The 72,089-nt window shown below is 40.8% G+C and overlaps 1 protein-coding gene and 1 pseudogene across 1 annotated transcript; one reads left to right on the top strand and one right to left on the bottom strand.

Moving 5' to 3' along the window:
- Positions 1–20,476: 20,476 nt before the first annotated feature.
- LOC110288808 (uncharacterized) lies at positions 20,477–42,165 on the bottom strand. Its single transcript, XM_085831015.1, has 5 exons — positions 41,766–42,165; positions 31,115–31,659; positions 25,759–25,885; positions 25,513–25,573; positions 20,477–24,180 (listed from the first exon to the last, which is right to left on the bottom strand). The coding sequence occupies exons 2-5, from the start codon at positions 31,202–31,204 to the stop codon at positions 22,626–22,628; spliced, it is 1,833 nt and encodes a 610-aa protein (XP_085687141.1). The 5' UTR covers positions 31,205–31,659; positions 41,766–42,165; the 3' UTR covers positions 20,477–22,625.
- LOC147000926 (prothymosin alpha pseudogene) lies at positions 27,649–28,095 on the top strand (annotated as a pseudogene).
- Positions 42,166–72,089: the final 29,924 nt, after the last annotated feature.

Below are 72,089 nucleotides of genomic sequence, written 5' to 3'. Positions count from 1 at the left end.
ATGATGAGGAAAGACACTTCATATTTATCAAAGAGAAAATCCACCAAGAGAAAGACTCAGTTCTAAACATCTATGCCCCAAATACAAGGGCACCCACATTCAGATAAGAAACTAAAGCTCAAAAGACACATTGAATCCCACACAATAATAGTGTGAGTCTTCAACACTCCACTCTCACCAAGTCGTTGAAACAGAAACTAAACAGAAACACACTAAAAGCAATAGAGGTTATGAACCCAATGGATTAACAGATATTTATAGAACATTTCACCTAAAACAAAAGAGTACACCTTCTTCTCAGTGCCTCAAGGTACCTCCTCCACAATCGACCATATTATTCAACACAAAGCAGGTCTCAACAGATACAAGAAGACTGGAATAATCTCATGCATCCTATCAGATCACCAAGGCATGAGACTGCTGAATCTGGGTTCACTCAGAGAAGATGCACCAAACCCTCAAGAGACTGAGGCCCCAGGTGTTTAGAGCTTTGGTGGGGGGTGGGAGGGTATCCTAGGGGAGACAAGGGGATAGGAAGGAGGTATAGGATGTAGAACACTCTGAGGGTGGACCAGAAGGGGAATAAAATCTGGAGTGTAAAAAAGAAAAGAAAAAAATATAAAAAGAGAGAAAAATAAAAAAATTTGTGAAAATAGTGTGTCTCTAGCTTTAGTTAAAGCTAAAAGAGGAGCCAACCTAGAGAGACTTTCCATTATTCTCCATGTGTTGTTATCCTTAACTCTTCTTTAGGTTCTCACCCCAGGTTATAATGTGAACAATTTAACAATGGACTGAACACCACTGGGGATCTGGCCAGCCTCTTAGGCAGATGGGAGATTAACATAGCAGGATATTCCAGACTCATTTCTTAAGTACACCAATTCCCTGAAGCATCAGGTCATTCTGCACTGGCAGAGTCCTAAGTGGAAAGTCTCAGACGAGGCCAAAGATAGGAAAAGTAGGAGGTAGAAAGCACAAAAGCTGGGGTAGGGGAGCAAGTTGCTAAGGCTTCTGCTAAGGAAGCTCCTTAAGAATGGCAGCCTATGTACTACCTACAGGGAAATGGAAAGATATGGGAGACTTCCATGCAATCAGCAGAAACTAGCATACAATGGGACAAAGGAAGAATCCAATCAAACACTGCTGCTCAAGGACAACACAAGTAATCTCATCAGTATCACTGTGCATGCCTACGGTGGTTTATGATTGACATCATCAGCGCTATGTGGTAGGAACTATTAGATTCTCAGGATAAGAAACCACCCCTCTCCACAGGCTTTGGCCCCAGACCATTACCAGCTCCTCCAAGAATATGCCTGGTTTTAGAGAAGGAGCTCTTTTTCTGTTTCTTTGTCAATACCTCATGGCCTTAGGCAAAGATCCCAAGGCCTAGGCCCCAGGCTGTTACAGGCCCAACCAAGAATGTTGCTGAGTTTGAGAAGAAGCTATGTCATTCTCCATCTATGAAGGCCTCAGGGATAGCCTTGCTTGATTAGGACAGTCCTCACCACAACAGTGTTTTTCCTTTCCAAATGGTGTTGACAGATGTCTTGACCATGTGGCAGAACTATGCTTTATCAAGAAGAAAAATGGTCCTTTATGGCACACCAGGCTTTAGTGTTGGTTGTGAGCCTGCAATACCTCATTGAGCAGCTTGTTAAAGGGCTGGTCTGTGACCTGGGAAAGGGCCTATTTGTTAATCAGGATTGTCTCCTTTGTTATGACCTGGGGCGATATTTCCCCACAATTCTGAGGAACAAACATATGTATCCCAGCATCCTAGTCTCTCAGATACCTGGTTACCATACTACTTCTCTGTGGGTGTTTAGGAGGCAGTCCCTCCCTCAACTAAATGTGACTTCCCATTTTCTTATTATTGGAAAGTCTTTTCAATCAGCGATTCTACTCTATGCTTCTTATCACAGCATAAATTTGGAGTTCATGAGATGGGGTTTACAACTGCCACAAAATTAACTCCAAATGTATCTTAAATGGCGGCCAGGACAAAATGTTTAGAAGATACCAGAGAATCTCGGACTCTCCGAATTTGGCATCTTGCTAAGTATGTTTCTACATGGTAAGCCCTTGCTCCAAATGCTTTGTGCAGATGAAGCTCCCATAATGAAGTTGTTAAGATGCCACCACTGAGTACATCTAGTGCCTAAGACCTCATGGAATCGCACAGCTGGCTGTTAGTTTCCACCTAACCCAGGGGAAGCCCACTATCAGGATTCCTGCTTCTCACCCCACTGCTCCTTCAGGTTAGTGGCAGTGGTCACATGCTCACCATGATGAGACTTAGTAGCTAGCCTGCACTCTGCAAAAACACACAGCAGCAGAGGTCAAAGCACATCACAGCAACCATAGAAGCCTGCTCTGCAATGCTACTGAACCTGCAACAGGGAACAAAGCACCTGGTAGAGGCCTCCTCTTTGTCTGATTGGATGGTTTTCCAGGAGGCCCTGATTGGCCAGTGAAAGCAGCACTGGCCTTAGGGATAGACTGCTGAAAAGCTTGCCTCTTAGAGCTTCCTACCCCAGGAAATCAGTCCAGGACTTGACACTTTTCAGATTTGCCAAATCTTTGTTTCAGTATTGCATGTGCCTGTCCTCCAATAGCCGAGCTTTCTGTTACCAGCACTGAGCACTCCATTTCATAATCCTCCCCCCCTCCTCTTCATCCTGCTTGTCCTCCTCTACTTCCTAATCCTCCTCTTCCCCTCTTGCTCCTGTTCCTCCTCCTCCTCTATCTCCTCCTCTTCATCCTACTGTTCTTCCTCCTTTTCCTCTTCTTCTGAATGTTCCCCCACCCTTCCTCTTCCTCCTTTTCTTCTTCTCCCTGCCCTCCTATGCCTCTCCTCCTCCTCCTAGAATCGAGATGGGTAGCTTGCACAGTTCATTATTCATCTTGGTGCAGAGTGAACCTTATGAACCACATGCAGAATGGTTCCATGCATATTATCAATTACTGCGTCATTTTAAGAAATAAAATGTGATATTTGTTTCTGTGATTTTGCACTGATCTCAGGAATACCTCAGCTAATACTCACCTACTACACATTGAAAGGGCCAAAAAAAATCACTGAAGACCCCAGATCAGATAATATGCAAAAAGAAAAAGCACTTATTCTGGAGAAACAACCAGCGTTCTTTGAAATGGCGACCCCAGACAAAGGTATGAGGACCTCCTTATAGGAAACAGGTGGAACCCTCTAGAAGGATAGGATAGTCTAAAATTTCATTGGTAGGGCTAGGGGGCCACAGGTTGTCAGTGATCTGCTTTCCTATGCCATGAACTTTTCACCATATGATGAAACAGGGCTGCCCAGCCCAGATAGTTCCCTATTTCTGTGGTTATCCCCAGTCTGGTCTCTGGAAGGGGGTTCTACAATCTCATTCTGGATTTTATGGTCTGTTCCTAAACCTGGTGTCTTATGACTTTCTTTTGGGATTTACAGTTTATTCCTGAAGCTGGCACCTTTTTGAAATAAGGACTGGTCCTCAAATGGCAATAAAAGGGCTCCTTAGATGGAGAAAAATAGGGTTTACCTTGCCCTTTCAATATGATTCTCCAGACAACCCTGGGAGAAAAGCAGGAAATGAGGAAATGGATTCCAATCATTGTGGAGCAGTACTGTTAGCCAGCACATCTTCCTGAGTGAAAAGGTGAAAAAAACATCTTTATTATTAAAGGATTTCCACTTGAACAGAACTGATAGTATGGATCTCTCTATGTATGTAGAAAGTGGTATATAAGAACGGCTTGCAGAATGTAGTCCAACTAGGAAACTAATAACTGCGTACCAATGGAAAGTTGAAGGATACAGTAGTGCCTGTATGTCTCAACTGGCCTTCCTCATATACCATAATTCCAAAGATGGATCCTCTAATGCTAGAAAAATCAAATGATCTCTCTTGCCAGATTATGGCAAGCAGAAAAAAAGAAGGAGCAAGCATCTTCAATATCCTTTATAAATGTAGGATGCCACCAGAAGCTGTGGCCTAGATTAAAGACGTTTTTGTCAATTCAAAAGATCCAGAATAAAGAAGGGTTCTTCCATGTTAAATGTTACAAATAATAAAAAACACTTTCACAATGTCCACCTGTTTCAGTTTTAGGTAACTCAACTTGTTTTAATACAGTAACTTGAACTACTTGAAGTAGTGTCAATTGCAGTTGACTGTAAGTTCAGTTCTTTATCCAGATTCATGACTGCCTTTTCTGCAGCCAGAGTAATGGCCAGTCAAGGTGATTATCGACCAGGTCAAATTGATTACCTCACTTCTCATTGCTAATGTCAAGTACTGCCAAACCAGGAAAACTTTCCCCTTCAAAGCTTAGGCTAGAAGAGATGCAGCACTGTCTTCCCATCATGTGGTCTTAGGGACAGGACCAGATGTTCAAAGCAGTTATCAATTACATAGCATGAGCCGCCTGGGCATCAAGAGACCTGGTCCTAAACTGTCCTTGTAAAATATGAAAATAAATTCTTATACCTGGGAAACACCACAGAATTTCAAATAGTAAGAGATCAGAGCAGTGCTGAATTCACAGAAATTGCATTGAAAGGGGAACCAATAATTGATTTTTTTCAAACTTAAATATTACTAAAAAACTGCATAGCCATACTGACATTCAAAACTAGCCGCCCATACCCTCCTATCAGGAATAGCATTAATGAACACTATTGAACTGGCCTCTATGTGGACTCGTAGCTGCTGACACCTGTAACTTGACACACGCAACTACACCCACTGGCCTGGGTTTCAGTTCCTGAGCTGACGTAATGATGTCAGGGAAGGTTGCACATGTATCTATAGAACAGTACCCTACGTGCAAATTGAATACTCATTGGCTTAACTGACATTCACAAATCAAACACCCATCAATATAGGCTGTCTTCATCACAGAACGTGATTAATACATGATCCACAATTAAAAATCACCTCCCTGCCATAATCAGGTCTTGTTCATAATGGCGACTCCAGCAGCTGATTGCCTACACTGTGTCTCCAGTAGGGATCGCAATAAACTCCCTTCTCTTCTGGTGTGAATGCAGAAGCCATGCCCGTCATGCAAATCCTGTTCCTCTTACTGTAATAAAAAAGGTGATTACATACATGACTCAGCAAGTAATTTAAAAACACAGTGGTGGTAGAGATTTAGACTTAAGTATTTAGTTGGTTTAGTCAATAGGAGAACAATGTCACTGTCCTGGGAAAAAACAGAGCGGAATGAATGCTACCTGACTCAACATAGGAAAGCTTATCTCAGAATCATTATTTAAAGCCTGGATGTACAGCTGGTGTGGAATTAACATCTTTCCCAGGGAGAGATCACTTATTCAGCTCGGGCTGATGCCCAAAGAAGACCCAGCCTAGGAAACAGTATGAATTCCACATATGGTGTCATCAATAAGTCCTTTTAGGTTCAGCCCCCAGGTTATACTTTGAACAATTTAATGGGGGACAGGACCTTGCAAGTTTAGCCACTGAGGCTGATGGAGATTTACAGAGCAAAACTATCTTCTAGTCAATAATGTAAGATCTAGAAAAGAGTTTTAAAAGATAGATCCATGCCACAACTCTGCCATACATAAAGGACAGAGAACACAAATACAGAAAATATCAAGGAAACATCACCTAATAGCACTGTGATTACAGTTTTAACATGAACATGTCTGCTGATCTTTTCTAACCTCAGAATAAGTCTGTTTGAAGGTTCTGCCCCACCCACCCACCCATCCAACCACCCATCCAACCACCTATCCAATCACCCATCCATCCATCCATTCATTCATTCAAGGCAACTTTTTAAACTGTTTAACTTGGGGCTGGAGAGATGGCTCAGCACATCTGGCCACTGGTTCTCACCCAGTCAAGGAAAGTGCCCACTTCCCCAGCTTCAATTGTTCATGCCCTTGCTCTTTCAGGTTAGGGGCAGCTGTCACAGAATAGAGCTGAACCTCCAGTATGGTAGAAGGTACTGAGAAGAACCCTCCTATTCTCCTGATTGGCCTGCCTGGATGCCCTGATTGGCCAGTGATTCTTGAGTGACATAAGCATGCTCCTTAGGGTTAGAGTGTGCTGAAGGCACACAGTATACACCTTCAATGCTCAGGATTCTAATTCAGGAACTTTGAAAGTAGTGTAGTCACAGCCCAGAAAGGACAGGACAAAAAGAAGTAGATAACTTTGCTGCTTTCACAGTATGTAATATTAAGAATGAACAGTGAGAGCCGGGCGTGGTGGCGCACGCCTTTAATCCCAGCACTCGGGAGGCAGAGGCAGGCGGATTTCTGAGTTCGAGGCCAGCCTGGTCTACAAAGTGAGTTCCAGGACAGCCAGGGCTACACAGAGAAACCCTGTCTCGAAAAACCAAAAAAAAAAAAAAAAAAAAAAAAAAAAAAGAATGAACAGTGAGGGATGGCAAGATGGCTTAGCAGGTAAGAGCACGGACTGTTCTTCAGAAGGTCCTGAGTTCAAATCCCAGCAACCACATGGTGGTTCACAACCACCAGTAATGAGATCTGATGCCCTCTTCTGGTGTGTCTGAATTCAGCTACAGTGTACTTATGTATAATAATAAATAAATCTTAAAAAAAAAAAAGAATGAACAGTGAGGCAATCAATTTTAGACCATTGACAAGAGTCTAACTGGCCCAGTTTTTGGGTCCACACACCAGGCAATCAAGAATCTGAATAAAAATTTGAACTTACTATGAAACCAAGATACTACATGAGTCCTACCAAATACATTGTATTACCAAATCTAGGTACTATAATGTGGCCCATCCACTCAGAGGAGGGGGGGGGACTGGAGGAAGAATTATGGGGAGGGGGTGACTGGGAGGAAGGCAGTGAGCATGCCGTAATTTGAATAAAGAGAAATCGATTTATTAAAAAGCAGGGGAGTGCTTTTATAGTCAAGCTCAAGGCCTAGGTACATAGCATGTGCTTACAAAAGTGGAATCTTTTTCAGTTAGTAACTTACTTCACTATCACAGTTAACAGAACACACCAGGAACACTGGAATCCATTTCTGATGTGGAAACCACAAAACTACAAATAAAGAACAAGTCACAAAAACAAACAAGCAAACAAACAAAAAAAGAAGGTGACTTTTAACATGGAATCTAATTTTAACCTTAATATTAATTTGTAAAAGAAAGAAAAACTGGAGTCTGCAAGCCTATCACAAATACAATTTTGATTATTTCCTGTGTTTGAGACAGGGTCTGATACAGACACCCAGCTGACTTTGACTCACTCAGCACACTACAATATATCATACATATTAAAAGTATAATAGAAAGTAGGATGTATGGGCCTTTGAGGAAATATTCCTAGCATCAGAATCTTGTATAGAAGAGAGAGCTGAGAAGTCATTTGGCGTTGGTCTGGTTACTGGTAAAGGAGAGTGATCTTGAAAAAGTGCAGGCCATTCCCTGGCAGAGATAATGACATAAGAAGATAAAGTTAAACCAAGTGGTGGCGCACACCTTTAATCCCAGCACTTGGGAGGAAGAGGCAGGCGGGTTTCTGAGTTTGAGGCCAGCCTGGTCTACAAAGTGAGTTCCAGGATAGCCAGGGCTATACAGAGAAACCCTGTCTCAAAAAAAAAAAAAAAAAAAAAAAAAAAAAAAAAAAAAAAACCCAAAAAGATAAAAAATAAAAAACCCCAAAAAAAAGAAGATACAGTTTGATCTCACCCCTATGTGCAATGTTAGCTGCCGAAAGATGCAACCTAACACACAGCTTCTCAACACACTGAGCTGAAGTAACTGTGCAAGTGGATTGGACATATCTGCAAAGGAGTCCCCTCTAGTTGGAAATTCAATATACATTGGATCAAACTAACCTCTCAAAGTGTATGAATTTGTATATGAATTTATGAGAGTTTATCCATATTTGTTTGTGTAAAAGTCTTTCCTTCTGTGAGGGTGGCTCTCTTCTCCTGGTTTAAGAGAAGTTTATTGCTCCAAACTTCCCCCAAGCTTAGCAAGCAAGAGGCATCTGGACAAGAGGGAAAGGCTCTAGCAATGACTCCTTTACTTAATCACCCACTCCCTTTCCTTAGAGAACTTTAATAAGAAACTGTTTAGAAGAACTTGGAAATAAAGATTAAAGACATGTTTACAAGTGTCCCACTTTTCTTCCTGTGACTTCAACTAACAGCTGGAAGTTAGAGCAGCCCAGTTTCTGTGGATATAGAACAAAAGCTACTCACTTAATCCCCTGTCTTTTTAATAGGAGGCTCTAAATACCAGAGATTGCAGTGTCCAGCCTTGCCTCAGAGGAACTCGGGCAGGTCAGCTTCGGCTGTAAAGCGACTGAGACTTAAGATAGGCAAACGTCTTAATACTAAACAGCAACCCTAAACATCCCTGAAAACCAAGTCTTGTCACCTCAGACACTCTTTCCCCCTCCGCTGCCTGAAGAGGAACCAAGAACAGCCAGGGCTGGTCCCCTGTATCCCATCACCCCGACTCCAGCTGCTTAACTCCCTGCTCCTTCCGGTTAAGGGCAGTGGTCACACACTCACCATGTCGCCACGTTGTAGATTGCTGGCAATTCCCTAAGGTCTCTGTCAGCAGACATCAAAACACATCAGACCAATCTTTCAGCCTGCTCCCAACGGAGAGGAATGCAGAGCAGGGGAACAAGGCACACGCCTCTACTTCTATTGGCGGGCCTATCCGGAGGCCCTTATTGGTTCGGGAGTCTTGATTGACATGAACACCTCCCTTAGGGTTAGAGTGCACTGAAGGCACACAGCATAGGGCTTCCCAGATCTGGTTTCTTATCCAGGAGCTGACCCTTTTCAGATCTGCAAGACTTTCTTTCACTCCTGTCCTCCAATAGTCTATCTTTCTGTCATCCAGAACTCAGCAGGAATTTCTTCTTCCTGCTCCTCCAAGGCCGCCGCCGGTTCTCCTCCTCCTCACTCCGTCCCATCCTCCACCAAGGACTCAAGAGCCACACCTTGCAGAGTACTTTATTCAACTTGACAAAGAGTAAACTATAGGTTCCAAGGATATTTACAATTAAAGAGAGATTTTAGGACACAAAATGTGATGTTTGCTTCTCTCATTTTACACTGACATCAGGAAAACCGCAGCTAATAAGCAATTGCTACACATATGAGACTCCAGACAACCCTGGGAGAAAATCAGGGGATGGATGCCAATCACTATTGAGCACTATTGTTAGCCAGCACGTCTTCCTATGTGGGAAGGTGAAAAAACATGTCTGTATTAGTAAAGGTTTTCCAGATGAACAGAACTCAGAGCATGGATCTCTATAAGTATGCAGAAAGTGGAGAGATAAGAATGGCTCACAGAATGTGGCCCCACTAGTAAATCAATGACTGTAACAACGGAGATTTGAAGAAAACAGTAGTGCCTGTATGTCTCAGGTGGTATTCAGCATGTAACAGAATTCCACAGATGAAGCCATTGCATACACTAGCACACCATTGCATACACTAGCAAGATTTTGCTGAAAGGACCCAGATAGAGCTGTCTTTTGTGAGACTATGCCGGGGCCTAGCAAACACAGAAGTGGATGCTCACAGTCAGCTATTGGATGGATCACAGGGCTCCCAATGGAGAAGCTAGAGAAAGTACCCAAGGAGTTAAAGGGATATGCAACCCTATAGGGGGAACAACATAATGAACTAACCAGTACCCCAGAGCTCTTGTCTCTAGCTGCATATGTATCGAAAGATGGCCTAGTCGGCCATCACTGGAAAGAGAGGCCCATTGGACTTGCAAACTTTATATGCCCCAATACAGGGGAATGCCAGGGCCAAAAGAATGGGAATGGGTGGGTAGGGAAGAAGGGGGGGTATGGGGGACTTTTGGGATAGCATTGGAAATGTAATTGAGGAAAATACGAAATAAAAAAATATTAAAAATTTAAAAAAAAGAAGCCTTAATGTCAGAAAAATAAAAAGACCTTGCAAGCCAGTATGTGGGAAGAAGAGAAAGAGAAAGAACTACCATCTTCAATATCCTTTATATATGTAGGCTCACAGCAGAACTTCTGGCCAAGATCTAATTTTTTCATCTCAATCTAAACTTCCAGATGAAAGAAGGGTTTTCCCATGTTAAATGGTGAAAATAATAAAAACCCTCACAGTGCCCATCTGTTTGGTTTTAGGTAACTGAACTCCTATAACTACAGTCATTTGAAAAAATTACATTGCTGGCAACAACAGTTGACAGGAAGTTCAGTTTTTATCCAGATTCTTTCTTATTAGATTTATATATTTATTTTTTTTATGTATATGAGTACACTGTAGCTGTACAGAGGGTTGTGAGCCTTCATGTGGCTGTGGAGAATTAAATTTTTCAGACCTCTGCTTCACTCTGGTCAGCCCCACTCACTTAGTCCCTGCTTGCTCTGGCCCAGAGATTTATTTATTATTATTATACATAATTACACTGTAGCTGATTTCAGACACTCCAGATCTCATTTTGAATAGTTGTGAGCCACCGTGTGGTTGCTGGGATTTGAACTCAGGACCTTGGGAAGAGCAGTCAGTGTTCTTACCAGCTGAGCCTTCTCCCCAGCCCCTTTATCCAGATTATTAATTGCCTGGTCTGCAGAACAGAGTAATGGCCAATCAAGGTGACTATCAAGATGGAAAATTGGTGACCTCACTACTCATTGCTAATGTCAAGTACAGCCATACCAGGAAAACTTTCACCTTCAAAGCCTAGCCTAGAAAGCATGCAAGACTGACTTCCCATCATGTGGCTTTAGAGACAGGATTAGATGTTCAAGGCAAGTCTCAATTACATGGCATGAGCCAGCCTGGGCTTCAGGAGACCTTGTCCTAAGCAGCACTTGTAAAAGAAATGGAAAGAAATTCTTGTGCCTGGGAAACATCACAGAATGGATACATGTAAGAGATCAGAGCAGTGCTGCATTTAAAGGGAACCAATAATTGACTTTTTAAAAACATAAATATTATTGAAAAACACATAGCCATTCTGACTTTAAAAAGAGCAGTCCATTTCCCAGTAGAAGGAATAGCATTTTTCCAATACTGTTTGACCTTGCCTCTATGTGGATTGTTGCCTGCTGAGACCTGTAACTTGACACACACAACTACAGCCAGTGAAGTCCTGTGTTTTAAATTTGTGAGCTGACTTAATTGTGTCAATGAGGATTGCACATATCTCATAGGACAGTAGTAACCTAACTGCAATTTGAATATTCACTGGCTTAACTGACGTCACAAATCATACACCCACCGATCTAGTCTGCTTTCATTTACCCAACATGAATTAAGACATGCTGCAAAATTATGAAATTACCTCCATGCCAGCATCAGGCACTTTTTCATCATGGTGACTCCAGCAGCTGATTACCCACCCTGTTTCCCCCATTAGTGTACACAATAAACTTCTTCCTATACTGGTCAGAATGCAGAAGCTATGCCCCTCATGCAAATGCTTTTCCTATTGACTCAATAAACAGTTGATTACATGACTCAAATGCATAATTTTAAAACACAGTGGTGGTACAGATGTTAATTTAAGAACTTAGTTGGAGCCGGGCGTGGTTGCATTCACCTTTAATCCCAGCACTCGGGAGGCAGAGGCAGGCGGATTTCTGAGTTCTAAGCCAGCCTTGTCTACAGAGTGAGTTCCAGGACAGCCAGGGCTACACAGAGAAACCCTGTCTCGAAAAAACAAAACAAAACAAAAAAGAATTTAGTTGGTTTAAACAACAGGATTGCAATGTTACTGCCCTGAGACATAACAGAGTGGAATGAGAGCTACATGACTCACCATAGGAAACCTTGTCTCAGAAAGAATTTCTAAAAGGCTGGAGGTATAACAGGTAGAATTAGCATCCTTTCATAGGAAATGATCACTCATTCACCATTGACTGATGCCCAAAGAAGAGCCAGCCTAGAACAGAATTTTTAGTTCCCGATATGCTGTTATACCTACGTCTGTCTTAGGTCTGGGCCACAGGTTATAGTTTGAACAATAGTCACAGAGGCAGATGGGTATTTACAGAGTAAATCTATCTCTAGTTTATAATGTATGATCTAAAAGTAAATTTAAAAGATGTATCAATGCCACAACTCTCCAATATACAATGGACATAGAATACAAATACAGAAAATATCAAGGAAACATCCCCCAACAGCACTGTGGTTAACATTTTTTTTTTAATTTATTTATTTATTATATGTAAGTACACTGTAGCTGTCTTCAGACGCACCAGAAGAGGGCGCCAGATCTCATTAGGGATGGTTGTGAGCCACCACGTGGTTGCTGGGATTTGAACTCAGGACCTTCGGAAGAGCAGTCAGTGCTCTTACCCGCTGAGCCATCTCGCCAGCCCGTGGTTAACATTCTTACATGAGCAGGTTTGCTGAGCTAGTCTAACCTAAGAATGAGGCTGCTTTTCTTACTCAGCAACTTGGTTCAGAGGAAAGGCACAGGAGCTTCTCTGTAGGACCAGGAAGAAGTGCATCCTGAATCTGTGTGTCTCAAGGCTTTGACATCTCTGTAGAAGATTCCATATTTTATACTTTATTTTTAGTTTATGTATGTCAGTCTTTTGCTGGGTCCTGTCTGTGTGCATTACCTACAGTGGTCAGAAGAGGGCATTATATCCCTTTGAATTGCAGTTACAGCAATTGAATTACAGCCATGTGGTTTTTTAGAATGCAACCTGCATCACCTGGAACAACATCCAATGCTCATGACTATATCTGTGTTTATTATATTTTCCTTGTAAAATAAATTTTTATGCATTTAAATTAGAATATAATACACCACTTCATGTAACCTTTACCTTTTACATTTTTCTAATATATATTCCCAATAATGTCAAATGAGGTGGGAGAGTTGGTAAAAACTTCATTTTCTTAACTGTATGCAAAATGCCTACTTACAAGCTTGAATGTACAACTAAACTGCTAGATGCTCAGAAATATTTGTCTATGCCAGTTAACATAGTATTTCTCTTGAGCTCACTGAAACCCAGGAGGGCTCCTTTGCTCTCTTTCTTCAAATCCTGCCTCATCCTTGTCCTGCTATTTCTTACCACTCTGTTTCCACAATGCTATTCTAAGTCAAGAGATAGAGACAGAGTCCAAAGAGAGTGCCCACCAGGAGAAAAGCTCAAATGTCTTATTGCTATAAAACCAGGCTGTATCTCCCTGACTACATCCTTGGCAGGCTGCAGCAGGTGAGCTCCAGGGGGAGGTAGTGGTGGGAGGACCCAGGTCAAGTCTGTAGAGAGCTGAAACTTTTCACCTTTACAGAAGAGCATCTAAAAGACGTCCAAGGTGCTTTGCCCCAAGCTTCCAGCAAAGACCTCGAGACCCCACCCAAGTAATTTGCCTTAAAATGGGCAGGCACTTTCCATTCTTTAGCATTCTCTTGTTTTGAGGCTTTGGCTTTCAGAAGCACACCCAAAACACACCTTTCCAAGACACACCTAGCTGCATCTGAAAAGGCAAAGTCTTTACTAGGCTTGGATATTTGAATACCAAATACGCTTTCTAAGAACCATATGCAGCCAGCAAATACGCTTTCTAAGAACCATATGCAGCCAGCATGGTGGCGCACGCCTTTAATCCCAGCACTTGGGAGGCAGAGGCAGGCAGATTTCTGAGTTCGAGGACAGCCTGGTCTACAGAGTGAGTTCCAGGACAGCCAGGGCTACACAGAGAAACCCTGTCTCGAAAAAAAAAAAAAAAAAAAAACCATATGCAAATATCCTTAAACAATTTATCCCCTTACTTCTCCCCTCTCCATCCTAAATTCTTCCCTGCCAGTTTCTTCCTTGTTACATACATGTGTGACTATGACAACTCAAATACATAAATAAAATTTGCTGACTGCATTTCTATTGGATATGTATATATAATTCAAGGACTGACTGACTTGCATTGATTAGCCAAATAGGGAACTCATTGCTTTGGGCTAATTCCCCTACTTAAGAGGTCCACTCTTTAATAAGCAATAGGACTTGGGGAGCACAAATGACAAATCATGATGAAAATAAGATAGGCCCTCTTCTCTGTGAAGTAGATAAAGTACCTACCTTGAATCCAAAGCTGCAAGTGGATTATTTTATTTACTGAGTGAGCTTTTTGCTATTTGTGGTGGCAAACCTCTCCTACCTTAGATATAGAGGTAGCTGTCACCCAAATTCCCCACAATGATTATCCTATAATTTTTGCCTACTCCTCTGAAAGACTTCCAGGTATTGGAAAAGAAGTATTCAACATAGGAGTAAAGGGCGACATTCCCATCTAAACACATTATCTTGCCTCAACTCTCATAGAGTGAATCCTGCCTCTTACCCTACCACACTCTTCCATGATCTTCAATGAGACTGTTATGATTCCAACATTCCATGCTAAGAATAAACAATATTATTCCACAAAGAGTCAAAGCATATCAACGATGGAACACACCAAAGAAAGACCAAATCCAGCAGGAAAATATGAAATCATGAAGTTCATTGTTCAGCTTCTTTAGATAATGATGAAATGGCCTAGACTACAATATACTTAGGCATCTCTAGTCTTCCACCTCTGTCTCTGAAGCACACATGGCCTCACTTTTAGGCCAATTCCACGACTTGCTTGCAGCTCGTTTCAAAGATTCCCTTATTGTCCCAAATACCTTGTGTATGGTATTATATTTTACTTTATTTAAATTCGGTTAGTGAGGAAGGAGAGATCTTTCAGTTGTTAAGAGCACCTATTGTAGAAGCAGGCATGGCATTTACATGGCAGCTCACTATGATCTAGAACTATGTTTAGTTCCACAAAAACATAAGGTCCAAATTGTTACATATGAGGCGTCAACTGGTATTTTCTGGGGTATTTCCATAAATGAGACCTTTTCTGCATGTCTTTCATATAGATTCTAAAATGAATGGCATAAAAATATACTTCTATACTACAGAGGAAAAAAACAAAGTTGTTTAAGATACTCTTTCATTCAGCAATGACAACATGTGAAATAAAGTATCAAATGTATATTCTAGTCTATGATTTCAGGGGAAATAAATCAACTATACCAAAAACGAAAAACAAGCTTTTAACCAATTTGAGTTGTTATTTGTCAAAAATCCTAATCTACAGTGAGAAGAGTATATTCTATCTACAAACACAGAATCCCCGACCACAGAGAGATTCACAGTTCAATTCTGGACCATGTTTTGTTTTCAATCCCTTTGTTTTCTGTGTTAAACCATTCTTGGTGGTATAATTTTCCTCTGCCCAGGTCACTACATGTATGAGCAGGACTACTGTCTCTCTAACAACCCTTCCCAGTCCCAGCAGATCAGATTCTGATAGCTCAGCCAAACTGCTCTTACTGACCATGGAAGTTACCATCCTAAACACTGGCTGCCACACTCAGCACAGTACTGCTTGGAGGGCTGCTTCAGAGGAGAATCTTAGAATGAACCCACAAGGTTCCTCCTACTGTAGCTACTGAGTGTTAGCTCTTTCCAGAGTCCATCACTATCTAGGGCCACCCTGCTGGACCTCAGGAAAGTAGCAGCACTGCTAAGGATGGGAAGAGATCAAATGACTCAGATAGGCCAGGCCTATTGAGCTCTGCCATTCCACAATGGGTGCAGACAGGGTCCTAGACTGGGAAATTTAGATATGAAGAAATCTTGCAGTCTTCCAGAACATGTCTACTTGATTTATTCAATCAAGGAACAGGGTACATCATGTGTACATTCTCTCACACACCTAAAGTCAGTTCAGCCATTAATTTGCTTCATAGCTGGGAAGTCCTGCAGGCAAACATAGGTCACATTCAAACAGTAACTGTTGTTCAAGGAGAAATGGCCCTCATGAAAAACAATGAATTGGGGCTGGTGAGATGGCTCAGTGGGTAAGAGCACCCGACTGCTCTTCTGAAGGTCCAGAGTTCTAATCCCAGCAACCACATGGTGGCTCACAACCATCCGTAACAAGATCTGGCACCCTCTTCTGGAGTGTCTGAAGACAGCTACAGTGTACTTACATGTAATAAATAAATAAATCTTTTTTTAAAAAAAAAAAAGAAAAACAATGAATTGTCTGTAAAGGAATTCGGAGACAGAAGAGAGATGGTGGGAATGCTGTAAGTATAATGGAAAATACAGTTTTAAAACTGGAAAAGGCTTGATGATTATGTGCTCCAGAGAGGAGGGAAGTGTATTAGAGCACACCAAGTGTTACTCAGGCCTAGTCTCTCAGTAAGATCATTTTTTTTTTAAGATTGATTTATTATTATATATAAGTACACTGTAGCTGACTTCAGACGCACCAGAAGAGGGCGTTAGAATTCATTTCGGGTGGTTGTGAGCCACCGCGTGGTTGCTGGGATTTGAACTCAGGACCTTAAGAAGAGCAGTCAGTGCTCTTACCCACTGAGCCATATCGCCAGCCCTCAGGAGGATCATCTTAAAATTGTAAAAAAAAAAAAAAATTGTCTAATTTGGTAGCAAGACAATCATTACCTAGATATTATTCTTGGTAGAACAAGTATAGCTACAGTAATTTGACATTTTAGCAAGTTCAGCTTTTTATCCAGATTCTTGATTGCCTGGGGTTGGATAGAAAAATGGGTCAGCAGAACAGTTATCAATCATCTAAAATTGATTACCTCAATGGGAATCTTAAGTACTGTCAAAGCAGAGATACTATCACCTCCTTTTGTCCTGACCCTTTCTGGGCTGTGACTAAACATATTTCAAAGTTGGTCACAAAATTCAATTCTTGCACAGGTGCAGCTTCATTTGACAGTCCCAACAGAAAACCGAAGTTGAATGACAATCATTCACTGGCCTATCTTTCATTTCAATGCAGTGAAGGCCCAGGCTGGGAGAGGTGCAGGACTGACATCCAAGCTTGTGGCAGCAGAGACAGGATTGGAAGTTCAAATTAATTCTAAATTACAGAGTATGAGCCAGAGTATGGTACAGGAGATAATGCTCTAAATAGAAATAAATAATCAACAGCACTCTTTAAAAATGAAAAGAAATTTTTAATGACTGGGAAGTACTAGAGAATGAAAACGACTAAGAGACAATAGCAGCGATGCATTTTAAGGAAATCACATTCAAAAATTGAAATCACGGGTGGTGGTGGCGCACGCCTTTAATCCCAGCACTCCGGAGGCAGAAGCAGGTGGATTTCTGAGTTTGAGGCCAGCCTGGTCTACAGAGTGAGTCCCAGGACAGCCAGGACTACACAGAGAAACCCTGTCTCGAAAAAACAAACAAACAAAAAACTGAAATCAATTATTAACTCTTTAAAAAGATAAACATCATTGAAAAGTTCTCACATATCTCCACCAATTTTCAAAAAAAGGAGAGCATTCCCTGGCAGTGAGAATGCTGTTAAGAAGAAAGGGTTTTACCTCACCCCATGAGCAATGTTAGCTGCTGAGATAAGTAACTTAACACAGGCAGTGAAATCAATGGCCTGTTTCTCAGCCCTCTAAGCTGAAGTAAATTTGCAAGTGGATTGATTGGACATATAGGCAATATTGACATCTAGTAGGAAATTCAATATTCATCAGACCAAGCTAATCATCTCAATGTGTATGCCCACCAGTCTGATCTGCTTTCACTCACATGACATGAATTAATAAATGCTGGGGAATTACAAAATCACTCACCCTGGCATAACCAGGTACTTTTACATACTGGTGATACTAACAGTTGTTTGTGTGCCAAGTATCTTTCTGTGAATTACACAAGAATCTTGTCCCACTCTGGTCTGAAGGCAGAAGCCATGCTCCACATGCAAATCCTTTCCCCCTTACTGCAGTGGAAAGTTGACTACATGGCTCAAACAGGTCATTTAAAACTGAGTGGTGCTGCAGGCAGTTCATTTAACCATTTGGCTAGCTTAATCAAGAAGACAATATCTTATTGCCCTCAGGAGCAAGAACTGAGATCAAGGTCACCTGAGTGTAAGTGGGAGAGTTTTTCTCAGAAACATCTGTCTAGGCTGGAGGTACAGCTGCTCTAGCACTGATGTGTTTTGATAAGGAAGTTACTGCACAAAAGTAAATGATTATTCTGAAAAATCTCTTTACAAAGAGTGTATATTCAGCTCAAAGAGAAACCAGCCAAGAACAGATTTTGCATTTCACATATGCTACCATTTTAATTCTTTTTAAGTTTTAGGACCCAGGTCATCCTTTGAACCACAGCAATAGGGAAAGGAGTCTGCAAGTCTAGCCACTGAGGCACATGGGGATTTATAACTCAAGTGCACATTTTAATCATGAAGGAGGATTTCAAAGATTGAGTTAAAAGATGTATCAGTGCCACAATTCTCACACATACAAGGGACACAAAACACAAATAGAGAATATTGGAAAAGTCACCTAACAGTACTGTGGTTGCTGCTCTTACATGAACAATTCTGCTGAGCTACTCTAACCTCAAAGAAACCTCGGCTTTGGCTCTCTGGACCTTGCAACACACTCTGTTGACCACTTTTAACTTGGATGACTGAAATCCTGGTGTCCTCACTCTGTAAGCACCATGAATACAGGCATGTGCAACCATACCTGGTTTAGGTGGCTTCCACTTCAATTACTAATGCACTAGAATTACAGCATGTGAAAGATGAACAGTTCCAATTAAGTATATTCAGAAGCAACTTAACTTGTGACCCTCAGTTTTACCATCTGTAGAATAAAAATAGAAGTCTACCCTAGTTTTGGTGAATTATAACAGATGCCACCATAAACCAAAATAATACTGTACTTAGTTCACAGAGAGTGGCTTTTAGGAAGGAGAGCTACATAGGATGGGAGACTTCTGTTAATAGTGTTAGGACTAGGGACTGTGTCCTAACTACTCTAACCAGCTAGGCTGAACCATTCAGCCTCATTAAGCCAAGAAAAAAAATTGTTTTCTGGCAACAACATGCCCACCTATGTATGAGATACGTAGTTGAACCCTGATTCTACATTATTAGATCTCATTGAGAGAGATGAATAGGATGCTCTGGGTGTATACCTAAGGTATTGTTGTTCTTTCTATTTTCATATATTAACCATTTGAAATTTAATATTAAAGCGTTTTGAAAAAAGAGGACCCTCTGACTGTATATCTTCTATCTTTGGACTTACATTCAGAAGGCTGACACATGTCTATCAAGAGTAAAAGGACAAGGCAGGCGTGGTGGAGCACAAATTTAATCTCAGCACTTTGGAGGCAGAGGCAGGCGGATTTCTGTGTTCGAAGCCAGCCTGGTCGAGAAAGTGAGTTCCAGGACAGCCAGGGCTATACAGAGAAATCCTGTCTCAAAAACAAAAACAAAAAAACAAAACAAAAATAAACAAAACAAAAACAAAAAATAAACAAAAAAACAAAACAAAACAAAGAAAAAGGATAATCCTTACTAATGACTGACACAAAAGCTAGGATGCATAACAACCAACTCTCAGAGAAATTTGTGAGAAAATGACACAAAAAGTAGCGCCCACCATGTTTTCACCAGCAACCTTACTGGAAATGTACGATCTCACTGCCCTCATATTTAAATAAACAACGGACCACTTAGAAGATGAGTATCCAACTCATTTCACTGCAGTAGAAGAGTACCTATCAACAAGAAAAGTGGGATTAAAGCCGAACAGAAATCACAGAAGGAAGTCAAGGATCGCATAACAAACATCTGTAAATGGATTTGAAAGACATAGAACAAACTTTAATATCTATTCCAAATGTTTGAAAATAAAACCATTACCACAGTTGGTGATCTCTACTACAACACTCGAGGGACCATGGGAAATAATTTACTCCCTTCAAGGCTCTGATGAGGAAGAGAAGAAACACGATGTTTTCCATATGGAAAACATCTGTGATCTTACAGGTTTTAACGAGGTCATCAACATGGATAGGGTTTTTCTCTTGTATAAGATTTTTTTCTATTTCCTGACATCATGATGATATAAAACACTTTAATTATATAGATGGCTAGAGACATGGCCAAGTAATTAAGAAAATTTCATTCCCAGCGATAAAGTCAGGTTCGGACATCTTCATGTATCTTTTGCCAAGAGAACATACAACAATTTAATAATCTTGGAAATCTTCATAGACATGCACATACTCACCCGAAGATGCAGACAAACTCCATAAATAAAATTAAAGGAAGTTGGTCAGCAAAGAAAATTTTACTCATGATGTTATTCTTGTAGAAACATTGACTACTATAACCCAGGGTTTGTGGCATCTAAGGCGTATCCAGAGTTTTTCTTCATCATGAGTTGGCTTATATAACAAAAAGCAAGCATAGAGGATTGATGGCAGAGAAATCAATACTTCTCAGTTAGTAGTGTCATTTGGGGACATGTAGGAAATGTCTGCCTGCTGGAGAAAATATGTCACTGAGGTTGAATTTCACAGTTTACGTCCTCAAATCATGTCTAGTCCTAACACACACACACTCTCTCTCTGGCTTTTTTTTTTTTTTTTTTTTTTGTGGTTCTTTGGAGACAGGGTTTCTCTGTGTAGCCATGGCTGTGCTGGAACTCACTCTGTAGACCAGGCTGGCATCGAACTCATAAATTTGCCTGCCTCTGCCTCCCAAGTGCTGGGATTAAAGGTGAGTGACACCACACCTGGCTCTAACACTCTCTTTAAGGCTATAGGCTGAGGACGTGAGCTCTGAGCTCCTCCTTTAGCTGCCACAAATAACACTTGTTGCCCTGACAATATCATGGTGATCCTATGTCCCTTTGGAACTTTAATGAAATTTAAATGCTTCTAAAAATTGCCTTCATGTTGGGGTTTCATCTCTTGCTATGTACTGTAATGTTAAAAGCAGGAAACTAAAAACTGATTGCTCCATAGAAGACAAGATCTGCCCACAGACCAAAGCGAAGGTGTGTGACCTTGCTCTCAAGTTTCTTCTGATTGGTTATTAAAGATGACAACAATCAATAGCTGGACAGTAGCTGGGCAGAAGAGACATAGACAGGGATTAGGGATACTGGACTTGGGGTCAGTGGAGAACCACAAGGAGAAGAAAGCAGACAGAGAAAAAGCAGCCTTAGGTTAGGTCAATAATAAAATAATGGCCATGTGGGGTGACTAAGTGGAGTTAAGCATAACTCCGATGAAATAAGGCAAAATTATGTGACAAAATTACTGCCTGGAAATAGATGTGATAGCATAGAGGATAGATACCAGTCAATATTGGGTGTTGATTAAGCTTTATTACAAATATATTAGTTGTGTGTGTTTTATCTGGAAAAGAAATGGCCAAAGCTGGGGTGGAAACCCTGGTTTGGGACTGCAGTTTTCTACAATACCTTAGACATTTTATCACAAAAATAAAAAAAGAAGGCACTAATACTCACCATCAGTGTTTCACACCTGAATGAGTTATTTCATGGACTTAAAGTGAACTGTGAATTCTAAACCAGTTACCTTATCAATGGACCTCATAGGGCTTGTTTCCCTATGAGTTTCCATGTTTGAATAAAATAGAGACATCATCATACTTGAGAAGAGAATTGACAGTTGCTAAAGGTTTTCTCAAGAATGAATAATGTTGTGTAAATTAATATAACTGGGTTGGCCCAAGATGGAACCGTGTCCATAAGAGTCACAGATTGCCTTATTTTTGAGTTCTTTAAAGTCCTAAAAGATTATTGTGACATGCAAACTTTCACAGACCCAGTACATGCTAAAGGTTTTATTCTTGCATACAGATACTGTGACGAACAAAATGTTTCCACAGTGGATCCACTTACAGGGTTACCCTGCAGCATGGATTTTTCTCAAGAAAAAACAACTGGTCCACACACAAGCTTACCACATTCCTTGTTTTTATGAGGTTTCTTACAAGTCTATGTTAATTTATACATTATGAGATCAATGTCAACTGCAAAGGCCTTACCACATTATTCACACACAGTTTCACTCTCCAGTGTCTTCTTTTATGTATTCTGAGATATGTCATGTGCTCTTTTATGTATTCAAAGATAACTGTGATATGCAAAGGTTTACCACATTGTGTATATTTATAGTCTCTCTCTCTCTCTCTCTCTCTCTCTCTCTCTCTCTGCAGTATGTGCTCCTTGCTGCATTAGGAGCTAACTGCCTGGCATAGATTTTTCCACATTGCTTATACTCAGAAGGATTCTGGCCTCTACAAATGTGTTCACGACGATTAAGACTATGATCACATTCAGTCTTTCTCTTCATTATGTTTACTTACACATTCAGAAATGATGGCGTTGTAAAAAAGGTTGCTCACATCCATTTCCTTCATAGCTTTTTTTCTCCAGTGTGGATTCTTTTATTCTTTTGAAGATGACCATGCTTTGAAAAGACTTACACACACTGAATACACTTGTAAGGTTTCTCTCTAGTATGTCTTCTCTTATGAATTTGTAGATTATAATGCTGGGAAAAGGCTTTTTCACATTCATTACATTTGAAGGGTTTCTCTCAGGTATTTGTTCTATGAATTTGGAGATGACCTTATTGGGAAAAGGCTTTATCACATTGATTATATTAGTAGGGTTTCTCTCAGGTATGTGTTCTTCTATGAGTTTGAAGAGTAATGTGTTGTGAAAAGGCTTTATCACATTGATTATATTAGTAGGGTTTTTCTCCAGTATGTATCCTTATATGTGTTTGGAGATGATGTTTACAGGAAAAGGCTTTATCACACTGATTACATTTGAAGGGTTTCTCTCCGGTATGTGTTCTTCTATGAGTTTGAAGAGAACTGTGTTGTGAAAAGCCTTTATCACATTCATTACATTTGTAAGGCTTCTCTCTAGTATGTGTTCTTATATGATTTTGGAGGTGAAAGTGTCGTGAAAAGACTTTATCACAAAGATTACATTTGAAGGGTTTGTCTCTGGTATGTGTTCTTCTATGAGTTTGAAGATTACCTTGGTGTAAAAAAGCTTTATCACATTCATTACATTTGTAGGGTTTCTCTCCAGTATGTATCCTTATATGTATTTGGAGATTCTGCTTATAGGAAAAGGCTTTATCACATTGATTACATTTGTAGGGTTTTTCTCCAGTATGTATCCTTATATGTATTTGGAGATTATGTTTATGGGAAAAGGCTTTATCACATTGATTACATTTGTAGGGTTTTTCTCCAGTATGTATCCTTATATGTACTAGGAGACTCTGTTTATGGGAAAAGGCTTTATCACACTGATTACATTTGAAGGGTTTCTCTCCAGTATGTGTTCTTCTATGAGTTTGAAGAGTCCTGTGATGTGAAAAGGCTTTATCACATTCATTACATCTGTAAGGCTTCTCTCCAGTATGTGTTCTTATATGATTTTGGAGGTGAAAGTGTCGTGAAAAGACTTTATCACAAAGATTACATTTGTAGGGTTTTTCTCCAGTATGTATCCTTATATGGTTTTTGAGAATATGTTTATCGTAAAAGGCTTTATCACATTGATTACATTTGTAGGGTTTTTCTCCAGTATGTATCCTTATATGTATTAGGAGACTCTGTTTATGGGAAAAGGCTTTATCACATTGATTACATTTGTAGGGGTTTTCTCCAGTATGTATCCTTATATGTGATTGGAGACTACCTTTCTCTGAAAAGGCTTTATCACATTCATTACATTTGAAGGGTTTCTCTCCGGTATGTGTTCTTCTATGAGTTTGGAGATGACCAAATTGGGAAAAGGCTTTATCACATTCATTACATTTGAAGGGTTTCTCTCTGGTATGTGTTCTTCTATGAATTTGAAGATTACAATGATGTGAAAAGGCTTTTTCACATTGATTACATTTGAAGGGTTTTTCTCCAGTATGTATCCTTATATGTCTTTGGAGACTATATTTAAGGGAAAAGGCTTTATCACACTGATTACATTTGTAGGGTTTCTCGACAGTATGAATTCTTTCATGCCTTTTAAGAAGACTGGGACATGCAAATCCTTTACCACATTGTTTACATTCATACAGTTTCTGGCCAGTTTGTGTTCTTTTATGTACTTCGAGACTTGTGTAAGGTAAAAAGTCTTCGATGCAGTGAATAACTTCATAGGGGATCTTTTCTGTATGAATCCTTTCATGCCTTTGGGCATGACTGTGAGCATGTAAAGCAAAGGCTTTACCACGTTGAGTATATTCAGAGGGTTTCTCTGCACTCTGACTCCTTTCACACCTGAGAAGAGAATTGGCACATGTGAGAGCTTTACCACACAGATGAATACATTCTTCTTGTTTTTCTGTTTGTTTGTTTGCTTATTATATGTAAGTGCACTATAGCTGTCCTGTCTTCTGACACTCCAGAAGAGGGAGTCAGATCTCATTAGGGATGGTTGTGAGCCACCATGTGGTTGCTGAGATTTGAACTCAGGACCTTCAGAAGGGCACTTGGTGCTCTTAACTGCTGAAGTCCCAGAATACTTTCATCTCTAGGATTTAATGTTACTATTTGTCTAAATGTAAAGAGCCATCAGACCTTTTATCCCTTTGCTTACATTCATGCTGTTCCCCTTCATTATGGGTTGTTTCTCATGGTCAGAGACACCTGAGAGGGTATGAACATTGATTACATGGCTCAGTTTTACGTATTCTTTTTCTATAAAATGTTGTTCCCGTACTTGAAGAAAAGTGGAGGAATTCAGAGCTTTAATGCACTAAATGTATTCCAAATTTTACTGTACTGTAGCTCATAGTATATTTGCAAAGTGAATCAGGAGAAATAGGACCATTTCCACATCCCTAGGACTCAAGAAAATTTTCTCCAGAATGAGGTTGCTGATGTATTGCCAACAAACTTGGAAATGTAATTAACTGTTAACTTCTATTATGTTCAAAAAGTCTACTCTATAACTGCAACCTACTATATATCTTCTAATAGTTACAGGAGACAAAAGATAAGATCGAGAGAAAGAAAGACAGACATAGTTTTTTGGAATATCTGTTTGGTATACATGGTGTGTATCCATTATAAAATATTATATACTTATGAAAGGAAGTCCAATACATAAAATGTTGAAATTTGCATTCACAAGGTTTTACTCATTGTTCACATAGACATGTGAAATATGGATTAAGGTTACTGCAAAACCTCCTACTCACCTCCCAAATGCTGCCCTTCTAACTAAACTTAGCACCAACACTGCTAATAAATGAGTACAACCAGCTTAAATATAGACTATTTGCTTCTTAGAAGCTTTTGGACACATACTTATCAACTATTCAATTTGTGTAGCTTTTCCAAAGTAAGCAGAAACAAACTGGCAGTTGTACTGTGTAGCGCTAATAGGGCTATGTTTCAAATGGGGATACACACTAAGGCAATGCTTCCCTATCCTTAAAGGCATTGCAAAATAATAAGAAATTAAAGACAATGGTTTTGTTGGAATGTAAAAATCATCAATACACTTAAAGCTGTGCTAATTTACATGGCTCTTTTTCTTATCAAATTTCAGCACACATTAACATATCTTTATAGGCAGATTTGTATGAGCTTGCACATGAAAATTACCTTCTGTGTCTTCTAGAACTTTGACAATGTTCTTCAATATTTTGGGCTTCCCAACTAAAGCCTAAAACAGAAAATGTATGCCTTGAAATTTAGCAAAATGTAAGTTACTATCTTCAGTGAACCTTATAGTCATGCATGATTTATTCACCAAATCCTTCCTTCATTTTTATTGAAACTACAGAAGTGCACCAAAAGAAAAATTGTTTTCTTGAATTTTAAATCAGGAAAGGGAATTGACAGTCTTACCTATAGCATTGAGGTTCCTGTAGGTCTCCAGCATGACATCTTTGTAGAGCTTCTTCTGGGAAGGATCCAGCAGAGCCCACTCTTCTTGAGTGAAGTTCACATGCACGTCCTCATAAGTCACTGCATTCTAGAGCATCCCATAAACGTGTACAAAAGAAAGCACAACAGAAACAACATCGGGCATCTATTCTTCATAGGCAATGTGTTCATATAATCTGGGGCCTGTCCCACTTATTTACTCACATCCTAGTTCTACTGTAACTACCAAGTCATATCGGAAGGAAACTTAATAATAAGGTTCACCCCTGTCATTTCTTTTTTGTTTGTTTGTTTGTTTTAAAGAGTTATGTATTTCACATATGTGAGTACACTGTTGCTGTCTTCAGACATCCAAGATGAGGGCATCGGATGCCTATTACAGGTGGTTGTGAGCCACCAGGTGGTTGCTGGGAATTAAACTCAGGACCTCTGCAAGAACAATCAGTGTTCTTCAGCTCTGAGGAATCTCTCTAGCCCTGTCACCCCTGTCATTTCTCAGCCCTTTGAATAGGATGTAGCCTTTTTAAAAAATGTCAATTACATATATAAAGAGAAAAGCTCTACAAGAACAATAGTGTTTGGCACACACCAAAGAAATTGTATTAATATTGACAATTACTACATATAAAAATCAATAAACATGCTGGGTCCACTGGCTTACGACTTTAACAACTTAGTCAGAGCCAGGCATGCTGGCACAGTGGCAGAGGCAGGCGCATTTCTGAGTTCGAGGCAAGCCTGGTCTACAGAGTGAGTTCCAGGACAGCCAGGGCTACACAGAAAATCCTGTCATGAAAAACCAAACCAAACCAAACCAAACCAAACCAAACCAAACCAAACCAAACCAAACCAAACCAAACCAATGCAGTCAGGAGACATAGGGAGAAGACATTGAGTAGGATGTCAATGTTATGTTATACATTATGTTATACATTATACATCCATACATATATGGATACAATGTTATGTATACAATGAGTTCTAGGTCAGCCAAAGATACATAGGAAGACCCTGTATCTCCTGCCATAATTAACCAACCAAACCAGAAACATAGAATGAACTTATGTGCTTTTATTTAAGTTCTTATTTAAAAAAAAATTATTTATTTTATGTATATGGCACTGTGGCTTTCTTCAGACACATCAGAAGAGGGCATCAGATCCCAATACAGATGGTTGTGAACCACCATGTGGTTCCTGGGAATTAAACTCAGGATCTTTGGAAGAGCAGTCAGTGCTCTTACCTGCTGATCCATCTCTCCAGCCCTTTACTTAAACTCTTTTAAAAGTGATACATACAATACACTTCGGTATTCAACTTCCAGAACCTGAGGTACACCAGTTCACACTATATTTTGGTAATAAGATATTACCAAAAGGGAATATATGATTTAACAGTTCCCCCTGGACATAAGAAAATATTGGCAACATTAATGTTTATTATAGGTAAACAACATATGGTAGGAGAGATAGCTCAGCAGTGAAGTTTAGGGCATGGTTCTAATGCTAAGACTGGGACTCTGCCTATAAACTCTGAAGGTCCTTGTCTTTACCTGGCTTTTGATCAATCAGTATGGTTGGACTGCCAGATTCCCGAAGGAGAGGAAAGAGAGGCATGGGGCAGGAAAGGGAGATCTACCATGCTTTAGAGGAAAAGACAGTCAACAGCCCCCACACTGGCTGCTCCAAAGAGCCATCTTTATATTGTTCTGGGGTCCTGCTCTGCGCTCACTGCAGCCACATTCTCTGCCAACCACATCCTCCAGTGTGGACTCCGGCAGCTTTCTCGCCAGAGTCCTCGAACTCCTTTAATTCCCTCACTCGCGGCATCGGACCACTGGCGTGCCCCACCATGTCAGACGTGGCAGTGGACACCAGCTCTGAGATCACCACTAAGTACTTGAAGGAGAGGAAGGAAGTTTTGGAGGAGGCAGAAAATGGAAGAGATGCACCTGCCAATGGGAACGTTCAAAACGAGGAAAATGGGGAGCAGGAGGCTGGCAATGAGGTAGATGAAGAAGAGGAAGAAGGTGGGGAGGAAGAGGAGGAGGAGGAAGAAGGTGACAGTGAGGAAGAGGATGGAGATGACGATGAGGAAGCTGAGGCTCCTGTGGGAAAGCCGGAAGCTAAGGATGGTGAGGATGACGATGTCGACACCAAGAAGCAGAAGACCGAGGAGAAGACTAAACCACAAAAGGAAAAGTAACCTTACGCACCGTGACCTATTCACCCTCCACTTCCCGTCTCAGATTTTAAACGTGGTCACCTTCGAGTAGAAAAGCAGGCCCCGCCCACCCATAGCTGGCAGTGCCAACCACAGGTGGCATGCGCTCTCCACCACCCCACCAAAACTACAACATGAATTGGCAACATGGGAGGAAAAAAAAAACAAAACAGAACTTCCCAGGCCCTGCCATTTTTCTTAAAAATACTTTAAAAGGAAAATTTGTTTGTATTTTTTATTTACATTTTATATTTTTGTACATATTGTCAGCTATTTTTAATGATAACGGGTGACCAAACCAGCCTTCAGAGCGTTTTCTGTCCTACTGCAGACCTCACTTGTGGTTTGACCATGTTCATTATAATCGCAAAGGAGAAAAAACAAAACAACAAAAAAACAGCCTTCAGAGCGTTTTCTGTCCTACTGCAGACCTCACTTGTGGTTTGACCATGTTCATTATAATCGCAAAGGAGAAAAAACAAAACAACAAAAAAACAGCCTTCAGAGCGTTTTCTGTCCTACTGCAGACCTCACTTGTGGTTTGACCATGTTCATTATAATTGCAAAGGAGAAAAAACAAAACAACAAAAAAAACCTTGTAAAAAAAGCAAAAACAACAACAACAACAACAAATCTTATTCGGAGCATTCCAGTAACTTTTAGGTATGTACCTAGCTGTAGTATAAGTAGTTGGTTTGTATGAGATGGTTAAAAAGGCCAAAGAAAAAAGTTTTATTTTTTTTTCCTTTTCTTTTTGTCTATGAAGTTGCTGTTTGTTGTTTGTTTGTTTATTTATTTATTTATTTGATCTGTTTGATATATGTGTGAAACAATGTCCAACAATAAACCGGAATTAAAAAAAAAAAGGTGGGAGAGTCACCAACCATGTTCGATCCCCAATGGAGTGATCATTGGCCACTTCCCCAGGTGGGAGGTTCAAAATACAACTAAGTTGACAGCAGAATTAGGGTGTTGTGCAAGGAAAAGGTAAGTGGGCATCAAAGGTGAGGGCAGATTGAGAGGGTTGAGCAAGGATTAAAGGAAAGGACACACTAGTTGTGGGAGGCTGGAAAAGGCAAGACACTGAGCCACAAGGCAAGATAAAAATATTAATGTGTGTGTGTGTATGTGCATGTGTGTGGGTGTGTGTGCAAGAGCATGCGGAAGACTTTCATCCAGATCTTTTGGTTTTGTTGTGTTTCCAAGATAGGGTTTCTCTGTATAGACCTGGCTGTCTGGAACTCACTCTATAGACCAGCTGCCTCAAACTCAGAAATTGGCCTGCTTCTGTCTCCCAAATGTGGCAATTAAAAGCATACATCACCACTGTCCAGCCTTTCCAGAGCTTAAGAAGGGGTAGTTAAAAAGCTAGGTGCTACATGAAGAGCTCTTGCTGGTCCTACAAATGAGTGAGCTCAGTTCCCTCTATTTACAGGGGCCCACAGCTATGTAGCAGAAGATGGAACTATCTGGCATCAATAGGAGGAGAAGCCAGTGGTCTTGTGAAGGCTCCATGCCCTAGTGTAATGGAATGCCAGAGCGGTGAGATGGGAGAGGGTAGGTGGCAGATGGAGTATCCTCATAGAGGAAGGAGGAGGGGTTATAGGAAAGGGGGGTTCCAGAGAGAACATGGGGAAAGGGTATAACATTTTCAATGTTTTATGTATTTGAAATACACAAAATATCCAATTAAAAAAATCAAAAACATCCTTCCATTATTTGGGAATCTTATGATAGAAAACCAACTTGAAATATAAAAGCAAACACCATGAGCAAACATTGTTTCCTGGCTTGCTCTCTTGCTCATCCAGGCCAGGCCTACTCACTCAGCAATTCTTCCACACTCAGTGGATGAGCCTGCACTAGTCAAGAGTCAATTACCACAATCTCTCACCAAGTTAGCAAACAACCATTCTGACTGTGTACCGCCTCAACTGTAGTTCTCTCAAATGATTGTAGGCTCTGAAATGCTGACAAATTAAGTAACTTAGGAGACAAAGAAAATAATATATGAAAAAAATTTAAGAACCCCCATACCAAATCAGTCACTGAAGGATTAAAAATCTGAACATTGATGACTGCAAGGACTGGAAAACACAGATTCTCCAAGAAAGGAGTAGAGGCAACCTTTTCAGTTCAAGAAGAGAAAGCTAACACTGTTTCTCCACAGAAAGCTCCCAAACCAGCAAAAACTCAAGGAACTGATAGTAAATTATCAGAAGAAGAAGAAAAGAGGTGAAGGTTTATTATTTCCTAGAGAAACAACAGTATAGTTAGATTATAATTAATGAATTATACCACATAGATAGCAGCACTGAAATAAGGACACACAAACAGGCCTGTGAATCTCACATGGTCATTTAAATAAGAACTGTAAGATAATAATCAGAATGAAAATTACAAACTCAGTGGCCGGCACTCTTCCTGTTCATTCCTATTGTTTGCTTTGACAATAATGTGAGATGGATTGGGAATGGAGGCTAATCCAAACAACTGCAGAGATTAAGCATTCTGATATTATAAAATTATAAAACTGTGTACTACATTTATGAAATGGAAACTTTAAAAAAATACAAAATCCCAGAATAAAAAACACTGTATGATTTCTATTATACACATGAACTTGCTTGATTTGCTTACCTTGCATTATAAGATATTAGCACCTTTGAGGTCATGTCTGTCCCTATGTTCATGTGTATGATTTCATGCACGAGAGGAAGTTTTCCATGTATGTGCGAGTGGCACACCAGAGAGGAGGGTGTCAGACCCCCTGGATCTGGAGTCGCAGGTAGTAAACATGGGTGGTGGTATCTAAACTCAGATCACCCCAAGCAAAATGCTTCCTGAGTGACCTGCCCAGGTCACAGAGTCTTTTCTCACAATAAAAGAAAAGACTTAACATAGATTAATAACAACAAAAATTTAAATTAACAAAGAAGTGAATAAATTAGTGCAGAGAACCTGAAGCTCAGTGTTTAGATGTGAGTTATAGGACCAGGGTAGAGGCACGTGGACCATCCCTAGTAACTGTTATCTGAGACCCAATAATCATGGCTATCCCTACTGCTGAGTCTTCTACTGCCCTTATACTTACCTGCTGTGTGTAGAGAAAAAGCCAAAAAAACATATCTGTATTAGAAAAGCTTTTACACTTGAACAGAACTGATAGTGTGGATCTCTCCATGTATGTAGAAAGTGGTATATAAGAATGGCTCACAGAATGTGGTCCAACTAGGAAACCAATAACTGCATACCAATGGAAAGCTGAAGGATAGAAGTAGAGCCTGTATGTATCAACTGGTCTTCAGCATATACCATAACTCCAAAGATGGAACCTCTAATGCAAGAAAAATCAAATGATCTCTTTTGCCAGATTATGGCCAGCAAAAAAGAAAAGGAGCGAGCATCTTCAATATCCTTTATAAATGTAGGCTGCTGCCAGAAACTGTAGCCTAGACTAAAGAGTATTTTTGTCAATTCCAAAGCTCCAGGATAAAAAAGGGTTCTCCGTAGCTGAGCATGGTGGTGCAAGCCTTTAATCCCTACACTCCGGAGGTAGAGGCAGGCAGATTTCGGCGTTCCAGGCCAGGCAGGTGTACAAAGTGAGTTCCAGAACAGCCAGAGCTATACAGAGAAACCCTGTCAAGAAAAACAAAAACAGGGGCTGGTGAGATGGCTCAGTGGGTAAGAGCACCCGACTGCTCTTCCGAAGGTCCGGAGTTCAAATCCCAGCAACCACATGGTGGCTAACAACCATCCGTAACAAGATCTGACTCCCTCCCTCTTCTGGAGTGTCTGAAGACAGCTACAGTACTTACATATAATAAATAAATAAATCTTAAAAAAAAAAAAAAAAAAAAAAAGAAAAACAAAAACAAAACAAAAACCACACACACACAAAAGGAAGGGTTCTCCATGTTAAATGTTACAAATAAAAAACACTTTCCCAATGTCCACCTGTTTCAGTTTTAGGTAACTCAACTTGTTTTAATACAGTAACTTGAACTACTTGAAGTAGTGTTAATTACAGTTGACAATAAGTTCATTTCTTTATCCAGATTCATGACTGCCTTTTCTGCAGCCAGAGTAATGGTCAGTCAAGGTGATTATCGACAAGGTCGAATTGATTACCTCACTTCTCATTGCTAATGTCAAGTACTGCCAAACCAGGAAAACTTTCCCCTTCAAAGCCTAGGCTAGAAGAGATGCAGCACTGTCTTCCCATCATGTGGTCTTAGGGACAGGACAAGATGTTCAAAGCAGTTATCAATTACATAGCATGAGCCAGCCTAGGCATAAAGAGACATGGTCCTAAACTGTCCTTGTAAAATATGAAAATAAATTCTTATACCTGGGAAACACCACAGAATTTCAAATAGTAAGAGATCACAGCAATGATGAATTGACAGAAATTACATTGAAAAGGGAACCAATAATTGATTTTTTTATTTTTTTTTGCTGTTTTTTTTGTTTGTTTGTTTTTGGTTTTTGGTTTGTCAAGACAGGGTTTCTCTGTATAGTCTCAGCTGTCCTGGAGCTCACTATTTAGACCAGGCTGTCCTAGAACTCAGAAATCCGCCTGCCTCTAAATAATTGACTTTTTTCAAACTTAAATATAATTGAAAAACTGCATAGATATGCTCACATTCAAAACTAGCCACCCATACCCTCCTATCAGGAATAGCATTAATGAACACTATTGAACTGGCCTCTATGTGGACTCGTAGCTGCTGACACCTGTATCTTGACACACGCAACTACACCCACTGGCCTGGGTTTCAGTTCCTGAGCTGACGTAATGATGTCAGGGAAGGTTGCACATGTATCTATAGAACGTGCAAATTGAATACTCACTGGCTTAACTGACATTCACAAATCAAACACCCATCAATATAGGCTGTCTTCATCACAGAACGTGATTAATACATGATCCACAATTAAAAATCACCTCCCTGCCATAATCAGGTCTTGTTCATAATGGCGACTGCACCAGCTGATTGCCTACACTGTGTCTCCAGTAGGGATCGCAATAATCTCCCTTCTCTTCTGGTGTGAATGCAGAAGCCATGCCCGTCATGCAAATCCTGTTCCTCTTACTGTAATAAAAAAGTTGATTACATACATGACACAGCAAGTAATTTAAAAACACAGTGGTGGTAGTAATTTAGACTTAAGTATTTAGTTGGTTTAGTCAATAGGAGAACAATGTCATTGTCCTGGGAAATAACAGAGTGGAATGAATGCTACCTGACTCAACATAGGAAAGCTTGTCTCAGAAACATTATTTAAAGCCTGGATGTACAGCTGGTGTGGAATTAACATCTTTCCCAGGGAGAGATCACTTATTCAGCTCGGGCTGATGCCCAAAGAAGACCCAGCCTAGGAAACAGTATGAATTCCACATATGATATCATCAATAAGTCCTTGTTGGATCAGCCCCCAGGTTACACTTTGAATAATTTACTGGGGGACAGGACATTGCAAGTCACTGAGGCTGATGGAGATTTACAGAGCAAAACTATCTTCTAGTCCATAATGTAAGATCTAGAAAAGAGGTTTTGTTGTTGTTGTTCGGTATTTTGTTTTGCATTTTCAAGACAGGGTTTCTCTGTATAGCCCTCGCTGTCCTGGAACTCAATTTGTAGACCAGGCTAGCCTTGAACTCAGAAATCTGCCTGCCTCTGCCTACCAAGTGCTGAAATTAAAGGGGTGTGCCACCACTGCCCGGCTTAGAAAAGAGTTTTAAAAGATAGATCCATGCCACAACTCTCCCATACATAAAGGACAGAGAACACACATACAGAAAATATCAAGGAAACATCACCTAACAGCACTGTGGTTACAGTTCTAACATGAACATGTCTGCTGACCTTCTCTAACCTCAGAATAAGACTGTTTGAAGGTTCTGCCCCACCCACCCATCCATCCATCTATTCATCCATCCATTCATCCAAATGTATGTGAGTAACCATTTTCCACTTTGCCCACTGTATATGTTTCTGTGTGAGTGACTCCTTTCCTTTCCTCTCCTCATTCTCTTGAAGAAAGTTAACACACTTCCTGGCCAGAAAGCAGCTTCTAGCAAGAAATCGTTGTATTTAATACTCCCCAGGCTAACCAGCATGTTCTAATCCCCTGATGTTAGTGCTTATTTATGTATAAATAATAAAGAGTTAAGTTGATAGCAATAGTAAAAGAGTTAATAAAGAATTGTTTCTCCAGGACTTAATGTACCACAAAATAATGAGAAAGAATTTAGATTTTAACCACAAGATTGTAATAAAGAGGTAAGATTCCCCAGCACGGCATGAAGCACAGAACAGTGATAAAGTTAAGAAGGAGTTAAGTTTTCAGGGCTTAATAAAGCACACAATAGTAAAAGAGAGTTATAAAATGAAGATACAGCAATTAATAAAACAGAGTTTCATAAAGTAAAAATAATGCACAGTGAGATAAAGAGAAAAGAAGCCAGTCATTTTCAGCCACACTATGAGCAAAAGAGTGTCAAATCTCTAGAAGCCATTAGCTGATAGCATCCAGTACACTTGGAGAAAGTTACAAGACCAGAGATCATCAGTCTTTTGGCCCCTCATGCAATGCTGTGTCCTACCCACCTGAGCTGTAAACCCCCAAAAGCTGGTACGCCCCTAGCAGCAGGGGCTGTCCCTAAACCTGTAGCCTGATGTGGTATCTGATGCACCTAATCTGGGGAACACTTGATGAGCAAAGGGGGGAAGATACCTGGGGCCAGAAGAAGCAATGGGAAAGGTCTCTATGACAAGGACGGGAGATCTAGGATGGGACAGCATTTGAAATGCAAAAAACAGCACCTCAGTTTAGTAAAGCATTCACCAAGAACCTAAGGCAACTCTGAGAGGCAAAATGTGAACTTGATCAGTGTTACCAAAGGCTTTATGTGTAGAAAATCAAAACAACACAGACTTCTCAATGCCCACAATAATGACTCAAACTGGACCCTAATCTGTTATATTTCTCACCCTCCAGCTACTACTGATCTTTCTTCCAAGCCTGATCCCCATCACCTCCTGTCTCAGTTTTGAAATTATTTGTAAAGTTTATCACACAAACATATCTGTGGAATGCCATGTTCAGAAACCCTAGAAACAAGAAATTTATTCTGTAAAACTGCCTTTCCACTACATCCACAAATCAATGTCTCAGTGAGTACAATGCATAGTAATTTTGTAAGCACCACAGTTTCCCACTGACAGGACTGCAGAACCTCTCTCTCCCCATGAATCCAAACTCAGGAAGGCTGACAGGCCAAGGGTTTCTGCTCAGTTCACCACATGTACGAATAGAACCATTGTCTGACTCACAGTCCATCCCAGTCCCAGGAGATCAGATTCTGATAGCTCAGCCTACCTGCTCTTCCTGGTCATGGAATTTCCTGTCCTAAACAATGGCTGCCAAACTCAGCACAGTATTGCTTGTGGTCTATCTCACAGTCATAGGAGAAGCCCAGCAGGATTCCACAAGGTACCTCTTAATGTTGCTTCTAATGACTAGGTCTTCCCAGAATTCATCACAACCTAGAGTCACTCAGATGTAGCTCAGGACAGTAGCAACATTGCTACTGGATGAACAGAGAACAAATGACTCAGACAGCACTGACCTACCTAGCCCTGTACTTCCACAATAGGGGCAGACAGGGCCCTAGTCTGGGAAATTTGTAGTTATCAAGAAATTCTTCAATCTCCCAGAGAACATCTTCTTATTCAATCAAGGGACAAAGTACCTTGTGTATGCATTCTATTACACTCCAATAGTCCATTTCAGCCATTATCCATTAGCTTCATAGTTGGAAAGATCCTGCAGGCAGACATAGGTTACATTCAAACAGTAACCATTGTTCAAGCAAAAAGAGCTCTTAGATGATAAACAATGAGTTGTCTATGGAAGGATTTGGAGGCAGAAGATGGATGGTGGAAATGCCATAAGTATAGTCACAAAATATTGTTTAAAAGGTGGAATGGGCCTTATGGGCATGTGCTCTAAGAAGCTGGCCAGTTTGCGTCTCAGTCATGATGTTTGTGGAGGAATACAAACTGTGACTAAGACAGTGATGCTAGCAGTTGTTTGCTTGCACTATTTCTCTCCGTGAATTACACAAGAATCCTGTCCTACTCTGGTCTGAAGGCAGAAGCCATGCTCCACATGCAAATCCTTTTCCCCTTACTGCAGTGGAAAGTTGATGATATGACTCAAACCGGTAAGTTTTAAACTCAGTGGCAGTGCAGGCAGTTCATTTAAGAATTTAGCAAGCTTAATCAAGAAAACAATGTTATTCACCCAGGAGCAACAACTGGAATCAAGGACACTGGAGTATGTGTGGAAGAGCTTTTCTAAAAACATCTTTCTAGGCTGGAAATACAGCTGCTCTAGCATTAATATGCATCTTGATAAGGAAATCACCCTACACAATTAAAAATTATCTTTAAAAATCTTTTCTTTCCCCGGGCGTGGTGGCACACACCTTTAATCCCAGCACTCGGGAGGCAAAGGCAGGCGGATTTCTGAGTTCGAGGCCAGCCTGGTCTACAAAGTGAGTTCCAGGACAGCCAGGGCTATACAGATAAAACCCTGTCTCGAAAAACCAAAACCAAACCAAACAAACAAAAAACCTGTTTTTTTTTTAAATTAGATATTTTCTTTATTTACATTTCAAATGTTATCCCCTTTCCTAGTTTCACCTCTGAAAATCCCCTATCACCTTTCCCACTGCTCATCAAACCACCCACTTCCATTTCCTGGCCTTGGCATTTCCCTATACTGGGGCACAGAACCTTCACAGAACCAAGGGCCTCTCCTCCCATTGAGGACCGACTAGGCTATCCTATGCTACATATGCAGTTAGAGCCATTAGCCCCACCATGTGTTTTCTTTGACTGGTGATTTAGTCCCAGGGAGCTCTGGAGGTACTGGTTAGTTCATATTGTTGCTCCTCAGCCTGGGAACTCAGGCCCATAAAGAATAGGGAGGTCCAGGGAGAAAATAAAAGGGGAGGGGTTAAGTCAAGAGGGTGGATCTTCTTTTTTTTTTTTTAATTAATTTATTTTTTTATTATATGTAAGTACACTGTAGCTGTCTTCAGACACTCCAGAAGAGGGAGTCAGATCTCATTACGACGGTTGTGAGCCACCATGTGGTTGCTGGGATTTGAATTTCGGACCTTCGGAAGAGCAGTCAGGTGCTCTTACCCCACTGAGCCATCTCACCAGCCCCGAGGGTGGGTCTTCTAATCTCAACAGTGTCAGTCCCTCAAAATCAAAGTCCCCCCTTAACAAGAAACAGAAAACGGAGTAGACAAAAGTGACAGAGAGCAAAAGTAAATAGGACCCCAAATATTGGCGTTCCACATCCACTCAGTCTTTTCCAGAAATTAACACTAGGAGCACTCTGTTCCCTGGGGTCCTTGGAATATCTCTCAAGGCCCCAAGGCTATGAGGAACCAGCACATCTGCTACATTGAGATTCCACATCCCCTTTTGTCATTTCTTCCATGAAATACAAAGTTTTAGGCTTCTTCAGAACAGAATTAGAGAATTATTTAGAACAGAATTATTGTGGTACCACACAGGCACATAGACACAGACATTACTGGCATTGAGACCTACTGTGTTGGGTCCTGGTGGCCTTGGAGTTCCTGTGCCAGAAAGCATTCCTTAACCCCAAAGACCACCAAGGAGCCATTTCTGATGTAATAGAATAAGGGTCACTTAATTACAACTCAGGCTTGGGCTCTCCTCCAACCAAACTCTGACACAGTGGGACAGGAAGGAAAGGTGGATGAGCCCCAAATCTCAGCAGGACAAGATTTTATAAGACAATAGAACCGAGTGAGGGCGTGAGGGAGGATGTCCAGTCTGACAAATATCTATTAGAATAACTATTGTAAGCCAACAGGTGGGTGCTAAGGCAAGATCATATACAATCACCATAAGTCTGAAAGTACATCTGAAACAATCAGACTATCTTGGATTAACTGCTGATTGGAAGTGGCGAGGGAGGAACTCTGGACAAGGATAAACAGTGGGTCCTTGCTGGTACAAGGGTGAGGCTTGGGTACGCCTGTAGGTCAAGTTCTCAGGCTTTTTTTTTTTTTTCTTTTCTTTAAGATGGAGGACGGTCCCAAGATGGAGTAGATATAATCTCTCAAAACAACATCTCAAAGTAACTTGTGGAAATATGAATAACCGCAAAACTGCTCCGAACAAGCAAACTTCCTTGAAAAGTATGATCAAGCACAGCCTGATATTTGTATAAACAGTGAGGCATTTAGATGATAGGAGTCCATTCTATATATTGCTGCAGAAAGCTACCTATCACCAGGTGAAAGCATATTCCAAGATGAACAGGAGTCACAGAAGGAAGACATGAACAGCCAAATAATCTCTCTGAATGGATTTGTCACACACAGAGCAAATGTTAATATCTACTACCAATGTTACAACAACGACATTGGTGATCTCTCCAAAAGTACTTGAGTGAATGTGGTAAATAATTTACTTCCTTCAAGGCTGTGATGCAGAAGACATGAAACAAGATTTTTTTTTGAAACAAGATGTTTTGCTTTTGAAATTGAAGACAACTCTGATGTCTGCAGTCTTTACCAAGTCATTTACATGGATAGGATTTTTCTCTTGTAAAACCTTTACCTATTTACTGACATCAAGATGATATAAAAGACTTGAAAATATTTACAGTGCTATAGACATAGACAAGCCGTAAAGAAAAGTTCATTTCCAAAACAAATGAAGTTTTTGCCAACTTCTTATAATTCCTTCTAAAAGAAGATCTAATGGTTAAATCTTCTGGGAAACCAGTATGTATATCCTATCACAAAGACACAGAGATGTCTCTTAATAAAAAATTAAAAGAAAATCTATAAATATACTTACCGTGGTAAATGTCAACACTTCATGGTCTCTTTTAAAAGTAAAATTTTGAGAGTGTACTGAGTCTGTTAAAGCCTCTGCATAATACAGAAGTCTTTGAGGACCAGAGAGAATTAATACTGAAGGAACTCTAAGACTACAGAGAATGTGGTATGATCTTTAGCTAGCCTGCTTATGTTAAGTTCCACACGATTGTATTTTCTTGAGAAAAACTCTAAGAAGTATCATGAGTCTTCTTAAGTATACTGATGTCCCTTTCTGTTGTTTCTGTATTTGCAAACTCATGGAAAGAAACCTATGAATTTCATTGATAAGGCAACCTGTTTAGATTTCACACTTCTCTTTATTTCCATGAAATAACTCATTCAGGTATAAAAGGTTATGGCTATGTACCAGTGCCATCTCAGTTGCTGGTGATAAAACAAAATATCTAAGTCAACTTTTAGAAGTGTTTAACTTGGGGCTGGAGAGATGGCTCAGCGCATCTGGCCACGGGTTCCCACCCAGCCAAGGAAAGTGCCCACTTCCCCAGCTTCAAATGTTCATGCCCCTGCTCTTTCAAGTAAGAGGCAGATGTCAAAGGCTCACCATAGAGCTGAACCTCCAGTATGGCACAAGATACTGGGAAGAACCCTCCTATTCTTGATTGGCCTGCCTGGATGCCCTGATTGGCCAGTGATTCTTGAGTGACATAAGCATTCTCCTTAGGGTTAGAGTGTGCTGAAGGCACACAGTATAGACCTTCAATGCTCAGGAATCTAGTTCAGGAACTTTGAAAGTAGTGTAGTCACAGCCCAGATAGGGACAGGACAAAAGGAAGTAGATAACTTTGCTGCTTTGACAGTATGTAATATTAAGAATGAACAGTGAGGCAATCAATTGTAGACCATTGACAAGAGTCTGACTGGCCCATTTTTTGGGTCCACACACCAGGCAATCAAGAATCTGAATAAAAATTTGACCATACTGTGAAACCAAGATACTACATGCGTCCTACAAAATACATTGGACTACCAAATCTAGGTAATAAAATGTGGCCCATCTACTCAGAGGAGAAGGGGAGGGGGAACTGGGGGAAGAATCGTGGGGGGTGAGGTGACTAGGAGGAAGGCAGTGAGCAGGATGTAAATTGAATAAAGAGAAATCGATTTATTAAAAAGCAGGGCCAAAAAAACAAAACAAAAACAAAAACAAAAACAAAAAAACCAGCACTCGGGAGGCAGAGGCAGGTGGATTTCTGAGTTCGAGGCCAGCCTGGTCTACAGAGTGAGTTCCAGGACAGCCAGAGCTACACAGAGAAACCCTGTCTCAAAAAAACAAAAAAAGAAAACAAAACTAAAAAGCAGGGGAGTGCTTTTATAGTCAAGCTCAAGGCCTAGGTACATAGCATGTGCTTACAAAAGTGGAATCTTTTTCAGTTAGTAACTTAGTTCACTATCACAGTTAACAAAACATACGAGGAAAGCTGGAATCCATTTCTGATGTGGAAATCACAAGATTATAAATAAATTAAAAGTCAATAAAAGAAGGTGACTTTTAACTAGGAATTGAATTTTAACATTAAGATTAATTGGTAACCTAGCACTTGGGGGGCAGAGGCAAGCAGATTTCCGAGTTCACGGCCAGGATGGTCTACAGAGTGAGTTCCAGGACAGCCAGACCTGCACAGAAATACCAGCCCTGTCTCGAAATACCAGAAAAAAAGAAAATTTAAAAAGTTAAAGTTAAAAGAAAGAAAAACTGGAGTGTGCAAGCCTATCACAAATACAATTCTGATTATTTCCTGTGTTTGAAATCGGGTCTGATTTAGAAGCCCAGCTGACTTTGACTCACTCAGCACACTACAATGTATAATACATATTAAAAGTATAATAGATAGCAGGATGTATGCGCCTTTGAACAAATATTCCTAGCATCAGAATCTTCTATAGAAGAGAGAGCTGAGAAGCCATTTGGCATTGGTCTGGTTATTAGGAAAGGAGAGTGATCTTGAAAAAGTGCAGGCCATTCCCTGGCAGAGAGAATGGCATAAGAAGATACAGTTAGATCTCACCCCTATGTGCAACGTTAGCAGCCGAGAGATGCAACCTAACACACAGCTTCTCAACACTCTGAGCTGAAGTAACTGTGCAAGTGGATTGGACATATCTGCAAAGGAGTCCCCTCTAGTTGGAAATTCAACATACATTGGATTAAACTAACCTCCCCAAAGTGTATGAATTTATATGTTTATCCAAATTTGCTTGTGTAAAAGCCTTTCCTACTGTGAGGGTGGCTCTCTTCTCCTGGTTTAAGAGAAGTTTATTGCTCCAAACTTCCCCCAGGCTTAGCAAGCAAGAGGCATCTGGACAAGAGGGAAAGGCTCTAGCAATGACTCCTTTACTTAGTCACCCACTCCCTTTCCTTAGAGAACTTTCATAGGAAACCTTTTAGAAGAACTTGGAAACAAAGATTAAAGACATGTTTAAAAGTGTCCCACTTTTCTTACTGTGACTTCAACTGACAGCCCAGTTTCAGTGGAGATAGAACAAAAGCTACTCACTTAATCCCCTGTCTTTTTAAGAGGAGGCTCTAAATACCAGAGATTGCAGCGTCCAGCCTTGCCTCAGAGGAACTCGGGCAGGTCAGCTTCAGCTACCAAGGGACTGAGACTTAAGATAGGCAAACGTCTAAACTAAACAGCAACCCTAAATATCCCTAAAGACCAAGTCTTGTCACCTCAGACACTCTTCCCCCTCCGTTGCCTGAAGAGGAACCAAGATCGCCCCGACTCCAGCTGCTTAACTCCCTGATCCTTCCGGTTAAGGGCAGTGGTCACACACTCACCATGTCGCCACCCTGTAGATCGCTGGCAATTCCCTAAGGCCCCTGTCAGCAGAGATGAAAACAAATCAGATCAATCTTTCAGCCTGCTCGCAACGTAGAGGAACAGAGAGCACAGGGCACACGGAAGAACACGCCTCTACGTCTATTGGCGGGCCTATCCAGAGGCCCTGATTGGGTAGTGAGTCTTGATTGACATGACCACCTCCCTCAGGGTTAGAGTGCGCTGAAGGCACAAAGCATAGGGCTTCCCAGATCGGGTTTCTTATCCAAGAGCTGACCCTTTTCAGATCTGCAAGACTTTGTTTCGGTCCTCTCCTCCAATAGTCTATCTTTCTGTCATCCAGAACTCAGCAGAATTTCTTCTTCCTGCTCCTCCAAGGCCGCCGCCGGTTCTCCTCCTCCTCGCTCCGCCCCCTGCTCCTCCAGGGAATCAAGAGCCACACCTTGCACAGTACATTATTCAACTTGGAGTAGAGTTAACTATAGGGTTCAAGAATATTTACAATTAAAGAGAGATTTTAGGACACAAAATGTGCTTCTCTCATTTTACACTGACATCAGGAAAACCGCAGCTAATAAGCAATTGCTACACATATGAGACTCCAGACAACCCTGGGAGAAAAGCAGGGGATGGATTCCAATCACTATGGAGCACTATTGTTAGTCAGCACGGTTTCCTATGTGGGAAGGTGAAAAAACATATCTGTATTAGTAAAGGTTTTCCAGATGAACAGAACTCAGAGCATGGATCTCTCTGAGTATGCAGAAAGTGGAGAGATAAGAACGGCTCAGAGAATGTGGCCCCACTAGTAAATCAATGACTGTACCAATGGAGAGTTGAAGAAAACAGTAGTGCCTGTATGTCTCAGCTGGTCTTCAGCACGTAACAGAATTCCACAGATGGAGCCTTAATGCCAGAAAAATAAAAAGGCCTTGCAAGCCAGTACGTGGGAAAGAGAGATTGAGAAAGAACTACCATCTTCAATATCCTTTATATATATATAGGCGCACAGCAGAAGTTCTGGCCTAGATTAATTTTTTTCTTCTTAATCAAAACCTCCAGATTAAAGAAGGGTTTTCCCATCTTTTTGTTTGTTTGTTTTTGTTTTTTGTTTTTTGAGACAGGGTTTCTCTGTATAGCCCTGGCTGTCCTGGAACTCACTTTGTAGACCAGGCTGGCCTGGAACTCAGAAATCTGCCTGCCTCTGCCTCCTGAGTGCTGGGATTAAAGGCATGTGAAACCAATCCCGGCTCTCTATCCAGATTCTTAATTGCCTGGTCTGCAGCCCAGAGTAATGGCCAGTCAAGGTGACTATCAAGATGGAAAATTGGTGACCTCACTACTCATTGCTAATGTCAAGTACAGCCATACCAGGAAAACTTTCACCTTCAAAGCCTAGCCTAGAAGAGATGCAGGACTGTCTTCCCATCATGTGGCTTTAGAGACAGGATTAGATGTTCAAGGCAAGTCTCAATTACATGGAATGAGCCAGCCTGGGCTTCGGGCGACCTTGTCCTAAGCAGCACTTGTAAAAGAAATGGAAAGAAATTGTTATGCCTGGGAAACATCACAGAATAGATACAAGTAAGAAATCAGAGCAGTGTGGCATTTAAAGGGAACCAATAATTGACTTTTTACAAACATCAATATAATTGAAAAAGCACATAGCCTTTCTGACTTTGAAAAGAGCAGTTCATTTTCTTCTAGAAGGAATAGCATTTTTCCAATACTTTTGACCTTGCCTCTATGTGGATTGTTGTCTGCTGAGACCTATAACTTGACACACACACAACTACAGCCAATGAATTCCTGTGTTTTAAATTTCTGAGCTGACTTAATTATGTCAATGAAGATTGCACATATCTCATAGGACAGTAGTAACCTAACTGCAATTTGAATATTCACTGGCTTAACTGACATCACAAATCATACACCCACCGATCTAGTCTGCTTTCATTTACCCAACATGAATTAAGACATGCTGCAAAATTATAAAATTACCTCCATGCCAGCATCAGGCACTTTCCCTTATGGCAACTCCAGCAGCTGATTACCCACCCTGTTTCCCCATTAGTGTACACAATAAACTTCTTCCTATATTGGTGAGAATGCAGAAGCTATGCCCCTCATCCAAATCCTTTTCCTCTTGACTGAGTAAACAGTTGATTACATGAGTCAAATGCATAACTATAAAACACAGTGGCAGTACAGATGTTAACTTAAGAATTTCGTTGTTTTAAACAATAGGATAGCGCCAGGCGTGGTGGCGCACGCCTTTAAACCCAGCACTCAGGAGGCAGAGGCAGGCAGATTTCTGAGTTCCAGGCCAGCCTGGTCTACAAACTGAGTTCCAGGACAGCCAAGGTTATACAGAGAAACCCTGTCTCAAAAAACCAAAACCAAAACCAAAAAAAAAAAAAAAAAAAAAAGAATTTAGTTGGTTTAAACAATAGGATAGCAATGTAACTGCCCTGAGAGATAACAAAGTGGAATGAGAGCTACATGGCTCACCATAGGAAACCTGTCTCAGAAAAAATACAAATATATAAAATATATAAAAATACAAATACATAAAATATAAAATACAAATATATAAAATATCAAGGAAACATCACCTAACAGCACTGTGGTGACCGTTCTTACATGAGCAGGTTTGCTGAGCTAGTCTAACCTAAGAATGAGGATGCTTTTCTTACTCAGCAACTTGATTCAGAGGAAAGGCACAGGAGCTTCTCTGTAGGACCAGGAAGAAGTGCATCCGGAATGCTGTGTGTCTCAAGGCTGTGACATCTCTGTAGAAGATTCCATATTTTATACGTTATTTTATGTATGTCAGTCTGTTGCTGGGACATGTCTGTTTGTATTACCAACAGTGGTCAGAAAAGGGCATTATATACCTTGGGATTGCAGTTACAGCAACTGGACTAATGCTATGTGGTTTCTGGGAATGCAACCTGTGTAAACTGGAACACTACGCAATGCTCATAACTAAACTATATGTTTATTCCTTAATTTTTTATTTAAAATTCATTTTTATGAATTTAAATAAGAATATAATGCATCACTTCTTGTCAACTTTACCTTTTTACATTTCTCTAATATGTATTCCCAATAATGACAAAGGAGATGGGAGGTTTGGTAAAAACATGCTATCCTAGTAAGCTAACTTCATTTTCTTCACTGTATGCAAAATACCTATTTACAAGCTTGAATGTACTGAAAGAAAATAAAACTTGAGACCTGTGATTCATGTAATTAATGTCAAATAGCCCAAAGAGTTGTTTGTGAGCTTTGAAACCTGGGGCTAAGAACATAGCAGAACAGGCCAGAACATGCCCAGGCAGGCTAGTCATTAAGACATTCCTGAGGCTGTTTAGCCATAAAGATAAAGAGAATGACATGTCCAGACTGGCTGGCGCCTCCCTATCTCCAGCCCTTCTGACCTAAGTTAAATGTTATCTGCATGTACAGTCTGCTGATGTTTAAATGAACCAATCATGTGAAACCGTGCCAATTCCTCCCCCCAGCCCCAGCCCCTTTTCTATAAAAACCCCTAGCTTCCAAGCCTCGTGGTCGAATCCGCTGTCTCCTGCATGAGATATGTTTCGACCTGGAGCTCCGCCATTAAACTACCTCGTGTTTTTTACATCAAGATGGTCTGTTTGTTCGTGATTCTTGGGTGCATGCAGAATCAGGAGTTAAGTGGGGGTTTCCCCACCAGGTTCTTTCAGTACAACTAAACTGCTAGCCGCTTAAAAATCTCTTTGTCTATGCCTGTTTACATAGATAATATACCTTTCTCTTAAGCTCACCCAGGAGGGCTCCTTTGCTCTCTTTCTTCAAATCCTGTCTCATCTCTGTCCTGCTATTTCTTACCACTCTGCTTCCACAATGCTATTCTAAGCCAAGAGATAGAGACAGAGTCCAAAGAGAGTGCCCACCAGGAGAAAGCTCAAATGTCTTATTGCTATAAAACCAGGCTGTATCTCCCTTACTACATCCTTGGCAGGCTGCAGCAGGTCAGCTCCAAGAGGTGGTAGTGGCGGGAGGAGCCAAGTCAAGTCTGAAAGGAGCTAAAACTTTTCACCTTTACTAAGGAGCATTTCTATGCCATCCCAGCTGACTTTGCCTCAAATCATCCAACAAAGAACTCAAGACCCTTCCCAAGTAATTTGCCTTAAAATGTGTTGTGGATAGCTATGGAGCTAATTATATTTGATGTTAATTCTGTTCTCCAAGGAGTGGCTGGAAAGGAGGAATGAGTTGAAACTAAGGTGATTTCCTGTAACCTGCTTCCTTAATTTGTAAAATAAAGGGTAGGTGATGATTGGACAGATAAAAGGAGAGGTGGAGCTGAAGGTGAGGGAAGAGGAGGAGGAGGTTGGAGGAGACAACTCAGAGGAGGAAGAAGAAAAGCTGAGCCGAAGCACATGGCTGGAGAAACCTCAAGTACTAAGGGGGTCTCATAAGATGAGAAAGATGGTAGTGGAGCAGTAGATCTGACCAGCCTAGTCACACAGCATGTATTCATATTAACTGAGTTGTGTTGTCATTGCCTGGGCATATTTGGATTGGAGCTTTACTGCAACTAAATTAGGCAGGATATTTGCATTCTTTAGCATTCTCTTGTATTGAGGCTTTTGCTTTCAGAGGCACACCCAAACTATATCTTTTCAGGGCACATCTACCTGCATCTGAAAAGGCAATATCTTCCTAAGCTTGGCTATTTTTTTTTAAGATTTATTTATTTATTTATTTATTATATGTAAGTACACTGTAGCTGTCTTCAGACACTCCAGAAGAGGGAGTCAGATCTCGTTAGGGATGGTTGTGAGCCACCATGTGGTTGCTGGGATTTGAACTCCGGACCTTGGGAAGAGCAGTCGGGTGCTCTTACCCACTGAGCCATCTCACCAGCCCAAGCTTGGCTATTTCACTACCAATTAATTAGGTTTTCTATGAACCATAATCAAATATCCTTCAACAATTTACACCCTTACTTCTCCCCTCTCCTTCCTAAATTCTTCCCTGCCAATTTCTTCCTTGTTACATGTGTGTGACTATGAAGACTCAAATACATAAAAATAAAACTTGCTTGACTGCATTTTTATTCCTTATGTGTATATGATTCAAGGACTGCCATTGTTGCATTGATTAGACAAATAGATAACTCATTGACTGGGGCTAATTCTACTTGAAAGTTCCACTCTTTAATAAGCAATAGGGCTCTTCCGGTCAGACCAGGACAAGGGTAGCTAGGGCGCAGGGTCGGCTGACACCCGCCAGCTACCCACGACACCCGCCACAGGATCTTAAGACTTCTGGTGAGTGGAACACAGCTTCTGCTCCAATCCAATTGGGCGCGGGGCCTGAGACTGCATTAGTTAGGGAAGCAGAAAACCGGCCTGAGTGGGGCCACAGGCCTCTTCGGTCTGACCAGCACAGGGGTAGCTAGAGCGCAGGGTCGGCTGACACCTGCCAGCAACCCACGACACCCGCCACAGGATTTTGAGATTTCTGGTGAGTGGAACACAGCTTCTGCTCCAGTCCAACCGTGCAGGACCTGAGACTGCTTTGGTAGGGGAGGCAGAAATCCGGCCTGAGTAGGGCCACAAGCCTCTTCTGGTCAGACCAGCACTGGGGTAGATAGGGCGCAGGGTCGGCTGACACTCACCAGCTACCCACAACATCCGCCACAGGATCTTAAGACTTCTGGTGAGTGGAACACAGCTTCTGCTCCAATCCAATTGTGCGCGGGACCTGAGACTGCATTAGTTAGGGAAGCAGAAAACCGGCCTGAGTAGGGCCACAAGCCTCTTCTGGTCTGACCAGCACTGGGGTAGCTAGAGCGCACGGTCAGCTGACACCTGCCAGCTACCCACGACACCCGCCACAGGATTTTAAGACTTCTGGTGAGTGGAACACAGAGTCTGCTCCAATCTATAAACAGTGACAATGATAACAACTAACCCCAGAGATTACCAGATGGCAAAAGGTAAACGTAATAATCTTACTAACAGAAACCAAGACCACTCACCATCATCAGAACCCAGCACTCCCACTTCGCCCAGTCCAGGGCACCCCAACACACCGGAGAAGCTAGACCCGGATCTAAAAGCATATCTCATGATGATGGTAGAGGACATCAAGAAGGACTTTAATAACAGACTTAAAGAAATACAAGAGAACACTGCTAAACAGGTAGAAGACACTAAAGAGGAAGCACAAAAATCCCTTAAAGAATTGCAGGAGAACACTGCTAAACAGGTAGAAGACATTAAAGAGGAAGCACAAAAATGCATTAAAGAATTGCAGGAAAACCAGACCAAACAGATGATGGAATTGAATAAAACCATCCAAGACCTAAAAAGGGAAGTAGAGACAATGAAGAAAACCCAAATTGAGGCAACACTAGAGATAGAAACCCTAGGAAAGAAATCTGGAACCATAGATGCGAGCATCAGCAACAGAATACAAGAGATGGAAGAGAGAATCTCAGGTGTAGAAGACTCCATAGAGAACATCGGCATGACAATCAAAGAAAATACAAAATCCAAAAAGATCCTAACTCAAATCATCCAGGAAATCCAGGCCAAAATGAGAAGACCAAACCTACGGATAATAGGAGTAGATGAGAATGAAGATTTTCAATTCAAAGGACCATCAAATATCTTCAACAAAATTATAGAAGAAAACTTCCCAAACCTAAAGAAAGAGATGCCCATGAACATACAAGAAGCTTACAGAACTCCAAATAGACTGGACCAGAAAAGAAATTCCTTCCGACACATAATAATTAGAACAAAAAAATGCACTAAATAAAGATAGAATACTAAAAGCAGTAAGGGAAAAAGGTCAAGTAACATATAAAGGCAAGCCTATCAGAATTACACCGGATTTTTCTTTTTCTTTTTTTTTTTTTTAATATTTTTATTACATATTTTCCTCAATTACATTTCCAATACTATCCCAAAAGTCCCCCATAGCGCCCCCCACTTCCCTACCCACCCATTCCCATTCTTTTGGCCCTGGCATTCCCCTATATTGGGGCATATAAAGTTTGCAAGTCCAATGGGCCTCTCTTTCCATTGATGGCCGACTAGGCCATCTTTCGATACATATGCAGCTAGAGACAAGAGCTCCAGGGTTCTGGTTAGTACATCATGTTGTTCCAAAAATAGGGTTGCAGATCCCTTTAGCTCCTTGGGTACTTTCTCTAGCTTCTCCATTGGGAGCCCTGTGATACATCCAATAGCTGACTGTGAACATCCACTCCTGTGTTTGCTAGGCCCCGGCATCGTCTCACAAGAGACAGCTATATTTGGGTCCTTTCAGCAAGATCTTGCTAGTGTATGCAATGGTGTCAGTGTTTAGAAGCTGATTATGGGATGGATCCCTGGATACGGCAGTCTCTAAATGGTCCATCCTTTCATCACAGCTACGAACTTTGTCTCTGTAACTCCTTCCCTGGGTGTTTTGTTCCCAATTCTAAGAAGGTGCACAATGTCCACACTTTGGTCTTCATTCTTCTTGAGTTTCATGCGTTTATCAAATTGTATCTTATATCTTGGGTATCCTAAGTTTTGGGCTAATATCCACTTATCAATGAATACATATTGTGTGAGTTCTTTTGTGATTGTGTTACTTCACTCAAGATGATGCCCTCCAGATCCATCCATTTGGCTAGGAATTTCATAAATTCATTCTTTTTAATAGCTGAGTAGTACTCCATTGTGTAAATGTACCATAATTTCTGTATCCATTCCTCTGTTGAGGGACATCTGGGTTCTTTCCAGCTTCTGGCTATTATAAATAGGGCTGCTATGAACATAGTGGAGCATGTGTCCTTTTTACCGGTTGGGACATCTTCTGGATATATGCCCAGGAGAGGTATTGCTGGATCCTCCGGTAGTACTATGTCCAATTTTCTGAGGAACCGCCAGACTGATTTCCAGAGTGGTTGTACAAGCTTGCAATCCCACCAACAATGGAGGAGTGTTCCACTTTCTCCACATCCTCGCCAGCATCTGCTGTCACCTGAATTTTTGATCTTAGCCATTCTGACTGGTGTGAGGTGGAATCTCAGGGTTGTTTTGATTTGCATTTCCCTGATGATTAAGGATGTTGAACATTTTTTCAGGTGCTTCTCTGCCATTCGGTATTCCTCAGGTGAGAATTCTTTGTTCAGTTCTGAGCCCCATTTTTTAATGGGGTTATTTGACTTTCTGGAGTCCACCTTCTTGAGTTCTTTATATATATTGGATATTAGTCCCTTATCTGATTTAGGATAGGTGAAGATCCTTTCCCAATCTGTTGGTGGTTTTTTTGTCTTATTGATGGTGTCTTTAGCCTTGCAGAAGCTTTGTAGTTTCATGAGGTCCCACTTGTCAATTCTCGATCTTACAGCACAAGCCATTACTGTTCTATTCAGGAATTTTTCCCCTGTGCCCATATCTTCAAGGCTTTTCCCCACTTTCTCCTCTATAAGTTTCAGTGTCTCTGGTTTTATGTGAAGTTCCTTGATCCACTTAGACTTGACCTTAGTACAAGGAGATAGGAATGGATCGATTCGCATTCTTCTACATGTTAACAACCAGTTGTGCCAGCACCATTTGTTGAAAATGCTGTCTTTCTTCCACTGGATGTTTTTAGCTCCCTTGTCGAAGATCAAGTGACCATAGGTGTGTGGGTTCATTTCTGGGTCTTCAATTCTATTCCATTGGTCTATTTGTCTGTCACTATACCAGTACCATGCAGTTTTTATCACAATTGCTCTGTAGTAGAGCTTTAGGTCCGGCATGGTGATTCCACCAGAGGTTCTTTTATCCTTGAGAAGAGTTTTTGCTATCCTAGGTTTTTTGTTATTCCAGATGAATTTGCAGATTGCACTTTCTAATTCGTTGAAGAATTAATTTGGAATTTTGATGGGGATTGCATTGAATCTGTAGATTGCTTTTGGCAAGATAGCCATTTTTACAATGTTGATCCTGCCAATCCATGAGCATGGGAGATCTTTCCATCTTCTGAGATCTTCTATAATTTCTTTCTTCAGAGACTTGAAGTTTTTATTATACAGATCTTTCACTTCCTTAGTTAGAGTCACGCCAAGATATTTTATATTATTTGTGACTATTGAGAAGGGTGTTGTTTCCCTAATTTCTTTCTCAGCCTGTTTATTCTTTGTGTAGAGAAAGGCCATTGATTTGTTTGAGTTAATTTTATATCCAGCTACTTCACCGAAGCTGTTTATCAGGCTTAGGAGTTCTCTGGTGGAATTTTTAGGCTCACTTATATATACTATCATATCATCTGCAAAAAGTGATATTTTGACTTCATCTTTTCCAATTTGTATCCCTTTGATCTCCTTTTGTTGTCGAATTGCTCTGGCTAGGACTTCAAGTACAATGTTGAATAGGTATGGAGAAAGTGGACAGCCTTGTCTAGTCCCTGATTTTAGAGGGATTGCTTCAAGCTTCTGACCATTTATTTTGATGTTGGCTACTGGTTTGCTACTATACCCAGCCAAACTCTCAATTACCATAGATGGAGAAACCAAAGTATTCCACGATAAAACCAAATTCACACATTATCTTTCCACGAATCCAGCACTTAAAAGGATAATAACAGAAAAAAACCAATACAAGGACGGGAACCGCGTCCTAGAAAAAGCAAGAAGGTAATCCCTCAACAAACCTAAAAGAAGACAGCCACAAAAACAGAACACCAACTCTAACAACAAAAATAAAAGGAAGCAACAATTACTTCTCCCTAATATCTCTTAATATCAATGGACTCAACTCCCCAATAAAAAGACATAGACTAACAGGCTGGCTACAGAAACAGGACCCAACATTTTGCTGCTTACAGGAAACTCATCTCAGAGAAAAAGATAGACACTACCTCAGAATGAAAGGCTGGAAAACAATTTTCCAAGCAAATGCTAGGAAGAAACAAGCGGGAGTAGCCATTATAATATCTGATAAGATTGACTTCCAACCCAAAGTCATCAAAAAAGACAAGGAAGGGCACTTCATTCTCATCAAAGGTAAAATCCTCCAAGAGGAACTATCAATTCTGAATATCTATGCTCCAAATACAAGGGCAGCCTCATTCATTAAAGATACTTTAGTAAAGCTCAAAGCACACATTGCACCCCACACATTAATAGTGGGAGACTTCAACACACCACTTTCACCAATGGACAGATCATGGAAACAGAAACTAAACAGGGACACAGTGAAACTAACAGAGGTTATGAAACAAATGGATCTGACAGATATCTACAGAACATTTTATCCTAAAACAAAAGGATATACCTTCTTCTCAGCACCTCACGGTACCTTCTCCAAAATTGACCACATAATTGGTCACAAAACAAGCCTCATCATATACAAAAATATTGCAATTGTCCCATGCACCCTATCAGATCACCATGGACTAAGACTGATCTTCAATAACAAAATAAATAATAGAAAGCCAACATTCACGTGGAAACTGAACAACACTCTTCTCAATGATACCTTGGTCAAGGAAGGAATAAAGAAAGAAATTAAGGACTTTATGGAGTTTAATGAAAATGAAGCCACAACATACCCAAACTTATGGGACACGTTGAAAGCATTTCTAAGAGGAAGACTCATAGCTCTGAGTGCCTCCAAAAAGAAACTAGAGAGAGCACACATTAGCACCTTGACAACACACCTAAAAGCTCTAGAACGAAAGGAAGCAAATTCACCCAAGAGGAGTAGACGGCAAGAAATAATCAAACTCAGGGGTGAAATCAACCAAGTGGAAACGAAGAACAATTCAAAGAATCAACCAATCGAGGTGCTGGTTCTTTGAGAAAATCAACAAGATAGATAAACCCTTAGCCAGACTCACTAGAGGGCATAGGGAAAGTATTCTAATTAACAAAATCAGAAATGAAAAGGGAGACATAACAACAGACCCTGAAGAAATCCAAAACACCATCAGATCCTTCTACAAAAGGCTATACTCAACAAAACTGGGGAACCTGGATGAAATGGACAAGTTTCTAGACAGATACCAGGTACCAAAGTTAAATCAAGATCAGGTTAATGATCTAAACAGTCCCATATCCCCCAAAGAAATAGAAGCAGTCATTAATAGTCTCCCAACCAAGAAAAGCCCAGGACCAGATGGGTTTAGTGCAGAGTTCTATCATACCTTCAAAGAAGATCTAATCCCAGTTCTTCACAAACTATTCCACAAAATAGAATCAGAAGGTACTCTACCCAACTCATTCTATGAAGCCACAATTACTCTGATACCTAAACCACATAAAGACCCAACAAAAATAGAGAACTTCAGACCAATTTCCCTTATGAATATTGATGCAAAAATCCTCCATAAAGTTCTCGCTAACCGAATTCAAGAACACATCAAAACAATCATCCATCCTGACCAAGTAGGTTTCATCCCAGGGATGCAAGGATGGTTCAATATATGAAAATCCATCAATGTAATCCATTATATAAACAAACTCAAAGATAAAAACCACATGATCATCTCGTTAGATGCTGAAAAAGCATTTGACAAAATCCAACACCCATTCATGATAAAAGTCTTGGAAAAATCAGGAATTCAAGGCCCATACCTAACCATGATAAAAGCAATATACAGCAAACCAGTAGCCAACATCAAAGTAAATGGTGAGAAGCTGGAAGCAATCCCACTAAAATCAGGGACTAGACAAGGCTGCCCACTCTCTCCCTACCTATTCAACATTGTACTTGAAGTCCTAGCCACAGCAAAAGGAGATCAAGGGGATACAAATCGGAAAAGAAGAAGTCAAAATATCGCTTTTTGCAGATGACATGATAGTATACATAAGTGACCCTAAAAATTCCACCAGAGAACTCCTAAGCCTGATAAATAGCTTCAGTGAAGTAGCTGGATATAAAATTAACTCAAGCAAGTCAAAGGCCTTTCTGTACACAAAGGATAAACAGGCAGAGAAGGAAATTAGGGAAACAACACCCTTCTCAATAGTCACAAACGATATAAAATACCTTGGCGTGACTCTAACTAAGGAAGTGAAAGATCTGTATGACAAGAACTTCAAGTCCCTGAAGAAAGAAATTAAAGAAGATCTCAGAAGATGGAAAAACCTCCCATGCTCATGGATTGGCAGGATCAACATTGTAAAAATGGCTATCTTACCAAAAGCAATCTACAGATTCAATGCAATCCCCATCAATTTTCCAACTCAATTCTTCAACGAATTAGAAAGGGCAATCTGCAAATTCATCTGGAACAACAAAAAACCTAGAATAGCAAAAACTCTTCTCAAGGATAAAATAACCTCTGGTGGAATCACCATGCCTGACCTAAAGCTGTACTACAGAGCAATTGTGATAAAAACTGCATGGTACTGGTATAATGACAGACAAGTAGACCAATGGAACAGAATTGAAGACCCTGAGATCAACCCACATACCTATGGTCACTTGATCTTTGACAAGGGAGCAAAAACCATCCAGTGGAAAAAAGACAGCATTTTCAACAAATGGTGCTGGCACAACTGGCGGTTATCATGTAGAAGAATGCGAATTGATCCATTCCTATCTCCTTGTACCAAGGTCAAATCTAAGTGATTTAAGGAACTCCACATAAAACCAGAGACACTGAAACTTATAGAGGAGAAAGTAGGGAAAAGCCTCGAAGATATGGGTACAGGGGAAAAATTCTTGAATAGAACAGTAATGGCTTGTGCTGTAAGATCGAGAATTGAGAAGTAGGACCTCATGAAACTACAAAGCTTCTGCAAGGCTAAAGACACCATCAATAAGACAAAAAAAATACCAACAGATTGGGAAAGGATCTTCATCTATCCTAAATCAGATAAGGGACTAATATCCAATATATATAAAGAACTCAAGAAGGTGGACTCCAGAAAGTCAAATAACCCCATTAAAAAATGGGGCTCAGAACTGAACAAAGAATTCTCACCTGAGGAATACTGAATGGCAGAGAAGCACCTGAAAAAATGTTCAACATTCTTAATCATCAGGGAAATGCAAATCAAAACAACCCTGAGATTCCACCTCACACCAGTCAGAATGGCTAAGATCAAAAATTCAGGTGACAACAGATGCTGGCGAGGATGTGGAGAAAGTGGAACACTCCTCCATTGCTGGTGGGATTGCAAGCTTGTACAACCACTCTGGAAATCAGTCTGGCGGTTCCTCAGAAAATTGGACATAGTACTACCGGAGGATCCAGCAATACCTCTCCTGGGCATATATCCAGAAGATGTCCCAACCGGTAAGAAGGACACATGCTCCACTATGTTCATAGCAGCCTTATTTATAATAGCCAGAAGCTGGAAAGAACCCAGATGTCCCTCAACAGAGGAATGGATACAGAAAATGTGGTACATTTACACAATGGAGTACTACTCAGCTATTAAAAGGAATGAATTTATGAAATTCCTAGGCAAATGGATGGATCTGGAGGGCATCATCCTGAGTGAGGTAACATATTCACAAAGGAACTCACACAATATGTACTCACTGATAAGTGGATATTAGCCCAAAAACTTAGGATACTCAAGATATAAGATACAATTTGTTAAACGCATGAAACTCAAGAAGAATGAAGACCAAAGTGTGGACACTGTGCCCCTTCTTGGATTTGGGAACAAAACACCCATGGAAAGAGTTACAGAGATAAAGTTTGGATCTGTGAAGAAAGGATGGACCATATAAAGACTGCCATATCCAGGGATCCATCCCATAATCAGCTTCCAAACGCTGACACCATTGCATATACTAGCAAGATTTTGCTGAAAGGACCCAGATATAGCTGTTTCTTGTGAGACAATGCCGGGGCCTAGCAAACACAGAAGTGGATGCTCACAGTCAGCTATTGGATGGATCACAGGGCCCCCAATGGAGGAGCTAGAGAAAGTACCCAAGGAGCTAAAGGGAACTGCAACCCCATAGGTGGATCATTATTATGAACTAACCAGTACCCCAGAGCTCTTGACTCTAGCTGCATTTGTATCAAAAGATGGCCTAGTCGGCCATCACTGGAAAGAGAGGCCCATTGGACTTGCCAACTTTATATGCCCCAGTACAGGGGAATGCCAGGGCCAAGGGGTGGGGGTGGGTGGGTGGGGGACTGGGGGGGGAGTGTTTTGGGGACTTTTTGGATAGCATTGGAAATGTAATTGAGGAATACACATAATAAAAAAATAAGCAATAGGACTTGGGGAGTACAAATTACTGACAAATCATGAAAATAACATAGGCCCTCTTCTCTGTGAAGAAGATACAAGTTCCTGCATTGAATCCAAAAGCTGCAAGTGGATTATTTTATTTACCGAGTGAGCTTTTTGCCTTTTGTGGTAGGCAAACCTCTCCTACCTTAGATATAGAGGTAGATGTCGCCCAAATTCCCCACAATAATTATCCTAAACCTTTCTCCTACTCCTCTGAAAGACTTCCAGGTACTGGAAAATAAGTATTCAACATAGGAACAATGGGCGACATTCCCATTTAAACACCACATCTTGCTTCAACATCTAGGGGGTGAATCCTGCATCTTACCCTACCATTCTCTTCCATGACTGTCAATGAGACTGTTATGATTCCAACATACAAAGCTAGGAATAAACAACATTATTCCACAAAGAGTCAAAGCATATCAATGATGGAATAGACCAAAGCATGACCTAATCCAGGAGGAAAATATGAAATCATGAAGTACATTGTACAGCTTCTTGAGATAATGATGAAATTGCCTAGAGCACAAATTACATAGGTGTCCCTAGTCTTCCAACTCTGTCACTGAAGCACACATGGCCACATTTTTTGCCAACTCCACGACATGCTTGCAGCTCTTTTCAGGCTGCTCCTCTTGTCCCAAATACCTTGTGTATGGTATTATATTTTACTTTATTGAAATTGGGTTAGTGGGGCAGGAGAGCTCTCTCAGTTGTTAAGAGCACCAACTGGAGAACCAGCCTTCATTCCTAGCATATACATGGCAGATCACAACCATCTATAATATAGTTCCACAAAAACCTAAGGTCTAGCCGGGCAGTGGTGGCTCATGCCTTTAATCCCAGTACTTGGGAGGCAGAGGCAGGTGGACTTCTGAGTTCTAGGCCAGCCTGGTCTACAGAGTGAGTTCCAGTACAGCCAGGGCTACACAGAGAAACCCTGTCTTGAAAAAAAAAAAAAACCCTAAGGTCTAAATAGTTACATATAAGCTGTCACCTGGCATCTTCTTGAGTATTTCCATAAGTGAGACCTTTTCTGTGTGTCTTGTCATATAGACTCAAAATTAATGGCATACATATATACTTTCAAACTGCAAGGGAACAAAACAAAGTTGTTTGAGTTACTCTTTCAGTCAGCAATGACAATATGTGATGTAAAGAATCAAATGTATGGTTTCAGGGGTTATAATAAATCAATTATAACAAAGAAACCACAAAGTTGTTTTTTTTTTTTTTGGTTCTTAATGGACTTTATTGGGAAAATTAGTGTAAAAAACAGACAGATTCATAAAATTTAAATAAGACAGTAAAATCTCATCTTGTAGCTATGGTAATTGCTATAGTAATCACAAATAAGGTGAGTCTAAAGTACTGCCTAAGCAAACCGTATGGAGTCATCAGGCGGCTTTGCTGCCCAAAGCAGGAGACACTGCGATTATTAGAAGTGAGCCTGATGATGAATTTGCATTTTAAGCTGGAATAACAGGGGGAGCATGTGCTGATTACAGCATCACAACACACTAGCCTGAGTAAAGCAACTCCATTAATGTCCTGCAGCAGAGTCCATTAGTAACTGTAGCCACGCGTCACAATTCCCCTTCTGCTTCATAAAGAAAGCAATCAACTTCCTGGGTACTGTGTTATATTTTATTGTCTCCTATAGTTTATTCCTCAGAAGAGGTTTCTGGTGCCTTCCTTCTCCAGACTGTCTAAGGTGCCCTGTGGTTTACACTGGGCCACCCTTGGAAACCACAAAGTTTTAACTAATTTTGAGTTGTTATTTGTTAAAAAAAAAGAATAATAACAACCTACAGCAATCAGAGTTTATTTTATCTACTAACTCACAATCCCCTGCCAGAATCAGATTCACAGTTCAATTCTGAGCTGTGTTTTATTTTCACTCCTTTGTTTTCTCAGTTACTTAGGGGGTACTTAGTGGGAGAGTTTTCCTCTGCCTAGATCACCACATGTATGAACAGAACCATAGTCTAGCTCACAATCCATCCCAGTCCCAGCAGATCAGATTCTGATAGCTCAGCCAACCTGCTCTTCCTGGGCATGGAATTTCCTGTCCTAAACAGTGGCTGCCACACTCAGTACAGTATTGCTTGTGGTCTACCTCACAGTTCCCTTGTGCTGTGTCACAGGAGAATCCCAGCAGGATCCCACAAGGTACCTCCTACTGTCACTACTGATTGTTAGCTCTGCCCAGAGTCCATCACTATCTAGGGTCACCCAGCTGGGGCTCAGGACAATAGCAGCACAGCTACTGGATGATGAGAGATGAAAGGATTCAGACAGCACAGGCCCATTGAGCTCTGCACAGCCACAATAGGGGTAGACATGGACTGAGTTTGCAAATTTTGTAGTTATGAAGAAATTCTTGCAGTCTCCCAGACCATGTCTTCTTCTTCAATCAAGGAACAGGGTACATCATGTGTACATTCTATTTCACACATACATTCCAGTTCAGCCATCAATTTGCTTCATAGCTGGGAAGTCCTGCAGGCAAACATAGGTCACATGCAAATAGTAACTGTTGTTCAAGCAAAAACAACCCTTAGATGAAAAACAATGAATTTTCTATGGAGGAATAGGGAGACAGAAGAGAGATGGTGGGAATGCTGTAAGTATAATGGAAAAATATAGTTTTAAAAGTGGAAAAGGCTTGATGATTATGTGCTCCAGAGAGGAGGGAAGTGTATTAGAGCACACCAAGTGTTACTCAGGCATAGTCTTTTAGGAGGATCATGTTAAAACTTAAAAAACAAACAAACAAACAAACAAAAAAAACCTGAACCACAATCAGTACCTAGATACCCTTTTGTTAGGACTAGTGTAACTATAGTAATTTGATTTCTTTCTTTTTCTTTTTTTTTTTTTTTTTTTTTTTTGGTAAATTCATTTTTTTATGCAGATTCTTTTGTTTTTGTCCTTTTTGTTTTTTGAGACAGGGTTTCTTTGTTTAGCCCTGGCTGTCCTGGAACTCACTCTGTAGACCAGGGTGGCCTCGAACTCAGAAATCCACCTCCCTCTACCTCCTAAGTGCTGGGATTAAAGGCATGTACCACCACTGCCCAGCTTCTATGCAGATTCTTGAACGCCTGGTGTTGGACCCCCCAAAAAAATGGGCTAGCAGGATACTTATCAATCATCTAAAATCGATTACCTCAGTGTTCATTGCTAATGAACATGAGTCAATGGAAGACATTCTCATTTAAACTCTATATATTCCTTCAACTTTTCGAGTAGGAAACCTACTTTTTATCATATGACATTCTACCATGACCTTCAATGAGACAGTTGTGTCCAATATACAATGCAGAGAATAAACAGTATTATTCCACAAAGATTCAGAGCCTATCAAAGATGGAGCAGATCGACCCAGGAGCAAATCCAGCAGGTAAAACAAAACCATGAAGCTCCTTGTTCAGGTTCTTGAGATTATGATGAAATTACAATGTACTTAGGTATCCCTAGTCCTCCAACTCTGCCTCCTGAAGCACACAGTCTCCCTTCTAGGGCAGTTCCATGAGATGCTCCAGCTTTCCTCAAGGCTGCTCCTCTTATCCCAAATACCTTTGTATGCGATTTTATTTTACTTCTTTGAAAGTGAATATGTGAGGTCAAGAATCAAATGGATGGGGCTGGGGAGATGGCTCAGCGTTTAAGAGCACTGACAGCTCTTCCAGATGTCCTGAGTTCAAATCCCAGCAACCACATAGTGGCTCACAACCATCTGTAATGGGATCCGGTGCCCTCTTCTGGTGTGTCTGAAGACAGCTATAGTGTACTCACACATACAACAAATAAAATCTTTTTAAAACATCAGACAGCCGGGCGTGGTGGCACATGCTTTTAATCCCAGCACTTGGGAGGCAGAGGCAGGTGAATTTTTGAGTTTGAGGCCAGCCTGGTCTACAGAGTGAGTTCCAGGACAGCCAGGGCTACATAGAGAAACTCTGTCTCGAAAAACAAACAACAAAAAAAAATCAGACAATCTTGATCATTTTTTAGAAAAGAAAGAAAGGAATCAAATGTATATCTAAATTATAGTTTGAAGAGAAATAAATCATCTATAACAGTAAAGCAAGGTTTTACCTGATTTTATTTCCTCTTTGTGGACAAAAACCAACCTACAGTTATCAGAGTTTTTCTGTATGCTAACACACAATCCCCTGTCACAGCCAATTCATTGTTAAATTCTGGACCATGTTTTATTTTCACGTTTTGTATTCTCAGTTAAATAATAGCTAGTGGAATAGCTTTCATGTAGCAATAACAATGTGTTCTGTGTCATGAAGCAAAATTTTTACTGTCTAAAAAAAATTGAAAAAACAAAGATGGAGCAGAGACTGAAGAAATAGCCAACCAATACCAGCCCATCTTGAAACACAGGACATGGGTAACTACTAATCTCTAACATTATTAATGATACTCTGTTATGCTTGTAGGCCGGCGCCTAGGATAAAGGTCCTGAGGGGTTCTACTCAGCTGTTGACTCATACAAATGCATTACCCAAAGCCAAACATTGTACAGAGGTTGGAGATTTTGTGGGAGAGTTGGGGAAAAGATTAAAGTCCCTGGAGTAAGTGGGAACCCCACAGGAAGACCAGCAGGGTCAACTAGCCTGGACCTCTGTGAGCTCCCAGTGACTGCGCCACCAACCAAAGTGCACACATGGGCTGGAATGAGGTCCTAGGCACATATGTAGCAGAAGTGCAGCAGTCTCCCTCTAGGCTCCCCACCAAATGGATCTGAGTGTCAGGAGCCATCTAGGAAAGGCTAAGTCAAGCAGGAGGCCTTCTTATATGGAGCCTACCTCTTTTTGCATGGCCTAAGATGGGTGAGCTCTTAGAAGAAAGGTCCTAAGAGATTTCACATCAGGATTGCTTCTTGCAGATGATATATATACCTTTTTATCACTATTACGTAATTGAATGATATGTAGGCATCAGCCAGTCTTATTGGGTAAATTTCCTTCAGATCAACATGAAGATGAACTTTGATGAATTAATGCTACTGGAAGAATTAATAATTATATGGAGTTCCTGATTTGATTAAAATAATATGAGGAATATTTTTTATAGTGTGGCCATTCCTCATAAAACTAAGTAAAGTTTTCCAAATAAGAAATACAATAAGCATTCATAGTTACACTAAAAGGAGAACCAGGCTTGGAACAAATTTGTCTTCAAGGAAAAATATTCAGGTCCTGGGATGAAGCTACAGGTGTGCACTTCGATAAGGCAAGGCCATGTGAACACTGTTGCTTTGAACTTAATATATGTTTACAGCATGAAACACTGCTTTAAATTTGTTATTGATACCTTTTTGAAACTCTCCTTTTTGTAACATTTTATATATGAGGTAATCTTCTTTTTAAATTTTATTTTATATATATGACTAGTACACTGTAGCTATCTTCAGACACACCAGAAGAGGGTATCGGATCTCAATACAGATGGTTATAAGCTACAATGTGGTTGCTGGGAATTGAACTCAGGACCTCTGGAAGAGCAATCAGTACTCTTAACTGCTGAGCCATTTCTCCAGCCCATGAGGTAATCTTTTAAGGAACTTTTGTCTAAGAAGGTATAAAAACTACAGAGGAAAAAAGTAAAGTTGGTAACTTGGGTGTTCTGTCCCATCCATTCATCCATCCATTCATTAAAATGTATTAGTACAGCCATTTTCTACTTCACCTAATATGTGGCGTGGGTGTACGGGGAAGGGGGAGGGAGAGCCTGCGTCCCCCCAGAGTTCCTATGCTCTGGGCAGGCAGATGCAGGAGGACTGCTGGACGTTTTCCACTGGGCCCTGGGTGGGCATCTAGCTGTGTGAAGCTACTGACCCCACACAGCAGGAAAGTAGACAAGGGGCAGTCCCTGTACCAGGTTCTCAGTCTCTGGCAACCCACACTGGATATGGCAGAGGAGCTGAGAACAGAATAGGGGCCCCAGGGAAGAGGGCCAAGCGAAGGGGGTGGGGAGGGTGGGCGTTCCCTTAATCCAGTCCATGGCTGCAGCATAGGAAGGCTTTCTGTGGGAAGATTAGGCATGGCTCATTAGGAGAAAGCCTATCTGATCATCCAAGCACAGCGGGCCTTAATGAACAGAGATAGTCTATCTGGTTTTAGAGCTTTATTGTAGAAAGGCAGGGGGAAAGAGAAAGTAGAAATAGAGAGACAGGCCATGGCCAAGAGGAGAGAAGGGGAAAGGAGAGAGAGAAGAAAGGCTAGAGAGGAAGAAAGCTTAAAGAGAGAGAGAGAGGTAAAAGCTTAAGAGAGTAAGACACAGACAGTAAGAGGGAGAGAGTAAGGAAAGTGAAGGCTTAAGAGAGCAAGGAGTGGCCAAGCAGCCCCTCTTAGAGTGGGCGGTGTTATCTTGCTGTTGCTAGGTAACTGAAAGGAGTTTAGCCTGAAGGTCAGAAGCATGGGACATTGTCTATGTGACTGAAAGCCATGAGCTTGTCCTCTGGGGGCTGTTGGGGTGGTAACTTCGTCAGGAGCCAGGGGTCCAGGAGAATGAGGGAAGCCTTCCTTCCCATGTAGGTGAAAATTATCACCACCATTTGCACCGGGGTTTTCACCGGGGTTCCACCTCTCAACTGGACTGGAGACCCCCCTGTCTGTGGTGGTCATTAGCTCATTGTCCCACAATGTATATGTTTAGTGTATATGTGCCTGTGTGAGTGACTCCTTTCCTCTCTCTCTCGTTCAAAGAGGTAACAAACTCCCAGGCCAGCAAGAAGCATCTAGCAATAAATCCTTTCACTTAATACCCACAAACTAAACAGCATTTTTTAATCCCCAGATATTAGCACTTATTTATGCACAAGTAATCAAGAGTTAAGTTTTTGGCACAGAGCAGTAAGAGCTGTTTCTCAAGCACTTCATGAACCACAGAATAAATTGTAAGAAACGATTTAGATTTTAGCATACAACACTAATAAGGAGTTAATAAGGAGTTAAGTTTTCAGAGCTAAATAAAGCATAGAAGAGTAAGAGAGAGTTATAACATAAAGATACAGCATTGAATAAAGCCCAGAGTTTTTTTTTTTGTTTTGTTTTGTTTTTTTTTTTTGGTTTTTCGAGACAGGGTTTCTCTGTATAGCCCTGGCTGTCCTGGAACTCACTTTGTAGACCAGGCTGGCCTAGAACTCAGAAATCCGCCTGCCTCTGCCTCCCAAGTGCTGGGATTAAAGGCGTGTGCCACCACGCCCGGTTTAAGCCCAGAGTTTTATAAAGTAAAAATAACACACAGCAAGATGAGGAGAAAAGAATCAAGCCAAGAGAGTGTTAGGTTTCTAGAAGCCATTAGCTGATAGCATCGAGTCAATCAGAGAAAGTTACAAGACCAGTGATCATCATCCAACACTGTGACCCACCCACCTGAGCTGTAACCCCTCAAAAGCCAGTCATGCCCCCAGAAGAAGATGCTATCCCTAAATCTGTAGCCTCATGTGGTATCTGATGCACTTAACCTGGGGAAGACTTGATGGCCAACAGTGGGAAGATAACTAGGGCTAGGAGAAGCAATGGGAAAGGTCTCTATGGCAGGAAGTGGGTAGTGGGGAACCAGCAGAAGGAGCAGCCTTTGGAATGTAAAAAAAAAAAAAAAAAATGTACCTAACTTTAGAAAAGCTTTCACCAAAAACCTAAAGAACCTCTGCAAGGCAAAATGTGAACTTAACCAATGTTACCTATGGCTTTATGTGTGCAAAATTCATAGAATATTCTGAGCTTTTGAGCTAATATCCACTTATCAGTGAATGTATACCTTGTGTGTTCTTTTGTGTTTGGGTTACCTCACTCATGATTCTATTTCTATCCATTTGCCTGTGAATTTAATGACGTCATTCTTTTTAATGCTTTAGTAGTACTTGATTGTATAAATGTACCACATTTTCTGTAGCCATTCTCCTGTTAAGGGTCATCTGGGTTCTTTGCAGCTTCTGGTCATTATATACAAGGTTTCTATAAACATGGTGGGACATGTGTCCTTGTTATATGTTGGAACACGTTTTGGGTATATGCTCAGGAGTGGTATAGCTGCTCTTCATGTAGAAGTATTTCCAGTTTTCTCAGGAACTTCCATATTGATTTCCAAAGTGGTTGTACCAGCTTGTAGTCCCACCAGAAATGGAGGAGTGTTCCTCTTTCTCCACATCCTTGCCAGCATCTACTGTCGCCTGAGTTTTTGAACTTACCCATTCTGATTGATGTGAGGTGGAATCTCAGAGTTGTTTTGCTTTGCATTTCCCTGATGACCAAGGATGTTGAACAGTTTTTAAGGTGCTTCTTGGCCATTCTAGATTCCTCAGTTGAGAATTCTTCGTTTAGCTCTGTACTCCATTTTTTACCCACAGACCATATGGTGCTTTGGGGAAAGAAAACCAGGGTGTGGATGCTTCAGTCCTGCGTAGAAAAGAGAACAGGATGCTTGAAATAGGTAGAAGGAGTAGAAACCTGAGAGGGAGAGATGAGGGGGAAGGAAGGGGATGCAGGATCAGGTATTGGAGGGGACAGGAGAGAATTACAGAGGATCAGGAAATCAAATAAAATTATGTACCAGTGAGGGATGAGGAACTGGGGGTAGCCACTGGAGAGTCCCAGAAGCCAGGGAAGTGAAAGGATCCCAGGACACAATGGGGATAACTTTAGCCCCAACAGGATTGACTTTAGCTGAAATGAGAAGCAAAGGGGAGATAGAACCTGTAGAGACCACCTCCAGTAGATTGACATGGCCTCCAGTCAAAGGATGGAGCCACCCACCTATTTCAAAGTTTTTAATCCAGAAATGTCTCTGTCCAAAGGAAAGACAGGGACAAATATTGGAGTAGAGAGAGATGCAGGGCCATCCTGGGACCACTCTAACTGGGCACCCATTCCCTCTGCAGACACCAAACTCTGACAGTGGACACTGTTGCTGTAGCCAAGAGGCTCTTGCAGACAGTAACCTGGTGTGGCTCTTCCTGGGAGGTTCTGCTAGTGCCTGATGAGAGCAGATGTGGATGCTCTCAGCAAAACATCATACTGAGCTCTGGACCCTGGTGTGGGAGCTCACGGGAAGGACTGGAAGAGCAGAGTGGGATTGCAACCCCATAGGAAGAACAATGTTGGCTGAGATGACCACTCAGAGCTCCCAGGGACTAGACCACCAGCCAAGGAGTGTACATGGAGGGATCCATGGCTCCAAATACATATGTAGCAGAAGATGGCCTTCTCTGCCATCAATGGGAGGGGAGGAACTTGGTCCTGTGGAGGTCTGATGCTCCAGCATAGTGGGCTGATGGTGTGGTATGGCATGAATGGGGAGTTGGTGGGAGAGCACCTTCATAGAGGCAAAAGGGAATAGAGAGAAGAGAGTTGGAATGTGGTAGTGGCAGAGGTGTAACCAGGAAGGGTGATATCATTTGAGATGTAAACTAATGGAATTATTAATTAACAAAATTTAGTAATTAAAAGACTTCTCAACACCCACAATAATAATGCAAACTAGACCCTAATTTGTAATTTGGTATATTTCTTTTATTTTCTTCTTCTTCTTTTATTTATTTATCTATTTATTTATTTTGGTTTTTCAAGACAGGGTTTCTCTGTATAGCTCTGGCTGTCCTGGATCTCACTCTGTAGACCAGGCTGGCCTCAAGCTCAGAAATCCACCTGCCTCTGCCTCCCAAGTGCTGAAATTAAAGGTGTGTGCCACCACTGCCTGACCCTGATTTGGTATATTTTTTACCCTGCAGCAACTACTGATCTTTCTTTCAAGTATGACCCCATCTCCTCCTGTCAATCAGTTTCTAAACTATTTGTAAAATTTATCACACAAAGCTCTCTTTGGAATGCAATGTTAAGAACTTCTAGAAAACACAAATACATTTTCTAAAATTGTCTTTTCCCTATATCTACAAAGCAGTGTCTTGGTGTGTGCACTGAATAGTCATTTTGTAAGAACCACAGCTTTCCACTGCCAGGACTGCAGAACCTTTCTCCCCGCACCCCCAGCAAATTCAAACTCAGGAAGGCTCACAGGCCAAGGGCCTCGGTCCAGGTCACCACATACATGTATGAACAGAACCATAGTCTGCTCACAATCCATCCCAGTCCCAACAGATCAGATTCTGATAGTTTAGCCAACCTACTCTGTCTAGTCCTGAAAGTGACCTTCCTGGACAGGAGCTGCGACACTCAGCTTATGGTCTACCTCACAGCTCCCTAGTGCTACATCACAGTTGAATCCCAGAAGGAAGACACAAGGTACTTCCTACTGTTGCTTCTAGTGGCTACGTCTACCCAGAGCTCATCACAATCTAGTGTCATCCTGCTGGGCCTCAAAACTGTGGCAGCACTCCTACTGGATAAGAAGAGATCAAATGACTCAGACAGCACAGGCCTGCCCTGCTTCCACAATAGGGGCACACAGGGCCTGAGTGTGGGAAATTTGTAGTTATCAAGCATGGTGGCGCACGCCTTTAATCCCAGCACTTGGGAGGCAGAGGCAGGTGGATTTCTGAGTTCGAGGCCAGCCTGGTCTACAGAGTGAGTTCCAGGACAGCCAAGGCTATACAGAGAAACCCTGTCTCAAAAAAAACAAAACAAAACAAAACAAAAACAAAACAAAAAAGAAATTCTTGCAGTCTCCCAGAGCACATTTTCTTATTCAATCAAGAGACAAAGTACCTTGTGTGTACAACTACTTCCAATTTTCTGAGGATGGCTAGATTGACTTTCAGAGTGGTTATACAGTTTTACAATCCCACCAGGAGTGGAGGGGTCTCTTTATCCACACCCTTGGGAGCAGGTGCTCTTACTTGAGTTTTTGACCTTAGCCATTCTGACTAATTTAGGAGGAATCTCAGGGTTGTTTTGATTTCCATTTTCCTGATGAGTGATGAATTTCAACATTTCTTTAAGTGTTTCTCAGATATTCCAGATTCTTCTGTTGAGCATTTTGTCTTCAATTATATGCTTAATTTTGGAGAATTTTCTGTGAGGTGCTGAGAAGCAGGCATATTCTTTTGTCTGAATGTGAAATGTTCTTTAGGTACCTGTTTTTGAAAAAAATTCTAAAAGAGCTAGAAAATTTGTAAAAGCTGTGTTTTCTCTCCATGGATTTTCCAACCAATGTCAGAAATTCTCACTGAAAAAAAAAAATTCAAGAGCTTTTTAGGTTTCCCAGAGATGTCCAGACTACTCAGCTCTTGCTGGAAAAAACAAACAAACAAACAAACAAAAACAAAAACAAAAAACCAAAAAAAAAAATTTAAAAAAAATCTAAAAAGTAAGTCCTACAGCTTTTGGCTAGTTGATCTCTTACAGCCTGAAAGCCAAGGTTTTAACTCACACATCCATTTAGTTCTTTACTGCAGAATTCAGAGGTCTGTCTGCAGAGCATAAATTTAGCTGGGTGAGACCTTGTCCTGAGATTTCCATTCTGACCACACCTAGACCTAAATATTCTCTCCCAGGCTGACTTTAAACTCAGGGATCTGTCTGCATTTGTATTTGCCTGTCTTTGAATCTTTCTGATAAGCTGGCTCATAGTATAGCTGCCTCTGTTCCTTTAGATCTGTGAAGCCCCTTATAGAATTTATATTGCATCCTTATATTTTTATGTAGTTCAGAAATTATATATTTTAAAACTCATATTTTAAAGTTCTTCTCCACAGCCTTACCTCTGTATTGAAGTTTCTAGGATTACCATTTTGATGAGACATTAGCCACACCTTTTCTTCCCAGACTAATTCTGTCACTGATTATCTTGGAGTCATTAACAGAGAGGACCCTCCTCTCTGAGGAGGTGTTAGAACATGTACATTATAATGCAAACAAGCCTTACACCCATAGCATCTCTTGATACTCCAAATGGCCCATGGCTTCTTGCCCTGTCCTAGGAACAGGAACCATGTCCTGCTATCCCTACCAAGGCCGTGCTGGACTCTTGCAGTATACATTTCTGTTGGTTTTGTGTACATGGTTTCAGGGATGAATACTTTGCATTGAAAATGCCATTAAGGAGCTCATCACTGCCTGAGGATAATTTTCCCACTCTCAGTACTTTCTGACCCTGAAGTAACCTAGGCTATCTAGGACAAGGAACATTATCAAGAATAGAACACTTGGCATGGTGAATACCTCTGCTAACATTTACAGATGCCATGGCCCTGAAGTTCTGCAGCTGCAGGGAAAACTATCCATATTGGCCTGAGCCAATCACTCACAGGCTGTCTTGGCTCTCTGGATCTCCCACCATACCCCACTAATCACTCTCATCTTAGATGATTTGAAATTTTAACAGTACTATCTAAGCACCATGTATACAGGCCTGTATCACCATGCCTGGTTTAGTTGGCTTCCACTTCATGTAGCTGGTCATTACAGTTACAGGATGAATAAGATGAACAGTTACACTGAAGTATAATCAGATACGACTTAGCTCTGTGAGCCTGGTTTTCACCATTTATAGAAAAAGGAGAAAGGCCAGGCAGTGGTGGCTCACACCTTTAATCCCAGCATTTGGGAGGCAGAGGCAGGCAGATTTCTGAGTTCAAGGCCAGCCTGGTCTACAGAGTGAGTTCCAGGACAGCCAGGGCTACACAGAGAAACCCTGTCTCGAAAACCCCAAAAAAAGAAAAAAAAAAAAAAAAGAGCGAACTCTGCCCTAGTTCTTTGGTGAGTGTTAATAGATGCTGTGAAAAAGCAAAACAATATTGTTTATGGTTGGGAGACAGTGAGGCAGGAGGGCTGCATTTGATAGGAGACTTCTTCTGTTACTTGAGTTGGGACCACTGCCTGATCGCTGATTTCTTCACAATCTATTCCACATACTAGATTCTAGGTGAGCCAGAAATTAATAGTCAGATAATTCTTTAAAATAAAACAATAATAACCGAAAGAACAAAAATAATAAAGGACAAAAGAAAAAAAGGAAAATTGAAAATATGTTACCGTATTTAGTGTGCTAATCTGGAACACTGATGAAGACATAAGGTAACTAAGCCATCCTTGGGGACCTACCATGTTTTCATGTGCACAATTTAGCAATATGCTCAATCCATAGACTGACTATTTTCCCGTCTGTAAATGCATTCCTGATTTTCAGCTCCATTCTCTCCTTTAAAGTATTCAGATAATGACTAAATGTTTATTCAGCAGAGAAGTTCTCATCTGGAGGAATCAGACTTTTTCCAGCTGTGATCCCAGGGAAATTCTAATTGAATGGGATGCACTGTTTCACTGGACATTAGCCAAAGGGAGGATTTGAATGTCTCTTTAGATATGTATGTTTCTTTAGAATATACAATTCCTACTATGCTGGCATGTGGCAGGAATGACCCAGTGAGGAGTGAGGAGCTTTAAGGAACAATGGGAGAGCACCAAATGGGACCTGCAGGGTGCTGTCACTGACAGCTACAGGTAGCTGCCAAGAAAAAACAAAGAGTGGAGATCTGGAGGGGCTGACCAACTACAGCTGAGTGGATTCAGAAAGTACAATAGGAGACAGCTGGTTCTCAGGTACACAATAAGCTTTGCACTCTGGGCTTTTCATCCTCTTCCTTTGACATTCAAAGATTCCTCTCTAATAGTTCATCCATAATCCATGGCACTTTTGTAAATGCCTGATGTATGTAGCCTTAGAGTGATTTCTGTTTGAGGCCCAGGTTCCTCAGACAACAAACTTGATGTCATTCAGAGTCACCACCACTCAGGGCTCCTAAGTACATCAAGAAAGCAGAATATGATCCTATTCAGACAAATCAATCTTCAGGCTTGCATGTACCTTTTCTCTCCTTACAGGAAACAAAAATTACATTAACTGATATGTGTCCTTGCGGGCTCATATGAAATCGGATAATAATAATTTCAACTGTGAATCGTTTCATATGTTCCCAATAATTTCATGATTTTTCTTGCTTTGCTAGTTTCACCATACAAATATTTGTACGGTGTTTGTGGATATACACCTGTGCCATGGTGTGTAGCTTGCTGGGAGAGAAGACCTTACAGGTATCTGTTATCTACATCGACTAGGTAAGCTCTAGAGATAAAACCAAAGGAGTCATTAAGCCCCAAGTCCCCCTTTTTGTGTTTAAAATGTATTTATGTAAGTGCTGGTATGTGAGCATGCATATGTCAGAGCTTAACTGTAGAAAGGAGAGAAAATTTTGTACAAGTAATATGGGTTTCTCAAGAGACTAAACTCAGGTTTCCAGGCTTAGCCACAACCAACTTTACCCATTAAGACAATTCTCTGCCAATCATTTGTGATTTTGACAACAGTGTTATGAAGTGTTTACTCCAAGAATAAACTAACACATTGCAAAAAAAGGAGACAACAGTATACACTTTTCATTGGCAAGTAAGATTTATCATCCTTTGATGACAATATGTTTGTATTCTGAAAAGAAGAAAATATTTTACTAATGGAATCTTTTACCTACTCTTATTTGAGAATCAGCAGGAAGGCTTAGTGTAAAACATTTGTGGTATACAAAACTAGCAACCTGACCTTGAACACAGTATAAAGGTGGCCAAAATATAGACCCTACAAAGTTGTCTTCCAATCTCCAAATATATGTGGTGGCCTAAAATCCCATCATTACCTTATAAACACACACACACACATAGAGGTCACAAAAAATGAAATCTCATTGTTCTTACATAATGTAGCAGCTGTACATAGTTCCCACTGAAAGCTGTACTTGAAGATGAAGTACAAAAAGGATACGTGATACAGGCATGAAGAATTATGGGTCATCAAATAATACATATATATCCATAGCACAGAAAGCTATATTGTGAGATACACATTTGATTGGTGTTTATCCTACTTTATTACATGTGTGAGAGACAGTTGAAAATGATGCTTGGGATACACATGTGACCTATCAGTGTTTATCATAGCCCCTTGCATTAAGCATTTTAACATTAATATTATTAAAACATGTTGACAAAACAGAGCACATTGGGGGTACATCTTCTACTCGTGGACTTGTCCTCACAGGGTTGACACATAAGAATGAAGAGTTAAAATGTAGCCCTGTCTAATAGCAGACCTCCAAGCCAGGCCACATAACAAGCAACAACTCAAAGGAATTTGATAAAACATATAAAACAAAACCAGACAAAACAGCCCACAACCCTTTCCCAAGCACCCCTACTTGAAAAGTATGATCAAGCACAGCCTGATATTTGTATAAACAGTGAGGCACTTAGATGATAGGAGTCCCATTCTATACATTGCTGCAGAAAGCTACCTATCACCAGGTGAAAGCATATTCCAAGATGAACAGGAGTCACAGAAGGATGACAGGAACAGCCAAACAATCTCTCTGAATGGATTTGTCACACACAGAGCAAACTTTAATATCTACTACAAATGTTTCAAAATATAATCAACAACCACAATTAAGAATTTAGAAAGTTTAATCTAGAGGATAGCAAGGTCATTGTCCTGGGGAGTCCCTGAGGCAACATAGTTCGTGTCAGAACATTTTTCTAAAAGGCTGACAATCCAGCTGTTCTAGAATTAACATGTCTTCCCAGGGATGAAATCAGACAACAAACAATTAAAATATTAATTAAGAGGAAAAAAATCTCTGTAGCGATACCACTCATCTAGCTCTGGCTAATGCTGAAAGAGGAGCCAGGCCACAAGTGATTTTGTATCCTATATATGCTGTCTGTCATCCTTATGTCTCTTTTTGGTTTACACCCTAGGTTATACTGTGAACAATTTAAGGATGGAGTGGAGACTCCTTGGTTTAGCCACTTGGCAGTTGGGAGATTTACATAACAAATATATTTCAGCAAATATTTTTTTAAAGATTTATTTATTTATTATATGTAAGTATAATTGTAGCTGTCTTCAGGCACTTTTTCTTCTCCCTCCTGCCCTGACCCTCACTTTCTACTTACTCCAGCCCAGTTTGCTCCAGCAAATATTTCTTAAGTACACCAATACCCTGAAATACCAGCCCAGCCGGAGACTACAGTGAGAATAAACTTTAAAATAAAACAACAAAAATTAAAATTAAAAAAGATTAACATATTTCCTCAGTGTGATTTAT

This window comes from Mus caroli, unplaced genomic scaffold (genome assembly GCF_978045245.1).
Source record: "Mus caroli unplaced genomic scaffold, Mus_caroli_1 scaffold_15, whole genome shotgun sequence".
Lineage (NCBI taxonomy): Eukaryota > Metazoa > Chordata > Mammalia > Rodentia > Muridae > Mus > Mus caroli.
The sequence above is the reverse complement of the archived record's forward strand: the minus strand, read 5'-3'. Positions and strand labels throughout refer to the sequence as shown.

What these genes read in the sequence shown, in the direction of transcription:
- LOC110288808 (XM_085831015.1), bottom strand. Translation starts at nt 31,204, where the DNA reads ATGGAGAGATCCACACTATCAGTTCTGTTCAAGTGTAAAAGCTTTTCT. An exon ending in CAGGAACCTCAATGCTATAG is followed by an intron (nt 25,574 to 25,758) that starts GTAAGACTGTCA and finishes TTTCTGTTTTAG; the next exon opens with GCTTTAGTTGGGAAGCCCAA. An exon ending in AGTTCTAGAAGACACAGAAG is followed by an intron (nt 24,181 to 25,512) that starts GTAATTTTCATG and finishes TTCTCTTCTCAG; the next exon opens with GTGTGAAAGGAGTCAGAGTG.